The 71,498-nt window shown below is 32.7% G+C and overlaps 8 protein-coding genes across 12 annotated transcripts; 3 read left to right on the top strand and 5 right to left on the bottom strand.

Annotated features, from left to right (window-relative positions):
- The first annotated feature begins 5,732 nt into the window (after positions 1-5,732).
- LOC130496979 (F-box protein At2g35280-like) lies at positions 5,733-6,335 on the top strand. The gene has a single exon (XM_056989749.1). It carries the CDS (start codon positions 5,733-5,735, stop codon positions 6,333-6,335), a length of 603 nt encoding a protein of 200 aa, XP_056845729.1.
- Positions 6,336-10,358: 4,023 nt separating this feature from the next.
- LOC108858173 (uncharacterized) lies at positions 10,359-12,604 on the bottom strand. Its single transcript, XM_056989746.1, has 10 exons — positions 12,446-12,604; positions 12,248-12,368; positions 11,925-12,021; positions 11,720-11,844; positions 11,564-11,648; positions 11,345-11,480; positions 11,086-11,264; positions 10,893-10,971; positions 10,601-10,777; positions 10,359-10,520 (listed from the first exon to the last, which is right to left on the bottom strand). The coding sequence occupies exons 1-10, from the start codon at positions 12,602-12,604 to the stop codon at positions 10,359-10,361; spliced, it is 1,320 nt and encodes a 439-aa protein (XP_056845726.1).
- A 10,618-nt stretch (positions 12,605-23,222) lies between these two features.
- Positions 23,223-24,150, bottom strand: LOC108856575 (uncharacterized). Its single transcript, XM_018630414.2, has one exon. The coding sequence runs from the start codon at positions 24,105-24,107 to the stop codon at positions 23,274-23,276; it is 834 nt and encodes a 277-aa protein (XP_018485916.2). The 5' UTR covers positions 24,108-24,150; the 3' UTR covers positions 23,223-23,273.
- A 5,913-nt stretch (positions 24,151-30,063) lies between these two features.
- On the top strand, positions 30,064-31,958 carry LOC108853446 (uncharacterized). The gene is made up of 5 exons (XM_057006922.1): positions 30,064-30,537; positions 30,906-30,977; positions 31,274-31,309; positions 31,434-31,576; positions 31,755-31,958. The coding sequence occupies exons 1-5, from the start codon at positions 30,466-30,468 to the stop codon at positions 31,906-31,908; spliced, it is 477 nt and encodes a 158-aa protein (XP_056862902.1). The 5' UTR covers positions 30,064-30,465; the 3' UTR covers positions 31,909-31,958.
- A 3,638-nt stretch (positions 31,959-35,596) lies between these two features.
- LOC108852884 (protein TIFY 5A) lies at positions 35,597-36,480 on the bottom strand. Its single transcript, XM_018626362.2, has 3 exons — positions 36,321-36,480; positions 36,104-36,218; positions 35,597-36,014 (listed from the first exon to the last, which is right to left on the bottom strand). Exons 1-3 carry the CDS (start codon positions 36,389-36,391, stop codon positions 35,799-35,801), a joined length of 402 nt encoding a protein of 133 aa, XP_018481864.1. The 5' UTR covers positions 36,392-36,480; the 3' UTR covers positions 35,597-35,798.
- A 2,001-nt stretch (positions 36,481-38,481) lies between these two features.
- Positions 38,482-39,555, bottom strand: LOC108832926 (protein ALP1-like). The gene is made up of 2 exons (XM_056989743.1): positions 38,628-39,555; positions 38,482-38,543 (listed from the first exon to the last, which is right to left on the bottom strand). The coding sequence occupies exons 1-2, from the start codon at positions 39,553-39,555 to the stop codon at positions 38,482-38,484; spliced, it is 990 nt and encodes a 329-aa protein (XP_056845723.1).
- Positions 39,556-51,245: 11,690 nt separating this feature from the next.
- LOC108814335 (pyruvate dehydrogenase E1 component subunit beta-2, chloroplastic) lies at positions 51,246-53,836 on the top strand. 2 transcript variants are annotated; one of them, XR_008934266.1, is made up of 5 exons: positions 51,246-51,480; positions 51,600-51,715; positions 51,816-51,850; positions 52,664-53,741; positions 53,774-53,836. XR_008934266.1 is itself a non-coding variant. In XM_018586886.2 (4 exons), the coding sequence occupies exons 1-4, from the start codon at positions 51,387-51,389 to the stop codon at positions 53,634-53,636; spliced, it is 1,218 nt and encodes a 405-aa protein (XP_018442388.2). In that variant the 5' UTR covers positions 51,246-51,386; the 3' UTR covers positions 53,637-53,836. The 2 variants fall into 2 exon arrangements, 1 of the variants encoding a protein (XP_018442388.2); XM_018586886.2 differs by having other exon boundaries at positions 52,664-53,836.
- Positions 53,837-57,606: 3,770 nt separating this feature from the next.
- Positions 57,607-59,373, bottom strand: LOC108851682 (nudix hydrolase 25). Of its 4 annotated transcripts, none has more exons than XM_018625147.2 (6): positions 59,255-59,373; positions 58,824-58,894; positions 58,697-58,747; positions 58,303-58,395; positions 58,133-58,227; positions 57,607-58,047 (listed from the first exon to the last, which is right to left on the bottom strand). In XM_018625147.2, the coding sequence occupies exons 2-6, from the start codon at positions 58,887-58,889 to the stop codon at positions 57,825-57,827; spliced, it is 528 nt and encodes a 175-aa protein (XP_018480649.1). In that variant the 5' UTR covers positions 58,890-58,894; positions 59,255-59,373; the 3' UTR covers positions 57,607-57,824. The 4 variants fall into 4 exon arrangements, with proteins under 4 accessions (XP_018480649.1, XP_018480653.1, XP_056861434.1 ...); XM_018625151.2 differs by lacking the exon at positions 59,255-59,373 and adding an exon at positions 59,116-59,248; XM_057005454.1 differs by lacking the exon at positions 59,255-59,373 and adding an exon at positions 59,116-59,223 and having other exon boundaries at positions 58,824-58,891.
- Between the last annotated feature and the right edge of the window lie 12,125 nt (positions 59,374-71,498).

The following is a 71,498-nucleotide window of genomic DNA, read 5'->3' as shown; positions in this document are numbered from 1 at the left end:
CAGCTACCTTCTGGATTGCATCATAACTAACTGACCGGAGTTTTTTCTGATTCAGCCATAAGTAACGCAGTCTACTCGATTCTATCATTGTGTAGGCGTCCACAAGGAACTGATGAAACAATCTTCCGGATCTCGTAATCGTGGGTGCTTCCCCTTCCTCTCTAAAATGCGAAATGCAAAGTATTCACGCATAGTTACATTTTTGCGTTTTCTCCCAGCCGTGTCTTCAAAACCAATTGGAATATTTAATCGAAAACCATCCTCTCCATATGGAAATAATAGTGGATACTGCAGAGGCAAATACGCCGGATGTAATTCACTTATCCTTTGCAACTTTCCACTTGTACTCTCTAGAACAATATCTCGGGGCTCCATATTTAAAACAAAATCTCCAGGTATCAAAGCAGCAACTTCATTTGCAGTGGGCAGATTATGGGTCCGTCCATCAGATTGCCGACTTTCAATCAACCTCATCCTATAACCTGTTGATCCTTCCACGTCGAACCTATCTCTTGCAGATCTAAAAGCCTTAACATGAGGATTATACTGATCTAACATATTCTGCAGAAGAAGAACAAGTGGTTCTCTTAGTTTCTTAGCGCTAGCTCCGTCCGACCTGTCCAGTATATTAAGAATCAAAAATAAGTTCAAAAATTGTAGACAAACTTTCAAATTCCTAAAATATAGTCATAATAAGTTCAGAAAGTCTACAAAATTACCCGGCATAAGCGTCAAGTCTATTTTTTATCTCATTTAAAGTATCAATGATATACAGCTGGGAGAATTTTGGAGCTTGTCCAGGCTCGGGAACTATATCACCAATACGATGATAGTTCTCACCGGACATTCGAAAAACAAATGGTCCACGACCATTGTTAATAGAATGATCTATCTTCCCCCCAAGTGATGTGAAAGAGAACATCATATTGTAAGCTCGGATAAACTCTCGATAATGTTTACTTAATTCGTCTCCTTTGCATAACAAATACATTAACTCCATTGGAGGATTCGCGAGGCGAGGAAGCACAACTTTTCCATGTTTACAACACATTGAGAAGACAGGTTTCTTGCTACGACGGCGTTTTCCAATTCTTTCACCATACCACATGTATGCTTGACAAAACCTACAATTCCAAACTGGATCCCCTTCGTCGTAATAACCTATATAAAAAATGCTCTCATTAGGATAAAAAATAACTAATAAATTGTTATTTATTATCAAGAGATTGTACAATTTTGAAGTCATCACCGTTTTTTTGTAACCCTATAGTAATAGATGAAGTAACGGTATGATTTTCTTGTTGTGGGATATGTTGTGGTGATGGGTTTATCAAAGACTCTCCACCAGGATAGCCACTGTAAGTCTGATTGTCGTCATATTCATCTTCATTTTCAGACTCACTCTCCATTTCATATCGATTATTATAAGCTGCGTGAAAAAGTAAATCACAACATATAAAATCGAATATCATCAATGAATATAAATAAATGTCTAAGTATATAGATGGAAAAGACTTTATACCTTCAGGATGGTCATGTACGATGAACCTTGGTGGACGAATGAATTCATTTGTTTTGTTTTGGTTTGGACACTGAGTAGCTGGAAAAGATTGATTTAAACATATAAACGAATGTAAGTATGTTAGAATTTCCTGATATTGGTAAACATCTACAACATTTAAATTGCTGGAGAATCATCATATTATTAGGATTAAAACAGAGTCAGTAATACCTTCAGGATTTGAATCTGTTTCAAACAATGGTGGAAGACCAGAACTCGATGGTCCTGTAATGTTCGAACCTGGCCTTGCTGTTTTTGGAAAAGTATAAGTTTAGTCGCACTTTAGATATAGTACCATACAATATATATGACTTCATTATTATATAAAACCCGTTGTTACCTTTCTTTTGTTTAGTTTTTGAATTCACCGATGGAGGTGATCCAATTATCTTACGTTTCCTGAAGCAAATGTTGGTACTCCCGATAATAGATTTTTGATTACGAATTGAAGCTAAAAGGTAACATTTTTTATTATAAGAAACTTTCTCTCAATCAGAGTACATTATTACTATTGTCTTTACTATTAATTTAAAATAATACTACTTCAAAAATAACTTATGTTATCGGCCGTGATTAGTTACCGGTTTCTATACTCGATGGGTCCATGTTGGTTACAGAGCCACTGCCATTTGAGAGATTTAGTGAAGTTTGGGTTGAAGTACAGGAACCTGCAGACGTAAGTACAATAACCTTTGAAAATAAGAAATGCAATATCGAGAAATGTTTGCATAAGTAGCACTGGAAAAGAAAGTATTACCGATATTTGGTACAACTGATGGCTTTGTTGGCTTGAAAATCCATGTCACTGTTTAATTTAACGTAGATCATGGTCAGAAATGTTTTGTTCTTTGGCAGATTAACAAAAATCAACGTCCGCAAAATCAAATCGAGAAGAGAGTAACCTCTATTGTGGTAGTAAGGCCTATTGTTCTTTTGTTATTCAGTATTTCCTTTCTCGCTTTTCTAGCTTGCTGTGTTAATCCAGGTTTAGGCTCCGATGGCTGTGGATTAATGGGTCAAAACACTTGATTTGTAACATTATGAAAGGGGGTTCTAAAAGGATTGATTGTTGTTTCTGGTGAAACGTTTGTGATGGATGACTTTTGTGTTACATTCCTCCTTGGAGTATTCTCTTTGTCATTGATACCTATGTTATCAAAGTGTGGCAGCAAAACAATCATTATTAAAAGTGTGTCACTTAAAAATGTCGACCAAATTCTTATGAAATATATTTGTTTTAGAGAATTTTATTTTCTTTGTATAAATTTTCAATACGAATCGGTTACATATACTCAGTTATATATACACGGTTGTACGAAATTATAATATATTCATAAAGATTTATATTTATTTTAAGGAAAACATACCAATTTTTTTAATCTTCGGTGGTTTCTTCCCACTGTCTGTTCCCAGTGGATTACTTCTCTTCATACGTCAGACTTTTTAGATATTGCTAGTGTCTTTTGTAAGAACAGGACTCTAGCTATAGAATTTTCCGAATGCAGTTAGAAAAAAGGTTTCAACAAACTTATATAGTTTGACAGAAAATGAAGACTATGGAATTCAGAAGACGACATATTTAATCAATATAATAAAGATAGATTGAAGACCATTAAGTTTTACCATCAATTGAAATATATGCAAAATCAATTGTTGCCAGTTCTAAAGTTGGTATTAATTTCTTACCGTGTTTATATTCCTTGCGTAGGTGAATACGATATTTTTCGGAAAACAGTTGATATTTCTTTTGATTGGACGAATCATCTGTTGTTAGCTGTGTACATTTATTGTAAATGATTATTTCTGTAAGTTTACCATATATAGAACCCCCATATTTTTTCACCTTAGATATAAAATTATTTTTGGGATCTAAATTGCAACTGATTGGGTTATTCTTTTGAAAAAAATTTAAAGATTAAATGTAGTATGATATCTCCAAAGTGGTATAGTAGTTGTTTTATAACCCAATTATATTAAAACAATTTATTATTCATTGTTAAAAAACAAAAACGCACAAGGAAAATAATGGAAAACATAATGAAATTGTTTAAAATAATGCCAATAACAAATACTCCCTCTGTTTTTTAAAGATGTATGTTTTTGAATTTTTTTTTTTCAAATAGATGTATTTTTCATATTTTCAATGTAATTTTTGTCAACTAATTATGAATATCTGTGAATATCAAAAACATTAATTGCATTTCTTGAAATTTTATTATATTAGAAATATAGGAAATATAAAATAACAAAAAACTATGCACTAATAATTAAATTTTAATATGTTTTATTAAAAAATGTGAAAATCTCAAAACATGTATTATTTAAAAACAGAGGGAGTAATTGCGTAAACGCTTGTACTTTCAAGTGCATAATGACTTCAACTTTCTTCCTTCATTTTGTATTAGCAATGATTCTTTTAATACTCACTCGTCATCGGAGTCATAATCATGAAATATGACAACATGTGGCTGCATAAATAAATAATTTTGTTAGAAAATGTAACTATACTAAAAATAGTTTATATAAGAGTAAAGACAAAACTTACATGTGGATGAAAGAGTTCGATTATTTCTGCATTGTCAACAACTGAATCAACAACATATGCTGAATTTTGTTCTTTTTGACCATTATATTCGATTGTCAGCATAAATAGAATTTTCCTCCCAATCAATTCAGTTAGAGATTGTGGTACAAAATGTGGATTTTCCTATAAAACATAAGTATTCATTTACGATGTAAAGTATCAAAATAATATATTCTTTAATCCCCCTATTAAAAATTAAGCAAATACCTGAGGAGCCTCTTCGACCAACTGAAACACAGGTCTTCTAATTAGCTTCTCCGCGATATTGTTGAAAAGCACAAACTTGGCTTCAACATTTGATTCATCGCTAACACGTACAACCAAGTGGTAACTAAAGATATCAAAGCTAATTAGTATATGAACTTATAACAAATTGAGAGTATACCAGTATGAAGATTTAAAACTATAAACTTACCAGTTAATACCATAGTCAAAATCCTTTCCACATCTTTTGCAATTGTATTGAGGATTCTGGTGAATATTTTGATTGACTCCCTCAATACCATTTGACAGTCTATCCATTTTTCTTGTGCAAATTTTGCAGGCCGTGTAATACCATGGTTTCTCCAAATCAATGGCCTCGATTTTAGCAACAACCATAAACTTTCCAGACTATGAACCAACATTGAAAGGCAAATCATATTAAAAAACAATTTCGTTAAGAATTATTTTTGCCTTATACAAAAATACATTTTGTCAATTTATCAAAATGACGAAATATTTACCGAATTTGATTCAATCATTTCAGATATGGATTTCTTCACGGTTATCACTGTCATTTCGCTGTATACAATAAAGCAATATGAAAATTCATGGAGTTTATAAAACTTAATAACAGATAATAAATATAGTGGATATTATAACCTCTTTGTGCTCAATATGATCTACACAAGGGTCGAGCATATAAACTAATTTCATACTTATAAGAGCATATATGAAATAAATAAGTCAAGTAAATATTTTCTTTGAGCAACAAAATATTCTTATACATATGAGATTGGCGAGGAGTAATGGTGAAGTAATTCTGAAACATTTATTATACTTAATGGCATAAAATATATGACTTCCTAAATTTATTTCTATCACAACCATTACTGCATTTCCTAAATTGACAGCTGAATTTAAATAAGCAAATTTATAATAAACATAAATATATTATGGTTACTATTATTGGTCTAATTGATGTTTTACTTTCTACATTTTTATTACTAACATAACTTATTTTGATGCTAACTATTGGTGCATGCCAAGAAAATCAACGACAATATCCTGTTATTAAATGACAATACAAATACCACAGCCTTTTAGCCTAGAAGGTGTAGACCCTTCTGCATGTGGCGTCCCTTCTCCTTTTTAGCACGTACTTCTAGCATTCTTGGTAATAACAACTTGGTAACCATTTTTTTCCTTCCACGTAAACAGCATTCTTGGCACGTTCAATCAAATCATGTAAGAAATAAAATTATTCTTTATAACTATCCTACAACTTCCTACATTACTTTCACAACATTCTCGTTATCAATTGTTTCTAAACAATACCTTAATTAAAAAATTATACTTCCCGAGAAGAAAGACACTACTTTGAAGATGGGAGAAGATGCATCGGTAAACAATTATGACATCATATCCATCGGTGATTCTGCGTCCTCAAATGACGATCACTCCAACTCAGATCGCACCAACTACTTCAGAAACATTTCCTTGTCATATTTTGCTGCCCAACCAACCGAAATGCTGTCTAAACACTTAGAGTTCAAGGAACTATGCTTTGAGAGTGGGAACCCTGAGGCACACTATATTGAGGGCATTCTTCAATTGTTCGTAAAGGAAGATGAGCAGGCAGGCCTATATCATTTACGCCAATCATCGGATGGAGGTTATATAGACGGTACGTATCTTTATGGTTTGTCACTGCTTGCTGTAGAACGATTTCATAAAGGTCAGAAGTATTTGGATAAACTGGGATGGAAGGAAAGTCGTTCAACCTCCGATCAATGCTGGGAAAGAGTAAAGAAATCTCTGACTGATATCCCGTACTTCATGAACCAAGGCTACTATATAGCTCGTGCCAACCTTGAGACACTCTGTGGTTGCCGCTCAAGGAAAAGACGTGGTCGAGTATGCAACCATGGTTACTACTATGAAAGGCTTAATCAATTTGTTGAGTTTGCTATGAGTAAAAACAACTAAAGATTTAAGTTTTCATCTGATATTATCTATAAACGCATGTAAAAGTACTTATGTTTTTACATGATTTTTTATATATTTCGTTCAATTTTCTAAGTTGCTACTTTGTTTGTTTTATTTGAAGGTCGACACAATCTCCAAAATTCATATCATATTAATTGATAACAACTCTTTTTCCTTTTGTACTTTGAATATAAAAGTTAATGCTTTTGTGCGGATTAATTGACTTTAGTCGCGATGGCAACCTAATTACTCGGGTTTCTAAAATGGAAGATAAAAATCTTTGGTAATAAATACAAAAGAAATAAAATTCATTTAAATTTCATACTATTACTTTCTGGTAAAGTACTTCACCTTCCAAAAACAAAACGGAGACCGTAAATGGTGTCAATCATATGGTAAGATTATATATTAACTTATCACAAAATCAAAAACTTTATATTGATTGAATGTTAATAAATATGATTGACGTTAGCAGGCAATTTATTTGCAATCAAATCTTCTTAAAATATGATTATTAAGATCTCATGTAATAGGTAGAAAAGACATTTATTTTAAACACTCAAAATATTTCAAGTACATAATATAGAGGTCAAGTTATTCACCTTCTTTGTAAACGACAAATCAATAATCTTATAGATATTAGAGGAGGTGGAACCAAATATTACCGTAGCTGATTCTCTAATTATATACTTAGAAATCTCCAATTTTTTTCTAAAATAAAACAAAATATTAACAATTATTCAATAAATTGTACAAATTAGGTCTTAATATAGTAGCAAACTTCAAATCTGGATATTTGGTGCCCATGATTTAGCTTTTGAATCCCAAACAAAGTTACAAACACCACCGTCAAATGCAGACTTCACATTTACTACCTGAGGTATTTGTTTGTTATTCTCCATCCAATACACAAACTTGGATTTATCTTGGTCTTCGTTGATTTCGAATGAAAATTGGTCTCTGTGTATAAATGTCATGATATTGTGATATCGATGTCTATGATGGAATTCAATATCTGTATGATTCTCTACTTTTTCGTAAACCTGCCAAATATAATACCACAGGTTATTCCCTAGAAGTACTTCAAACGTAAAAGGTCATGTAAATATTTTATGTGATAAATAAAAATCACTTACATAACAATACGAAGACTGTGAAGTTTGATCAAATGTGCATAGTTCCTAACAGAAAATAAAGCATAAATCCTTAAATTTTCAAAAGTAATGTTCAGCATTAATGTTTGGATCTCGAGAGAGAGAGCAAACCTGTGTAGAAATTGACCAACTATACTTGCCCGGCTGCATGTTAAACTAAGAAACAAGTATTGCTACGTTTGATTAAGGATTTGCAATTTCTTCATTTATAGAGTTAGGTTTACACTAATGGGACCTTAGGGTTTTCATATTTGAAGGCCCTATTGTATATTTAAGACCCAGTTCAAATTTACTTCGCATTAAGTAATTAGTAACATTGAAATGAATATTTTGAAGGGCCTCTTGTATATTTAAGACCCAGATCAAATTTACTTCGCATTAAGTGATAGTTTAAAATTGACAATCGGATTCTTATTGTTCCGTTTAAAATTGACCTTCATAAGTTGACCATCACATTAGACTAATTAATACAATCAAAGGACCTTGAAAAACATTCTAGTATCAACCCGTTAAAAACGATACAATATTCCAATTAGTTTTCGTATTGAAGAACAAATTTTTAGACGTTTTTTTGCATGCGACTTAATCTGGAAAATATTAATAACTCTTGAAAATTGTCCATACTGACATGTCAAAGTCTTTCACCATGTCTGCAGATAAAGTTCAAAAATTTCAAAAAGATCATCATTACAATACCTCGATTGAGAATTTGACAATACAATCACCTAGATTCTGGAAACTTGAGATAACAAAAATTGCTATGAAAGCTTTGTATTTATAGTTCGCATTATATTCTAATATCTCAGAATTTATTAACTTATGATTATGACAACATAATCAATTATCGATGGCTTCCTAAAGACAATTAAATCTTTCATTCGAATGCAACTAAAAATTTGATATGTTAAAAACGGAAACTTATAATTAACCAATTTCTATTTTATAGTATGTCTAGAAGATATATTCTAATCAATTATCAACTTCATAATATATCAAATTATTAAGTTTAATTGGCTTTAAAATCTTGAGAAATGTGAAAGTCTGCAGCAATGTGTCTAACTACTATATCTAACTATTCACGCTTATCTTTATCCTTTCTATGGGTAAGTCATGATTAAAATGATATATATTCTTCTAACTATAGAAATAACCTATACTAAACTCTACTGAAAACAGACTATCTAACAAGTAATATATGCAATAACAAACACAAACAATATAAAACGGAATAGGTTATTTATAAATAAGTACTTAAGTTTAATTTCCCACCATAAAGATGGGAAAACTGGTTTAACAAACCAGTAAATAAGTTCAGAAATATTTAAACATAATATTAAAACAACATAAAAAGTTTTTAAATTGGACAGATTGAGGAACCGCACAGATTAGTCAAACATATGTGGTTCACCCAACTTGTACCAATCAATTAACGGGACCTCCACATCAGCCACCTTGGCCGTAGCAAGCACAAGATCAGACTCCAACTTCTCCTTGAGTTCGGTGAATGCAGACTCATTGAAGAGTTCTTCAAAGAGTTCCAATTTCCCTGCAACCCTTTCGACCTCAAGCTCTGCATCATGTTTCTTCATGAGACCCTGTTGGAGTTGCTTGTACATGAACAGCTTGGCTCGGTAATGCTGAGTTGTCTCCAAACGCCCTTTCTTGAAAGCGTCTTCAACGCTTGAACCATAATCTTCCACCATTGGAGCCTTCATTTTGAGATCCTTGTTTCCTCCCATGATATAAATCTTGATCTGCATGTTAGGTTTAAAGAGTACGGGTTAGAAAAATAAAAGGATGAGAAATGAAACAGCCAATAATAACCATTTGATTACTTGCTAATCCAAAATTCAAAAAATACTATAACAAATAAACCGGATGATGTTTTCCAATTTTTCACCGATTCAAATAGCGATTATAATAACCCTAGCAAGATCAACATAGATAATCTAGAGAAGAAATCTGTATATCGTGGCTACAAAACCTATCTAAATTCCTTTCTCTTTGTGAATCGATCTACTGTTTTTCATATTGATTACCAACGATATATACATCCTATAATCGAAAAATAAATAACGAAATATAATGGTAGTATGAAATGATGGCTACAAAACCTAACGCAAAACCACTATATTTAAAAATCGATCTATCGTTTATCATAGACAGTAAACGAAACCCTAAAGAGAAAGAGAACTCACTTGAGTAATAGTTGGCGAGACAAAAGCTTACGAAGAAGAGAAATGATACAGTTTCTCGGTCAGTGTACAGTTTATATAGAAGAAGAAGAATCGAAGGGTCGTGACTTTTCACATGACAACTGGACCCCGTTAAATTTTATCAAAATTACTTTTTGACATTTCTCATTTTTACTATTTGGGCTTTATTTTGTAGTAAGGGCGATATAACTCATGGGCTAAGTTCATTAGAAAAATGAACACACTTAACCGGTTCAAGTTTTTCTTAAACCTTTATGAATGTCAATCGATTAAATTTCTTTTGAACGCATGTATATGCAAATGTAATCAACCGCAAAATATAATTCACATCAAACATTTATTTGATCACATCCGTGTAAACAATGGATACTTAGATTGAAACAACCGTGTATAGCATTATTAATTCGGCCACAAGTTCAAAAATTTCATATTTTAATAGCGTTGTAAATCTTCAATCTTCAAGTTAAATCTCGTACTAACTAAATATTAAACCATGAATAGTAAGATTTATCCAATCCTTGGATAGAAAAATAGTAAGAACCTCAATGATATAATGCAATATTCGTAAAACAGTTTCATAAAAAATAAAAAGAAAAACAAAGCCACGATAGTTGAAAGATACGTCTGATTAAGTATCGGTAACATTAGCTATGTTACTCTCCCTTGACTTTCTTTAGAAAAAGTTTCTTGTTCACGGAATGTTGATCATCTAGGCTACTTTGTTGTTCATCTTGGCTTTTTCTTTTAGACAATGGAGTTCCTGATAAACCACCTGAACCAGAAGAAATATCATCTGAAGACTGCAGCATTAGAACCTATAAGGAAAAAGTTTAACCGATCAGTATTACGATAATGTAAGAATTAGATGAACTATACAGACGAATGAGAACAATACCTGTTTAACTGGCAAAGCAGCAAATTCCTCAATCAGTTCACGATCAGCAGTAGCAATTCGAACAACATAATGAGAGCTCTTTCCTTTGATGTTATCAGCATCCACTGAAACCTCAAAAAGGATTCTTTTGCCAAAAAGGTCGCTAACAGCTTCTGGTAACAAGTCTTCATCTAGATTCTACAAGTATAAATTCCATTAAAGTGAGGACTCTAATTTATACATATAGTAATAATTTCCTCTTTTATTTAAATTTGACTGGACCTCATCATAGAGTTCAGCGGCAGAGACGCACAAGCACTTGAGCATTGCCATCAAACAAAAGAAAGTTTGCCTCACCGGTATCATCTTTAACGTGGACAATTAATTTAAACCTGAGGTACCAATAAAAGTTTAATATTTAGTAATTACTGGATAACGTACACCATAATTATACATCATATAACAAAAACCAGAATACTAAATTATGTACGCTTTTGATGAAATACCTCGGAATGACATCAATGTGTTCTTTATCACATGTATTACAGTAGAACAAAGGACGGTTGTCATCATCAACATTGGTTGTAGGCATAACTTTTTTGTTGTGGTATTTGCAACTTAGATATTGCCAACCACGCTCAGTATCTATGTTTTCAATAGTCCCCAAGGTGACAAAAGTTCCAACCTAATCAAGACAACAGCATGTTAGTAGGAGTATTAAAATTAATAATTTACATTTAAAAAAAAAAGTAGTGTACGTCTAACCAGAGTACTGTCAACGATATCTCTTATTGTTAGCCTCTCATTAAGAACAAAAAACCGGGCACGAACAGATGTAGCACTAGCAACACTCCATTGGCTACTATCCTTGTTTGTTATAGCAAGTGAATTATCAGGAAGACTACATAGATAAAAAGACATAATTTTACTTTAGAGTCCAATTTAATAACACATTTTAAATAAACTTGCATTTTTATTACGTACCACAATTTAAACTCATCAACCAATGAACACGTTGGGTTTAGCAAAATTTGGGTGGAATTAAACCCGCTAGATATGGAGTAAACCCCTGGAGAACATTCATCATATTATATTGTCTGCGAGTAATAATTAGAAACCTTAACAAATCAAATTACATACCTTTCCACTCTTTAATGGAACAGAACCTGATAATACAAATTATCATAATGGACATGTTACTCATACTGTAGTCGTATACTTGTTTAGCATAACCACCCCACAGAGTACACATGATCTTGACATTACTGAAACGAAAACGTAGATAAAATGTAGAGTTTTTTAACTTTGTCAAATATAACCAATAATAATTGAAATTTCAGCTTACCTATGGTCACGTAGCTCGATCAAAAGCCTCATGTTATCTTTGCCTTTAATGCTTTTGTTTTCCAGCGACCCAAAGTTGACGATTTGTCCAATTATATCTAAATTTAGTACATAAAAAAATAAGAACAAAATTAACATAACATGACAGAGTATTAATTGTGTGCTAAAATGACTCACCAACTAATCAGCTGCTATCAATCTTTCCTTCCAGAATATCGGTAAAATCGGCAAAATTCTTTTCAGGAATTTCACTTGGAAAATCTAAAGCTTTTTCAACAAAAGTGGTTGGATAGAAACCAATTTTGTACAGATGTGGAGTTGTACGATATTCACCAATTGCATCGAAGACCTTGAACAACTGGACGACAATTGCATCTCCCTCATGTAGCTTTTCACCATATTTGTTGATGAGTTGTTCTCCAACTGAAGCATGAATTCTTGTCCCCTGAATACCAGTCAAAATAATTATAGTATTAAACAATAAACAAAATCTTAACATAAAACTATATGTTCTTCACTTACTTCTCTATCAACAAAAACCATTTCAATAGTATTTCCTGATTCTTTGTTGTAGTTCTTCCACAACCGAATAATCCTAACTTCAATACGGGACGTATCTTTACGGGGTTTTAATTCTCGGACCAAAGATACTATATTTTTTGACTTTGCGAACATCGCCATTTTCGTTTCAAAATAGAAGAATGGCTGAGTTGCTTCAAGGCCACTTTGTACTCTATATATAGTCCTTTGATGGTGTAGAGTATTAACGACGCAAGAAATATTACTTGCGAGACTTGCGCAAGTAATTGGGTATAATAAGGTATGTAAATTAAATGACTAATGATTAAAGGAAACCTAATAAATTTGTAAAATTAATCACGAAAATGCATTTTATACGATGCGAAACTTGCGCAAGTTTTCAATATAAATAAGGTATGTTGATAATAATTAGTTTCCTAATAAAATATGAAATGAATTTGCCATTACGAGATTTAATGATTAGTTGACAATTTTTAAAATTAATCTGCAAGCTATGATTAATGTTCGCCATTGATTACGATTCTTGCGCAAGAAATAATTAGTGAGTTTGGTAATTAATGTCACTTTCCAATTAAAAGGTCGATGAAAAAAAAAAAAGAAGAAAAATTAGAAAAACTCGACCAATAGAAAGCTAGAATTCTCGTGAGAAGAATTCTATGAGTGCCACGTGGCGTTTGTACTTCTCTTTTAATATATAGGAGGATATTTCCGAAGGTAGTCAGAATATATTATTAATGATAGACATTTTAATTGTTGTTTGTCAACAGTGAAGATGATTATAGTATATTAGTCAAGTTATATTAAAATGATCAATGGCAAATTTTGTAATTTGTCTAGTTAATAAAAGGTTTTTTAATATAGGGTGTGAGAGAGTTTGTGGGATTGACATATAGAAAATGACACAATTGAAAATAACACATGAACTAAAAGTTAGTTTTCAAATGGTCTCCTCAAATATTAAGAAGGGGATTACTCCAACTTAAAAAGATAAATACCTGGAAAACTATGCAAATATATACATTAATTATTATATGATGTAAGCGTATATCTGAAATGTGTATTTTAGTTATATATCAGTAATAAACCAAATACTCCATCTGTTTTATAATAAGTGTCACTCTAAATTCATTTTCTTGTTACACAAAAGTGTCATTTTACAATTCCAATGTAAATTATACTAACTTTCAGCTGAAAATTAATTGCAAACTGCATTGATTTTATAAATAATTTTATTTATCTAAAATACTATTGGTCAAAGAGATATAATTAATTACAACTTACATATATTTCAACAACTTTCTTAATCTGTGTGAAAAATGTCATAACGACACTCTTTAAGAAACGGAGGGAATATCTGTTTTGTGTGGATATTTGTAGACTTATTGTATTTGTTTATTTGTTTATTTGTTTTAGTTAATGTCATTCTGTACTATAAGACTCCAACGCGAAAGAAATGTCATGGTAGTCGTCCCGGTGGACGTTTCTTTTTTTTTTAGAAACTGTCCGGCGTGGACGTTTATAGTAGTGCATAAATATAAGTTTATACGTAAGTATTTGCATATCCACATACTCATATTTTGCAATCTCCACCAAGTGACCAGTTGGTGCAAGTTGCAATTATATCGGTTTTATAATCATTCTCGTTTGACGTATACTAAATTAGTAACTAAAATAGATTAGGTATATTCGTAGACTTATAGTGGATAAGACTTGAGAAAATGCACGAGACAGCTGGTCGATATAAAGCAAATAAATTATTGACACTGTACGTTTTATTTCTTAATTTTTATTATTTTTAAAATGTTAGATGAGACAAATACATTCTTTAAATTATTTCGGGGGCAAATACTTTCTTTATCTAAATCTTGATAAAAATATTCGTCTACTTAATTATACTATTTCAATGACGTAAATATTATAAAAACGATTTTACAGTCGGTAATTCTACTATTTTTACGAAAATACACGTCTGACTATACTGTTCCGAGACGTTTTATGAGATCCATATTCAATGATTCCATAATTTGGTATTTATGGGATTTATTTCAAACCCCTAAATATAAAAGCATCAGTTAACTATTATTCAAACCATTCTACCAAAGAGGTTTACACCCAAAGTTTTTGTTAAGTTTATAAAATATGTAAATATGCAAATAATATATTCATAAAGAAAGAAAAAATTTCTTCATATTAAGATTTGATTAAACTAGTATCTGTGATATTTTTTTCAACTGGATCGACCTCAATCCCTATTCATATTATTGATCAATTTTAACTGGCAGTTTTAGTCGATTTTTCAATAATTTTACCATCTACGCGACAACAACATATGTGTTAAACAATTGCATAAACAAATGACACCATACAAATAAGGTCCTCATCTTTTTAAAGAAAAAAACATGCAAAAAGTTTAAAAGAAAACTCAAATTAATAACGTTTTCTAATACTGTAAAATTTCGCAACCGCGAGACCAAGTACAATTTTAAACTAGTATCAATTACTCTACCTGTTTTAAAATAACCCATATTTAAAATACAAATTATTAAAAATGATATAATATTATATTTTTAATGTTTTTGTTAGATGATAATAGTAAATTGTAAATTTCAGAAAAAATAATTATGTTTAAGTAAATTTTGATTGATTAAAACTTTTAGAAAATATTTAATCACAAAAATAACAGGTTTATTAATTATCAAAATTTGAAGATGTTTATAATATATCGTAAACGGTAAAACATACATCCTTTTAAAATTGAGAAAACATTTTGTGTGTATGACTATTAAAGGATACATCTTAATTAATTGATAAAATTCTCAATATGAAATCATATCGCGTTAGTGGGAAAATGCAAGAAAATAACTATTTGGGAAGATTCGCCAGATCATATTTGCTACACTCAATAACTAAAATATTTAATTACAGGTACTCATTTGAAATCTCCTGTCATTAATGAGGCCCTCATTAATAGACCAGTGCATTAGTGCATTACCAAAATTAACGCATGGTTTTTTGTTCGATAAATGGCTATTATATTATTCAAATTTGAAGTGATTTTTTTAAAATAGAGTTTTTAAAAGAGAGTTTTTAACAACAAAATATCATTATTTTAATATATTGTAAATAAGTAAATAAAATTTAAAGGAAATTAGACAGCTAAACTAATTACTCCCTCTGTATAATATAAGTGGTATTTAAAGATTTTTATTCTGTTTTAATATAAGTGATATTCTCGCTATTCTATATAAAGTTTAATGTTACTTAAAATTTGGGGATAATTTGTAAATTACTCTATTAATAGTTTGAAATTTAAAAATTACACCTTCTATTTTTTTAAACTATAATTTATTAAATTTGAATTGTTTTTACGCAAATTAGTATTTTAGTAATTAAGAAATAAATTCGAAATTAGTAGAATAATATTATTATAATTATTTATTTTAAAATAAATTTGTTTGTTGAGATAAATATGTTATTTTACCATTTTAATTTTTACAATAACAAGATTTTTTTTGTAATCACAAGAATATAATAAAATAAACAAATTATGATTTGTTTTGACTTTATCATGAAGTTTATAGATTTTATTTTATTTTCCTGACCTTATATAAACAATTCGCTTTTGTTTACCTTCTCTTTTTCTCTGCATTCTCTACAAATTATTTATTCTTTTTCTAAGTCATTATTTACCAGCTATATGCAACATGACTTTTCTAAAAGAAAAAAAAAAGACAGAACTAATATCATAACAAAATAGAAGAATAATTAGAAATTGAATTTTGATTCATGAATCAACAAGCTTCCTAGTGTGATAAGAAAAATAAGCCGTAGAACTAAAGAAATAAAAGAAAAATCAGAAACAGAAGATACGGAGAAGGAGAAAAGATATAGTTTTGAGACTATTTTTAATTTTTTCCAAACAATAAAAAATTTAAAATATATGTTAAAGATATATTGTAGATATTCTAAAGATTTTTATTAAAACATATATTTTTTAAACCATTACTTTAAATATAAAATAAATTAGAAATTAAAAATATTAAGATTGGACATTTTGGTAAATTTATATACACATAAGTGTATTTTCCAAAAACTTAAACAATGGTGCAGTTTTCAAATTATAATCCTATGTAAATGTATTTCTCCAATTTTTCCTTAAAATTTGTGATCAGTTACAAAATACTATATCTTTTTTATTGGTTGAATTAGTTTTATTTAATGCTATTTTATCTAACCAAAATAAATTACATTAAATTTTTTATTTTTAATCTTAGTAAAAAACCTTAAAACCACTTGAAAAGATACAGAGGAAGTATATGTTTGCCAAGTGAAAACTTCAATTTAAGAACCTATGATTACCTTCTCTCCTAATTTGCAATTTTTCTAAAATTATCAGATACCCATTACAATTTATTGTTGGAGAAGCTCTATATTTTTTTGTGAAGTCCTCCCATTTACCAGATGTAGCAAATCCATTTTCAAGTGTTTCCATTATTTTCTTAATTAACATATACTTCTACCAATATATTTTCTTACTCTTTCTGTTTTATAATAAATGTCATTTAGACACATTTCACACAGATTAAAAAATTAATATAATATACCAATGTATTTTTATTTGATACATAGTTATTTAAATAAAAACATTTAATAATTATTTATTAGTTAGTTGAAAGGATAATAAAAAGATTATGTATTAAAATTTTATTGGAAATGTATAATGTCACTTATTTTAAAACAAGAAAAAATTGGTAGGATAACACTTATAATAAAACAGATGAAGTATTTTAAATAGCAACTCTAAAATCATCACAATAGTACTTTATTTTCAAGAAAACAAAAAAATTAAGGGAAACATTTTTAGTGATGCATCAATTTTAAAGAAAAAATAAATTCATGAATAATCTATATCTTATTAAAATCGAAATGCAAATAAGAAATTATCCTAAAACTACCGTTTATTAACAAGTCAATGACACTAAAATAATCAATAAACCTAATCTTAAACATTCTTTGTCTTTTCCTAATTTAATAAATCATTCCCTAAATAGATCATAAATTAAAATAACTACTTAATTACAATTTAATATCACTGATAAACTATTTAATCCTAACTTTTCACATTTATTTTTTTCCAAATTAAACAACCATAAAACACACATAAATTGATTTTCAAACTATTAATGTTAAATACAAACTTGAAATAACTAATTAATAAACATGAAAAATAATTAATGATTGATCAGATAAATAACCTAAAACCATGACAAAAATCTATTTAGATATATTAATGTTATATTATAATAACTAATTAATAAACATGACAAAACAATTATAAAGCTACCAAAATCTAGGTATCCATTTACTAAATTTAGAACACAATATTTAAGCTATATAGTTTTATATTAATTATTTATTAGTAACATCAAAAGAATCATTCATATAATATATGAATAAAATATAAATTAATATATAGATATATTACTTTACATATATTTTCATTCAAATAATAGCCAAATGTAAATTTTCAGTATGATAAATGTTGAAGAGTATAAAATATATATCACCATATTTTAAATAGAGAATTTGTTAGAAAACCAAAAAAAGTGTGAAATTAGGAAAATACCCAAGTGAAACTAGAGGACGCACAGCGTACATGTCACACTACAAATTGCATTTGTCAAAATAGTGAATAACAATGTTTTTAGGCATATAGCTAATTATGGAATAATATTAAACTATGGGATGCAAATACTCTTTTAAATAATATTTAAAACCATTTATTATACATTATAATATTGATCCATAAATACATCTGTACGTATTCACATGTCATATTTTTAAAATGTGAGTGATACAACCGACAATTTACAAAACAAAAAAAATCACTTAATATTTTTTTTTCCGTCAATTGATTTATATAAATAGAAAAGACAAAGCCCAATATCCTTACAAAGGCCCACGGTCAAACCACACAGAGAGACCCAAGACCCAAACCAAGAACCACAAAAAAACACAGTAAATTAGGCTGGAACCTACTCCAAGCCCATCAAATCGCGGAAACCCTAGACCATGTCGGTCACTAGCTCTTCCGCCTTCCTGCAGCGGCGTCGCCGGAAAACTGAATAGATTGGAAACGGAGGCGAGCGCACGGGCGCAACAACGATGGTCCTCCCTCGAGATCTTCCATCGGACATACCAATATCTCATCAGGACCACCGATTGAATCTGCACGTGACACTTTCGCCTCAGCCTGACCGCCGCCGCATCGTAACTTAGTCGGAGCACCTCTCTCGACTCGCCGGAGCTCGTAAAACATCGAGCCTCCACCGAAACTACCTCTTCACTACTGCGCTTTCTTCTCACCACGGAGATATGCCTCGAACATATCGAGACCCGATCGATCTGAGCTTTAGCCGCAATCACAGAAACCAAGTACCACGAACTACCCCAATCTACCATCGGTAACAACCGTAACCCTAGAAAAAAATGGATCCAATATCAGATCCCAAACCCGAGCCCACGTCGGAACTACAACACCGAGAGCCGGTGACGTCGAGCTATGTAAGCTTTGGCGCCCCGAGAACAAAAGCCGGCGAAAGAGGAGCTGAGGAAGCCTCCTCCTCCCAGAAGCGAGAGCCGGCGTCAACGGAGCTAGCTGAGCCTCCGTCTCCCGTAAATGAAACTAAAACAAGCGGCCGCTTCACCACCCCATCCCCTCCACACGACCGCACTTTTACACCAGCGACAGGACCACCGTTGAGTTCGATTAACTCCCGAAGTTGAGCGACGACGAATGACCTGGACCAGAGATCAGACAAGACGATCTGGGAGAGGAGGCAACAGAGAAGCAGATGGGACATCATAAATGGAAGGACGCCAGTCTCCGGCGTCGGCACGCGCTCACGCGGCGGCCGTACACCGGAGCCAAGCGAATCTGACTTTCTCTCTCTCTCTCGAAAATATCTAAGCTCTCTAAAAACCTGATCTCTTAAAAAAAAATCACTTAATGTTTAAAACCATTTTATTATACATTATAATATTGATCCATAAATACATCTGTACGTATTCACATGTCATATTTTTAAAATGTGAGTGATACAATTGACAATTTACAAAACAAAAAAATCACTTAATGTAAAATATAAAATTGTTGTGTTTAGAAATGTTATTAAAAATTATTTAATATGGATAAATTATAAAATATGTATTATAACTTATTCTAAATAAAAATTTATTTATTAAAAAAAATATTCACATGAGTGCACAGATCAAACTGTTGTATTCTTTTAAATTTAAAAGAACACTATTAACACCTCATTCTTGTGTTATTTTATTTATTTAAATATCGATCATTCAATTTATTTAAATTTTTTTTGTATCCTAAAAATTAATATTTGTATTTTATACTTCTAAAATTATTAGAATTTTCATAATACAATTATAATTTTATATAAATTATTTTCTATTCTTTTGGAAAATAAATTTATGTATATAATATAATATAGTTAAAATGAAATTATTTTGGATAAAATTTGTAAGCTTTTTTTTAAAAAAACACTATTAAAATTAATAGTAAATATTAACAATAGGATATACTAGAGTATTCGATTTTTGTAAAGAAAAATAAGGAAACTCAAAATAGAATATTCTATTTTGAAAAGAAAAATAAGGAGACCCATTAGAATAAAACACTAACTCATTTTGAGTTTACATAAGAAAAATGATGTAAACCATTGGAGATGCCTAGATACATTTACCTAAATGCTTTACATTTTTTCTTATACGTAATTAATCCACATACCTATTTGAGTATTTTGACCTCAAATGCAAGGCAATGCAATTGTTTGTCAAAAAAAAAAAAGCAATGCAATTGGAGTAATACTTAGATAGATTCAAAGCACAAGAAACTATGCATTCACACACTTAACGTATCGTCTTAGTTTGTTGACTTATAATACCATTTTGTAACCGATTCACCGGAGACAAGGCGTAGCATGTGTCCTGTCTGTACCTTTTCCCGCCAACTTCGTACGGAGATTCACCTCTTTCATTTTTATCGATGTTACTTCCGTTTTCCTTTTATACTAATCTTCTATATGATGGTGGCAAATTTTGTATTCCCTATGGATGGATCAATTCTTTTAACTGATAAGTCAAAACGTTACCGTTTATTAACTTATATCGCCTGCCTTTTTTAAGATGACTAACGTATGTTTTTCTAGGAATGTAAGTGCTATTTACACTTTTACAGTACAATATTTTACCAATCATGCGTGAGATAGTTTATTAAAGAATCTATAAACTCTACTTCGTAAACTCTTCTTAACATGTGAAGCAGTCTTTATTTAAGTGATTTGGTTAATTGTTCAGTATGGTTCTACAAAAGATATGAGGCTTGAATCTTAAAATGATTTATAACAATTACACAGATAGTCTGTTACAGAAAAAAAACAATTACAGAGATAAAAGTGGAAAATTTTATTAATAAAATCATCATTGTATAAATAGAATCCAAAAACATGATTTTCCAAAAACCCGTTTAAAATGAACCGGTTGACATGATTATTTAAAAACATATAAATGATCTTTATATGGTTTTCGGTATAACATTTTTTATAAATTGTAATAAAACAATAATCAGTGCCAAAAAAATATTCTTAACATTAACACTTTTACTTTGTCGAAAAATATTAAACTAATTTTTTAAAACTTTAAACTAATTTTATTTAATTTTACCAAGTAAAAACCTAGATTCTACAAATAAGTTCTATTTACTTCTTGTAATTTAAAAATCTTTTGTGTACAATATTAATAATGTATGCATTTTCTTTCATTCATATACTTCTTAGAGGAGTTTTGCCCCAAAACATAAATAAATTGTCTACCATTGGTAGAGATAGAAGTTAGAACTAGGACCATCTGCTCTGGTATAATTAAGAAAACTGAAACATTTAAAGCTTTGTCTAATGCCTGTTTTTTTTTTCTTTAGTTTTCTCTGATCACACATGAAATGTCAATTTCTCCTTTATTCGGAGCTTTGAAGAAAATAATGTTTTGAAAGCTATAGCCTATTTGGAACTTCTAATAGTCTTCTACGATTTCAACATATAAGAGGAAACCATATAAGTTATAACTACATACCAACAACCATTATCGAATACTTCCATTTAGCAGGATGTAGATGCTTACATTTCTGAGTCACCTCCCATGACATTTTGACTTAGAATATATATCGGAAAAGACTCGAAAGTCGAAACTAACGATGCCTTTTTGCCATTATCTTGTGGTCCCTTAATTATAGAAATGTTTTTCAAGAATCTGATCCAAATCCAATTTCACCACCACTCATTGGCTCTTTAATCTTGGAGTCATTTTCAGTTTTACATCTTCAGCAATTTTTTTCTAAACTTATTTACCATTGTTAGTAATAAAATATGCAAAATGATTATAACAGACGCATTAATGTCGGGGATTCGAACCCAAAAGCTTAATTTACGAATTCACTACTCATTATCCCAGATTTTTGGGCTTTATGTTTGATGACCCAGTATAAGCCCGTTAAAAGTGAACAATGACACCAATATTATTTTACAAGTTCTACAAGATATAACCAATACCCCTCAAAATCCAATTTCACATATTCTACAATATCCATTGAAAAATAAAATGAGTTATCTTATTAATTTGCACCATATAGAGAACTTTGGTAATGTTCAAATTGTAGTTTAACCAAAAAATTATGAACGATATTGTTTATGTTTATACTATCTTCGACATGGATGCTGTTTAATTGTAATATTGTTCTACACTTTAAATTAATTCCATTCTGCAGCCAATATTCTCCAAGTTTATCACTAATATAAGTTCTATGAAATAAACAAGATAGAAAAAGATAAAAGAAATATAATTTTTCCTTGTAAATCTAGACACACGTAACATATAGTTTAACCGATACTAGATTTTGACCCGCGCTTTAGAAGCGCGGAATATTTTACGATGAAAAATTTCACTAATAATTTAACAAATATTTTGGTAATTTTTAAAAGTGTGTATTTAAAATATTTTGCATTTAAATCAGTGTTTTTAAATTTAACCCGATTGTGATTATACCGGTTAATTCGGAGATCTGACAATTCAATTTAGGTTTTTAAAATATTCATATTAAAAAAATTACTAAAACCCGAGATTAACCGATTGAACTGTTGGATGACCGATATGTAATCTAATTTGATTTAAATTGTAATAATTTCATAATTTGTAATTTTATACTCCAAATTTTAAAGTTCATTATTTTAAAATTTATGAGATTATGATGTTTCTACAAAATTTTAAAAAGAAAATGATAGATATAACATAACTAAGATAAATTATTGTATTGTTTGGAAACATTGATAATAGTATAAAAAATATATTGTTTGGAAACATTGATAGTAGTATAAAAAATAAATATATTGTTTGGAAACATAGATAGTAGTATAAAGAAAGAAACATTAATGGTTTAATGTAAGTTTAACTATAAAGTATAAATGCGTATTTAATTTAAAAACTTACAAAATAAATGTTAGGTCCAATAGAATGTTTCTGTTTTAATAAGATAGATTACAATGTTTTATAGACATTAAGCAATTATAGTTACATGTAATTTATATCAGTAACTATTATGCTTTTCAATGTCTTATACTTGTTTACACCGACGACTGCCAAAAAGTCATCCGATAACGAAGTATTAACAAAAAAAAAAAGAACTCTAACAACAAAAAGAAAATAAGAATTCTTTACTAACTTTATATACTATGAGCAATTCAGATCATGTAGAAGAAACCCGTGACTGTAATCTGATCTGTTTATTGAACCTTTGTATGAACTCTTCGACTCTCTTGTTCAACTCCTCGTTCGACATCTTTGAGAACTCTTCAGATTCGTCTTCAACGTTCTCCCATTTCTCCGGAACAACCATCCATTTCGAGCTATCCGATTCGCTTCGACGATAGCTTCTACGTTTGGCTGTCTTCACCCGTTGCGGTTTATCTGATTTAGTTCGTTCGTAAGATCTACGGTACACATGGTTTCTTGTCTTGCAAGATTCTTTATTAGCAACTGTTTGCTCACAAACTGGTTTGTCTTTCTTGATAGCCACATCGTCTCTCGGCTTCTCCTCACTCACCTCCCGTATTATTTTCTCAGGAGGTGAAGAAACACTGACTATCCCTTTTAACATCGGCTCTTCTTGCTTGTATTCCACGACATCTTTAGTGATTTTGATTTTAGCATGGCCAGAGTTTTCCTGTTTAGAGTTTTCTCTATATGTGAAGTCAGGAACTGGAGAATAGTTATGATCTGCACGGCCTCTCATCGCTGCAGCAGCCACGGTATATTCACCGTAGAAGTCCGGCCTCTCCTTACCAGTGAAAGCGCCATAATCTGCAGCGATGATGAGGATGAGAGTGTTGGAGATGAAGAACAAAACCTTTGTGTCTTTGAAGATTGACGAAGGAGATACTTCGAAAACGTAAAAGATCAAAACGTAAGTGAAGATGGATAAGAGGATGGAGAGCAACGAAGAAGAATAATAATATCTTTTTTGGGGCTTGTAAGGTTCGAATTTAGGGTTCTGGATCATGTACGAGGGAACTCCTGTCATTTTTCAGCTGTGAGAAAGAGGAACTGAGAGATTAATAGTTGTGTGGTTGTTTAGATCTGTTGAGGTGTTAGCCCTTATATAAGGTTTATGATCTGAATTGTGAATGTCGAAAATGCCCTTGGATTATACATTATATTATTAATGTTCTTTTGTAAACTAATTATATTATTAATGTTACTTGACACGATTCAAGATTAGTCACGTCAAGGTGATTTACATAGGAGTTACGTGGAAACTCAAGGGCAATCAGATTTGAAACATCCTGGTAGGTACCCGGCAATTCATATTTAGTAATTAATATTGACTGCGATATCTTGTCTACCTGAGAAGTTACGTTGTATAGTACAATATCTGTCGGCCTACATAAACTCATGCTAGCCTAAGATAGATACAAGCTAAATTAATTCGGGAAACATATCTGCTCAAGGCACCAATCCTGGATTCACGAGTATTGGTACAGCAGATTAATGTCTCACATCATATCACTAGACAACAACACTATCAGCTATATCGTCGTTTTTCTCCATTTACCGGTTACTTGAAGAAATAGACCTAAAATTAGTTATATTATTTTTGTAATTGGGTTACCTAAAATTTGGTCCATATATACTATTATTGGCTTCAAGCCTTCAAGTTATGACAAATTAGGGGAGAGCCGAGCACCATACTACATATCTCTAGAAAGATGATTATTCTTCAGAAAATCTTGTTTACTTTCCGGTTTTACAACTTTATTTGTTCTCTACCTATTTTCTTTGACCGACACTCTCAAGCTATATATGCATGAAAGTCATATTTTGTAGACGTTGATTGCTAGGGGAAGGATGGCTTATTTTTCACCTTTCAAACTGCACGAGTTTGCAAGCTGTAGTCGAAATATTTTTGTCATACAAAAAATTAGGGGTTTCTTAAGACAGTAATTCCTTCTGAAATTTTAAATATGTAATTTAGACGAAATATATCGATAACACACTAATACCGTTGCAGTATATGAATAAAACTGAAAACTATAAATAGAAAGAAAACTAATTCAGTTGCGAAAACTAGCGAAAGATATACTTTTCCAGTATTGTAGCATCTAGCTCCTTTTAACGTTAGAATTACAGTCGCGTTCTTTCAATTAACTCATTATCGACTATTCTAAAGAACTTTGTGTACAAAGTATCAATATTATTATAAAAATTTTAAACAAGAGTTTAAAACAAACATTCAAAATACTCCTATGCTTTTTTATATGATGTTTTAAGATAAACACACAAGTTAAAAAATATTATTTTTCTTAAAGCCATTTGATTCCAACAAAAAGTAATTTTTTTCTTGTGCACATAACATAACAAAAAGTAATTAATCATTTACTACCTATACAAAAAAGACAAAAAAAAACTCACATTATTTTTAATATTTTAGTTAATATTCTAATAGTTTCATTTAAAAAGTTTTAAAACATTATATAAATTGAAACAAAACATTATTACTTAACCACAAGTTTAGGATCCAGTACCTATTTGTAACACTTGCCACGTAGCGTTGCTGCTGCATCAGCAAGTTGGTAATTGACTTTTAGGAGTCATGTAAATTCCAGCCCAATATTTCTTTATCATCACCTTAGTCATTTTTTAAGTTATTACTATAATCTTTTTTTTTTGTCAAGTACTCAAATATCTCAATTTAATTTATGTTATAATTTTATGATTGACGTGGATATATGAAAGCTAAGACTAATTACCTCTGTCGTCTTTTGATAGACATACTCAGCCTTCCGAGACTTCTAACCAGAGTTTCATTTGCCCAGTGACGTGCAAGGTTTTTAGAGTCCCTTAAATCTCTCTTTTTTTTTTTTTTTTTTTGTCATGGTAATTTAAGGGACACTTTTATTTGTCCCTTATATAAGGGATTTTCCCCATTATTCTTCTTGGTCTTCTCCCATTTCTTCTTAAGGGATGGCTTAAAGGCCTAGGGATATTGATGCTCTAAGGCAAATTTCAAAACTAAGATCCTTCAATAAAGATTTTATTACATATTTAATATAGTTTTCAAAACAATATAAAAGAACGAAAAAGCATAGTCTATAAATTTTATATTATTATCAACAACGAAAGAAATGAAAAAAAATAACTGTACTGACTCTGAATGAAAACTAAACAACGTTAATGTGGTCACCAAACGATTAAAACGATAATTCAGTGAAAATATGTTTAAATTATTTAAGTTTTTTTATTTCTAGTCTTTCGAAAAATCTACACGGGAAAATTGACATTTGATTTAAACCAAAAAGATTAAACTGATTACTTCTCATTTATTTTGAATTCATATATTCATTTTCTGTTTTAATTTATTTTCTATTTAAAATATGGTTATCTTTTTCGTAAAAAAATGAATTCAACCAAAAAATAAAAAACATAAGAAAACAAGAATGAATTGAATCATCCGAATGTGGATTAATAACAATAGCTTTTGATACTCAAAAACAAACCGCTATGATACATCTCACTTTGTATAATTGGGAGTCTTAAAAACTTTCGTAAAATTGGAGGCCTAAGACAAATATCCTTTTTAATACATGGTAAACACGGCTCTGCATTGCCGCCTAATTATTGCACGAGATCAGCCCAATTTCAATATACAATTGTTCATAGAAGAAATTTATAGCATATATGGATCTACAATATCCTTAGGCTAGCACACGTATCTTAGATGTTGAGATAAATTTATGATGCTTAACAACATATGAGATGATGTAATTGTCAGAAGAAGATATAATCCACAGAACACATCTATATTAGGAAACAGTACTTCCTTTCAATTTAATATACTAGATGATATCCGCGCCTTGCGCGGAGTGAACGAACTAAATAGAGATTAGAATTTTTAATCTATAGATATTAGAATGGTAAATATTTTAGTCACAAATATTACATACATATTATATAACGAATGATTGAAGGACATTGTGAACATTATAGAAAGTAAGCTTCAATTTTTTTAAACTTGTGTAATTAGTAAGGTGTAGTTAAAGCAAATTTTGTGAAAGTAAATCTATAAAAGTAATTTAGAACTTATGTAATTGGTTAGATTTTTGTTTAATTATTTAGAAAAACCTGTTTAATAATGTTTTTAAATTAAATCCCCAAAATTTTGTGTATGATTTTTAATTAGTTATGAGAACTTAAATAAATTTATAGTAACTTTTTTATATTAAACGAAACTAAAATGTGTTATGATGATTGCGTATATCAGTTTTCTGTTTTTCAACATTGCATAAATTACGGTCAAATTTAAATTTCCTTAATATGTATCTTTTCTTTGAATAATATTATTTAAATTTGCATATGAAACTTAAATTTAAAAGTATTGTTGCAAAATTTAAGGGACTGCAAGAAAATTAATATGAACTTTTTTTGAATGGATTTTACAAATTTTCAAGATTGCTCATAATTTTTTATATAAGACATTTATTTAACAATATAGAACAATTTGTATTGTTCAGTCCCAAAATAAATGTCATGTATTCCATAAAATACAAAAATATTATTCAAAATAAATGTCACCAACTAAAGTTTTATAGAAGAACATAATTATGAATCTTTTATATTTTATATTTCCTAAAAAATGTCATGTATCATTTATGAATCGTAATGAAATTTAATATTACATAAATATGAATTTGATATATAGTCAAAACTCTATCAGTTGTGACTATATATATATCAGACTATCTTATTAATTTTGTTAGGATAAAAATCGTAGATTTTTAGATTTTTAGATAATTATAAAAAGTATTATATGCATATGGCAGAAATTAAGGAAATTCATATTAAAAATGATATTCGCCTTAAACTTAATCGAAAAAATTATATAAATTTCCAAATTTAGTGCCTGTCATCATTTATGATAATTTTGTAATCAAAATTTATTTTTACAAAAATTTAGGGATTGCAAGAAATTTAATTTGGAATTCCTTTTTGAATGTAGTTTATAAATTTCGGGATTGCAAGAAATTTAATATGGAATTCTTTTTACTTATGAATGTTATAAATTGATCCATTTCTTGCACGTGTTGATTTTTTTCATAAAATTTCAGTATTATTTAAACTAAGCATTTTATTCCAAAAAGACACAATACAAAATAAAATAAAAAGATATTATCTAACAATCAATATTAATATATTTGACAATAAATGACTAATTATCCATTTAAAATGAGAAATAAAATATTTATCAAAGTTGTTTGAATATTTTAAATAATTAATATTTAGGTGGTGTTATAAAAATCAAATCGTCCTAAGAATCGTAAATATAAACTAATCAAATTAATAATTTTTCCTTGACACACGTTATAGAACGATGTGGAATCATTCAAAATATACATTTTCTTATATAAATATGTAATTACCGAGACATATGTAATTATAAAATCAATCAACTTAAATTATGAATAGATTGCCAATTTTCAATATTTGTCCAATCAGATTAGGCAAACTTTCTTTATATAATTTTTTTGTCGATAAAAACTCTATGGTTTACCAATAACTACAGGTCATTAAAATACTAAAGAATGATTTGCAAAAATCAATCAATTTTCCATTAGAAAATCCATCCTTCAATTATGATATAAATTAAATTCTATAATGGCTGAATATCGATATATATTTTTTCACAAAATATATATAGACTTACGTCAGTATGGCGTTTATTAAAAACTAAATAGATTTTTGCATTTGTAGATCAAGCATGTAGAATCTTCATACCTTGTGTGATTATTATTACAGAGTCTATATATGAAGATTCAACAGAGAGTACATAATAATATCGGTGATATCCAATGAGGAAATCTATATGCAACACCAAACATATAGATTGTACTAACTGAGGTTCATATTATATACGTCTAATATGCAACTCTCCGATAAAATATGTTCGGCGCCTACTTTTTATGATGTACTATAAAAAATAATATAGACATGTGATTAAGTCAAATGATAAATGTTGCTTTTATGGATATTCCATTAATAGATTTTCGAAACAGTCACACAATTAATACAATATTCTCTACCATTAATGTTAAGACACAATGCTATATAGAAGAATAAAATGAAAGATATAGTATATGTTTTAGGCAATGTCATGACATGTAATAAGTCTAGGTAAGAGAGGGTTTTTTTAAAAAAAGTTGTGAAGTGAATTGTGGTGATGCCAAGTAAGCAATGGCAAACTTGTTAATCACACATGATTGAAAGGTTTGTTTATAAATGGTCTTCCTCAAATAATAAGAAAGGGATTTTAGAGTAATGGATTCATTAATCATCTTTTTAGTATATAAACAACCATTACATTTGATGACTAACCACAAATCAATTTCATGCATTCATTACAAATTATTCACAGATTTCGTAATATTAGCACTAAAATTCCAATTTATAGAACAGTAATTGTATTAATTCAAATATATATATATATATATATATAATTGCCAATTGATTAGGAATTCAACTATATATATATATATATATATATATATATATATATATATATATATATATATATAAATACTAGCTATAAACACAATTAGTAGATGTTAACTATGGAAAATAAATATTTCCGGGGCGTCTCTGTTTTTTTTTACACTGAATACAACTTTTTTTTTTGGTCAAAACACTGAATACAACTTTGATTATTTAATATGACCTTTTTAAAAAAATTATAATTTAATATGACCTTTTTGGAAAAATTAAGAGCAGCTCCATTAGTGGAGAACTCCGTCTTAAACTTTTAGTGGCAAAAATGTTATTTTAATAGTAATTTAGTTTAGCATTTAATTTTATTCTTCTTTCCTATTTTGATCAATCAGAAGACACCAGCTGCATATACTGCTATTTGAAAGTATCTTTTCAGCTCTCTTCTCAGAGCACCATTAGAGCATCTTTATTGCAATATTCCCCCACATCTTATGAGAATATAATAAAAAGAAAAAAAAAGAAAAACTGTTCTCTCAATAGCAGGACGAGATCTCTCTCTTGTTTGGGTGCCCGGGGCTCCTATCCCATTCCCCCTTACTCTGCTCAATCAGCTAAACGAAATGTGTTTTTGGGTTATTAGGCAAGAAGTGTTTTGAGATAGTTTCTAAAGTGACGTGGCTTAATTTTCTTCTTTTCCTCTTTTCTTCGTCTTCCTCAATCTCACCTCATCATCACTTTCATCTTCTCTATCTCTCCACTGATCCCACCAACCACACTTACTTTTCTCAATCTCACCTCATCGAATCTCGCCCACTACTAACTTGTTGTCCTAATCGAAGTTAAGTTGGAGAAGAACAAGAAACACCAGGGGGAATAGATCGTAAGGAGAAGGAAGGAGGAAGATGGGAGATATTTGGGCATGCCTTATATCCTTCTTCTCCCTCATCGCTCTTGTCGAAATCATCGTCTACGAGGTTTTAATTCGATCTGATTCTCAATTTCTAGAAAAAACCAAACCTAAAGTTAGAGGCTTTGTGCTTTGCCACAGGATTGTAATTGAGAAAGTTTCAGCTTTTGGAATGTTAGGTTCATGTTATTAGTGCATTGACTCGTCCTAATGGAGTATATCCTGTAGTGTGTTTCTGAGTTTAGACTAAGTTCAGAGGAGTCACTGAGTCGATAAGCTAAAATTAATAACACAGGAGTCACTGACTCTGCATCAAACTCTTCTAATTTTGCAGCTAGTTTGCTTAGCGGATCTTGAATTCGATTACATAATAAACCCTTACGACTCTGCATCGAGGATAAACTCCGTGGTTTATTTTTTTTTGCAATTTTACAGGTTGATTCTGAGAAAGAACCAATTAAAAGAGATAGTAGCCCTGGGCCTGACTCTGCTCCTCCTAGTCCGAAAGTAAGCAAATATGATTTAATATCTCTCTCTTTCTTCAGTTAACTGTTTTTCTAGCAAGTATTGGTTAGGCAAATATGATGGGATGCTAAGTGTTTGCTACATAGGCTTTATCTTGATTCTAACCAACTCTGATTTGAACCAAGTTATTTGTCTTGCTTATCAGTATCTTTCTTTGCAATTCTCATGTTTTGCGTTTCTTTTTGTTTGGTTTATTTCCTTGCTATTTACCACGAATAGATGAGCTTGATTACTGATTAATGTTGTTTTGTTTTGTTTTGTTTTTGTTAATGGAAAAGCTTGCATCTCCTGCAGCAGAGCCTTTGGCTATGGAGGTTCTCTTCTTATCCTTTGCTTCTTTGGTTCTTATAACCTCTAGTTTTCATGTGGGAGATGACTCCCCTCGTTCTTTAGTACTGCTCTGAATGTGGAATATCTTTTTTTTTTGTAATTTTACAGGTTGATTCTGAGAAACAAACGATTAAAGAGGAGAGGAGCCCTGAACCTGATACTGAGAAACAATCGATTAAAGGAGAAAGGAGCCCTGAACTTGTCAGTCTTGAGATAGATAACTTGTTCGGATTCTTGGCCCCTTCGAGAAGGTACACACTCATCTTCCTCCTTGAATTCGATTATACAGGTCCTGCTATAGATAATGCGAGTTAAAGTTCTCTGCTTTGCCTGAAAAAACTAAAGAAAATGATTTTTTTAGACTCTCTGAGTCTTGCTGTATGTGGTAAATATCATATCATTCATCTCCACTTTTTTTTTTTTCTGCAGAAATATGAACATGTTTGTGCTACTGCTTCTTCTCTTCTTGAACAAGACAGTTTTTCAGGGGGAAAGAGGAGAGTTCGGCCAATTACCCAAAACATCAGACAGGCCAACATGTTTGTGCTACTGCTTCTATCTTTTTTTTTTCATAATAATTTGAAATTGTATATTGGGTATCTTTTTATTTTCAAATAAAATTTAGTATTACTTTTTTATGTTTTCAATTTAAAAATTATTTTTAATGTTTTAAAAATTATTATATGTTTTAACATTATTAAATTATATAATTATTAAGATACAAATTCTATATCCTCCCACTTATCCACTAATTATTACTAAACTTCACCTCTTACATTATTTTGTTAATTTTTCACATCTAAGCTATATCTCCCCACTTATCCCATTAAGGATGCTCTTAGTCCAAGTGTTTAAAAAAAATACTCATTGATTTTTTAATCAAAAAAAAGAAAAGGAAGAAGAAGCAGCGTCTAATTAAACGTTTCAAACCGTTGTTGCTTGCATTGTTCGCAGGTCCCACTGACATGTGGTGGTCTGTGATTGTTTTTTTTTAATTTTTTTTAAGAAAAAAAATAATTTTTTTTAAAACACTCCACTTAAAACAATTTTAGGATTGCTTGCATTGTTCGCAGGTCCCACTCACATGTGGTGGTCTGCGATTGTTTTTTTTTAATTTTTTTAGGAAAAAAAATAAATTTTTTTTTAAAACACTCCACTTAAAACAATTTTAGGATTAATGATGCTCTCAGAAACTTTAACGTTCTCTTTCTTAATTTTCACATATTTTCATTTTCTTTTAAACTTCAGATATCCATACAGAAACTCTAATGGAGCTGCTCATAACCTTTTTAGTATAACTCAAGAGTTTGTAGCTTTGTCTTTGAAGAAAAGCCACTCGTATTTTAATTGATTTGTTAAGTTCTAAAGTTCGATTGGTCTTAACGTGATTACTTGCTAATAAAACATCACTAAATGCATATAGATGATTATATATGAACCAATAAATCTTTGTCAATAAAGATGATTCTCGAATGAGCTAGTTGAAACAGCAGAACAAGCTGCATTTATTGTCTGTGCACTTGGTGGTGTTATGTTCCACTTTCCCACAGCACGTGACTCGTTGTTATCCATCCTTCATTCGCCATTTCATTTTCGTCTGTCATAGTGAAACTTCATTATGTAATAAATATTGAACGAGTAGTCGGGATAGTTCGAGTTAAAATGAAAACAAAATTGTCGGTGCAAAATATTTTTCTAGCAACAGCTGATACCAAATATTTTGCAAACTGAGGTACACATGCGCGCATGGTCTCAGCACATTCATTTTCTCAGTTTTTAAAGTCTGTGAGTTAGCTAAAATTGATCGGTTGCCAACGTGCATAATACCAAATTAGAACTATATGGTAACTTACTGTTATTGTTTTGTAAACGGGAAAAAAAATATTGGTACATTTTGGAACCATATAACTCATATATATAAAACTCAAATTTGGTATATTTTATTGTTAGTAGTAACCATATGAATGGAATACACATTCTTGATGAACCGTTGATCGTTTGGTTCTTACATACAAAACGTCAAGGGATGTTCAGATTCGAGAAAAATCTCCTATGAAACGCAGCAGATAGGGTGTTTAGAGAGGAGGAGAGAAGATTCATGTGTTACACTGATGACATTGGAGATATATGCATTTTCGTTTCAAAGAGCGTAGCCTTTTTTTTTGCGGCAAGCTCTTTCCCTGCACTCAGACCAAACTCCATCTATTTTATAGGCACTGCCGTATGTGTTTAAGATAATCACCAGAACGGCCTCTAGTTTTCAGGTTCCCAAAGGTACACTGAACAATCTTTGGGCTCCCTGGTTTCCTCCATCTTCAAGCTAGTGCTGCTACGACGGGGTTGCTTCTGTTTTAACTATGTATCGACTTGCTAAGAGCTAAGTCCTGATCATCTCTGTTCCCCCAAATGGAATAAATATTTATTTATGTGATTAGTGGATAAGTTGTTCTATAAATATATATTACCTCAAATACATACACAACTTACCTAATTCGTTTTTACGCACTACTGCTAAAACATTTATTAGTTTGTCACCAAACAATCTCTCTAACCAAACAATTATACTAAATCACCATCTAGCTAAGACATTATGTTTAACCATCCAGGCCCGACCTATAATTGGAGTTTCAAAATAAAGTCTTGACAGGTCGGATAAGTTTTCCTGATGTGTGTACATAAGGAGGTAAAGCTGTAACCAACTGATCGTTACCAGCGACTCGTTTGAGTTGAGAGACATGGTGTATCTTAGGAGACGTAACCTGCAAGCCACGTTCCCATAGTGCCTACTTGAAACTCCAAATCCTGACTATGCTTATCATCACTGGATGCATTTCCAAGCTATTAATTAAGCAAAGATGCCTTGAGCTCTTTTTCTTCAAGAGGATGAAACACAGTTGTGACTTGTGATGATTAGAACTTATCATATGAAGTTGCCAACATTTCGATGCTAAGCAGAAACTAGGTCATGCCTACTTTTTTATGATTGAGTTAGTCCCAGAATGATTGTCAATGATTTGAGAGAAAAATATTTCCCAAGAGAGATTGGGAGTAAAGAAACTGAAACAAGAAAGGATTCTGTTCTTTACTGTGGATGAATTAGAGCCAAGACGACTTTCTTCTGGAAAGAAAAGATAATCAGGTTTATCGATAAGAAGAGAAACCGATGAGACTAGTGATCTCTACACCTTTTTTTTTTGTGACACGTGATCTCTACACCTTAAACGCAAAGATTGAGGGTAAACGAACTGAAACCTTGGGATGTGGAATATTATGGCGAAACAAAGTTGAAATGGAGAACATGAATTTACTATGAGAGAGTCAAGCCCAAGAAGTTATTCAAGCCTATTAGCTCATTGTACATAGGGTTTAAGCAAGACAGATTTCATATATTTATGTGTAATGACACTGTAATGAACCTTTGCTGCCGTAGAGCAGCTCTTTCTTCTCTTTATGAAAAGCAAACTCAAAACTTAAGTTTCAAAGGAGAAAGATAAAAAAAAGCATCTTTGAAGTTTCAGTCTCAAATGAGCTCATGGGCTTGAATAACTTCTTGGGCTTGACTCTAATATTTACTTCATCTTGTGGACATCTAGAAAGAAAAAATCTGATCTCACCTCCATCAAGTGAAACATCCGCATGTACTAGAGAGAGCCTTCTGACATCCTCCCGGAAACAGTCGGTTTTGTGGATGCAGCTTGGAGGGCAGCCTCGATCAGTTCTAGGAGGCTTTGGTCCTGCTCTAAGAAGCCATCACTTGTTCATTCTTTGAACCTTCAGGTTCACGTACTGGTTGGCTCATATTTGAGTGAGTTCTTCTGTTGAACGGGTTCTATCACGAACAGGAATCCAACATGAAATGGTTAGTGCAGAACTTCCAACTTTGAATTTAGAGGCTCTTTTTATTCTTGCTAGTAACTGAGGTCATTATGTCTATTTAATTTCTAACAACACATATGGACATGTTAGACACATTAAAGATTACATGTTCCTTTGGTATTCCATGTCTCAGCCAGAAGCCAAGAACTGAACAAACGTACATACCAACCAAGTGTGATAAGTGAATGACATGCTGGATCATCTTTCAGCTAGAGACTGTGTCGGAAAAGCAGCATGTTTCACGCTTATGGGGATTGATGGTAATCATCTGGACTTTATATACGAGCCAGGCTCTAACCAAAAGATTCCAGACGATATTCTTCAAGTTTAAATATATCAATATATATCTATTTTTTAATTTTGTTATGGATTAAAGTTATTTTTAGATCCACCGCTGAGTTAATGTAATGTTCATATATATTATCAAGGTTAACAAAAAGATTTACCAATGTAAAATCAGAATCAAAAAACGAATTTGGGATTAATATGTGTGTGAGAGTGTGCACTGGGAGACATCCCTAATCAATATCAAACACTTAAGAAACATAATAAAATTAAAAATAGGACTGCTAAAAATGTCAAATAAAATTAAAAACACTATCGTCGTGAATGCTGATGGTAAGGTGAAGTGGCTTGAAGTCGAATTTGCCGTTTCTGAAGAAAACTTTGGAGAGATCTTTTCATAGAAGCCTTTGGAATTGGAAGCTGTTGTTGATATTGATTTAATCGGGTCGAGCTGTTTCGAGGATCCGACCCGTTTGAAGATGACCTCTCTTCCATTTCTCTGCTCGCCATCGATATTATCGATTTAGCCTGCATATAATCATCAAAGACACTAATGGTTAGTAAAATTCATTGCTTACTCAGTATAATCATAAGATAAATGTCTTACATGTATATACCTGATGAGGAGTAACATCTGAATAAACACACATTTTTCCATTGTAGAAAATTGTTAATCTCTGAGTTTCTTCTTCTTTTGGTAATGAATTTCCAGAGCTTCTTGATTCTACCACACTGCAAACCAATTAAATGTGAAATTTATGAGATTCATTTATATGAACTGAATTTCATATACTGAGTCTCAATAAATAGAGAGAGGGAGAGAGAGGGACTTACGAGTTATCTGAATCGGTAATACAAGAAGAAGTTGGAAAAAGACGAAGTTCCAAGTCGCAGTTTTTCTCCATCTTCGTGAGTTGTAAGAACTAGGATTAATGATGATGGTGATGATATTATGTCTGGATTGACAAATATAAGTTTATATATATAAGGAAAGAGAGGGGGCACGGGAGAGACGGTGGAGACAGAACACGGGTTTTATGACGGCGGTATCTTAAGACAGACAGATCACAGCTTCTTTTTAATTATCTCACGTGGAACATGTTGTTTCTATTTTTATATTTGTGCAGCTTCAGTATTTTTTTTTGGAGTTTTGTATTTAATTTAACGAGGGATAAAAAAACACTCCTTTTTTTCTTTTTAGTTTAATACTTGTCCCGAATTTTCTACTAGTTGTTATTAATAAGCACTAGATTTTAACCCGCGCTTATAAAGCGCGGTATTATTTTTAACAAAATTAGAGTTTATTTTAATTAGATAGTGTATACTTATATATATAACTTTTGAGATATTTTATATAGCTTACTAATTTAAACCCATTCTGAATGCAAATGATATTTTAATTTATTTTCTTTTTAATATTTTACATTGTATTCAAATATCCATGTGGAAAGTAAAAAAATCACATATTTTATAGTTTCATTTTGGTATAGATGATGATAGTATGTAATTTTATTAATATGTCTTTATAATTATATTTAAATTTGCATATATTATATAGTTTAATATTTTATTTAATATTTTTGTAGTTTAAATGAATGCATTTCATATTTTCAAAAAGTAAGTAGGCAATAACATTAGTTTAATATGTCTTTTATCAATAAAAATATTTTTTTTCAAATCAATGGAACAAAAAATCTACAGAAGATATAGTTATAGTTATAGTTAATTTTAGAATTTTCTCTTCTTAACAAATATTTCAGTTTCAGTTATTATTTATTTTTTCAAATATAATATGTATTTAAATTAAAAAGAAAAAAACTCTTAAAAGTGAAAGCTATTATTTTAGATTGTTTTGGAAATATATTATGTTCGTGTATTGTTTGAAATAACTATTTTTATGCTTTAATATAGTTGATTGATTGAATGTTAAATGATTATTGACTGTTTATTTGTTTAGGCGAATTTTACATGGTCTTTTTTTTTGGAAGTTGTTACATATTTGTAGGTTACTATTTCAATTACTGTTAAACACATTAAAAATCAAGATTCTAAGAAGATCTCAAAAATATAATTAAGGTAATAAGATAATTAAATGATAGTGTCATATCTTGTAATTTTATTTGTAAAGTATTTTTAAATAGAATTAATTTGTTTTAAATGCAGTGGCATAAGTTGGTAAATATTAAGGTAAATTAAGGATTATTTCTTAATTGTACTTCAGTTTTATAGAATAGATTTTGCAGATTCTTTCCTTCAAATAGTACTCATATTTCATTATTTTTATTTTTATTGACTTATATATGTTTGATTATTTATTAGTCCACCAAGCCTACCTACGATATACTATGGTGTTTGACGCCTACCTTCGATATACTATAGCCCTGTTCGTTTGGTTGCCGCCGGTTTCAGCGTCAGCGTCGGCGTCGGCGTCGGCGTCAGCGGCTGCGTCAAACTCATTTATCTGATGTTCGTTTGGTTGCCGCTGACGCTGACGCCGACGCCGACGCCGACGCTGATTGTTGTTCGTTTCGAAGACGCAGGAAATTGACGCAGCCGCATGACGCAGCCGCATGACGCTGTTTTGGATTGTTCGTTTGATTGACGCTGCGACTATTTTCATTTATTCATATTTTATTTTTAAAAATTTGTAAAATTGTATTTTAAATAAATAAAATGTAGTTTAAATATATTTACATCCATAAGAATATTATGTTTAATTGGTAATAATTTTTTGGTCAAATATAAAAATATAAAAATATTTGATGTCATAAATTATAAGCTAAATAAAAATAAAAATAATACATCAAATCATATTAAAAAAAATTATATTGAAGTAAATATGATAAAATCATACATTTAATTTTCGGAATTATCATTTCAAACAAATAAGGCAAATATGTTTTACAGATAAAAGAAACATGAAATTAAGTTGGTTGATAAAAAAAATATTACAGCAAGTCTTAAAAAAAAATCAAATCATTAACTAAAACATGATTTAATATGGTAAACGACCTCTACCAAATCCATTTGTGATGTTATCACGCAAAGCCTCCATTGCTGTATCACCTCTCGGTTCATATTCAATATGTCCACCACCATCATCATCATCACCTTCTTCTTCTTCTTCTTCTTCTTCATCACCATCATGAGCTTCTTCTACTCCAACATCAACATTTTCCCATTCTAAAAAATCTTGATCATCCCGATGTGAATCACGTATGAAGTTGTGTAATGCCATCGTCGCTGTCACCAACTTAATCCACTTGACCAGACCATACTTTGGATGCTTACGGTCCAAAATCCTCCATTTTGCTTTCCATACTCCAAATGTCCTCTCAATGTATGATCGCAGACTTGAATGCCTTTTGTTAAACAGCTCTCGTGCACTAACTGGTGGTCCTCCTCTCTGAAATTGAGGAATATGATATCGCATATTACGATGCGGACCAAGATACCCTGTCCTGGTCGAGTATCCGGAATCAACTAGGTAGTACTTTCCAGGAGGAGGATGTGGGAAAGAAGCCTCATTCCTCGCACAATGAGTCAAGACCTTTGAATCATGTGCTCTACCAGGTACTCCGACATATGCATATATGAACTTCATATCGAAGTTACATATGGCGAGAACATTCATTGTAACTCCTTTTCTACCATTATATGCTTCTGCATTCTGACTTGGAGGACGAACCGGGACATGCGTTCCATCAAGTGCTCCGACACAATCTTTGAAATGAGGCCAATACTGACGATCATTCCTCACAACAGGACTTACTCTTTCAAACTCGCCTTCTTGTGGTCTTAGTGTATCTGCTGCAAACTTGAGAAGAGCACATAAGACATCATCAAGCTTCCTTTGTACCGTATCCAATGATCTTTGATACCTTGAAGCAATAACCCGCTTAGTCTTGTCTTGACCAACAACCTCAAGAAACATTGCAACAGATTCCTCAAGGTAGACGTTGTGAGACTCTTTCAATCCATATTGCTCAGTTAGCAACTTACACAAAGCTTTAAAAGTTCTCTGATGCATCCGAAGAATATCATAGCACTGCTGATCAGATTCATACATAAGCTGTTGAACATAACGCCATCCTGCTCCTCTATCTGTTCGATGAAAGGAGATCAAGAAGTGCGGCTGCGTCAATCTAGGGTTAGGTATTTTTGTAAATACTGAAACATATTAAGGGTAAAAGAGTAAATTACATTACTGGCCGCATGATTTATGTCGCGACCGCGGGTTTTATCGGCGTCAGCCGCAGGACGCGGCGTCCAGACGCGGCGTCAGACGCAGCTTCATGCGTCAACCAAACGAACACATTTTTTTTTTAAAATTGCCGCAGCCGCAGCCGCAGGTAGCTGCGGCAACCAAACGAACAGCACTTATATCATGTTTGACGCCTACCTTCTTTTTGTTAAAGTGTCGACTGCGGAGTAGTTCACAGGCGGCATACTTTTGTAAGTCAATTATGTGATCACTGCACACGCAAGTGTTTAAATCTTGGCGGTATTTGACATAACTTCTCTTTTTGTGATACGAAACCTTTTTTTTGGCTAAATTATATGAAACTTGATTAGATAAGAATTAGGATAATGATTCGTAAACTTGTGTAACTCATTTCACATTTTTCCTCTACTCTTTTGTTTTAAAGCATTTTTATCTACTTATTTATCCTCCTCTTGCCTTAAATCCAGTCCTCTACCCAAATGAGCTACAAGATTTGGCACGGGTGTAAATCTTATATTATTCTAATTCATACTTAGGTAAGTGTAAACATAACAGCCGAAAGCCACGTTCAAAAGTTACAATTTGTATTACTTTACAAATATTAATTAAATTCATACTTATTTTGTATATAATTCGATCTCCAGTTACATATAAATTCATGTCTTGTTTTATTTATTATATTTTTATTCTCCTAATTAGACCTTCAATTCTTTTATGACATTTTGTAACTAATTCATTTGCCATTTGAGTCAACATATATTAATCTTCGACTACTTTCTCAAGAAAAAAATATTAATCTTTGACTTAAGCACGTGCTTGTCTCTCCATGTACTTATATTTTGTTTCACGGCTATGAACAAGTGGTAGAAACTATAGATCCGTGGGAAAAACGTGGTAGGGACTAATTTTTTATTAGTGATTGAATTTATTTTACAACCCATCCACTAGTAAGGTCATTCTTGTGAGGAAAAATATATTTAAACTTAAATCAGTTACTAACTAACTCAACCTGAATGCCATCTTCGCTTTGAATCAGTTGAGTAATCAATGCCGTTGTGGATAATTGTGCTGCAAGCTAATACCGAATTTTACCAGATGTTATAAATAGAGTAGTTTGGGCTGGTCATGAACCTCCTGGCGTTGTGTGTTGCGTGTTGCGTTGTACTTAGTCAAAGTAGGTACGGTTCATATATGCATAATCTTTTATATTAATTGTTTTATCTTCAAAGTTCGGTTCAAATAATTAAATGGTGGCAAAGAGTTACATGTTCAAGAGGAAGAAATAAAAGATCTATTTTTTATAATTAATTGCAAACTTCAAAAAATTCAATTTCATTTATTAGATTTTTATTGGTCCAAAATTATAAAAAAGACAATCACAAAAAATTATTCATATATAAATAAAATTTAATATAAATTTTAATATGTGTAGGAAATATTACGGTGGAAGACATAGTGGCGGACACAGAGATTAATTTTAGTGGATTCACATATATATATATATGACTTTCAAAATATTAAGGAAAAGAGGTGTCAATGGGTTTGAACCCTGGTTTTTGGGGTGTCAAAAGGTTCAGAGTAACCAACTCTGCTACAGATTTTTTTGGTATTCTCATACAGTTTTATTTATTTGACCATATTTGTGGTGTCAAGTGACTCCATTTGGGTTTTACTGGGTCTGCCTCTGGGAAGACATGGAGGATCCAAGTGCTAATTTTGCATTAGTCATTGCCAATATAACTAGTTTTTTTTTGTTGTGAAAGGACATGTTGAATCCTAAATCTGGTTATCGAATTTAAAAATATTTAATCAATCGGTAAATAGTGTTTAGGGGTCAAAATTTTTGTTTTTTGAAGTGTTCAAAACAGATGTCGAAAGAGAAGACATACAAGAAAAACGAACATGTCATCAAAATGATTAACTCATCGACAATAGCTATTTCTCTCCCTATCTTCATGTTCTTCTTCTTCTCGCTTCTCTCCTTTTTTATAGACCCTTCTTTGTATTGATTCCATCTTCCCCATCATTGATTCTCTGGTCATGAACAATGTTTGGCGGGATTGGTGACAGCTGTAGAACAGAAGCAGAGTGTTGATCACACACTGGGCCTCTCTCTCCTTTCATTCCTTCTTGGGTTACTCTCCACAATATAAAGGATATAGGTGTCTGTATCCTCCCACTGGAAAGGTTTATATCACTCGAAGTGCTGTCTTTGATGAGGAATGTTTCCCATTCAAAGATCAGTACAAAAGTCTAGTGCCTCGATACAAGACTCCTATACTTCAAGCATGGCAGAGAGCAACTTCAATGGACAACAAGGCTCCGTCAGAGCAGATCACACGAGCATTATCTCCTCCTACAACGGCAGTAGCTTCACATGCTCCTCCTGTGATCATAAAGCCACAGCCTGTTCCTCAAGAGGCTGCTCTGGTGAATATAGAGCCACCAGTTGTTCAACAGGAAGCTCCGCCTCAACCAGTCAAAAACACTCATCCAATGCAGACTCGTAGGAAAGCTGGAATTCTCAAACCAAACACTCGCTATGCTCTCTTGGCCCCAAAGTACTCTACAGCAATTCCTAAAAATATTGATGAAGCCATGAAGCATCCTGGGTGGAATGGGTCTGTAATGGATGAGATGACGAAGATACATCTCCTCAACACATGGGAACTTGTTCCTATAACAGAGGACATGAACATTGTCAGTAGTCGGTGGGTGTTTACAGTGAAGATTGGTCCTGATGGCACAGTCATATCCTTAAAAGCACGGTTGGTAGCGAAGGGATTTCAGCAGGAAGAGGGTGTCGACTACCTTGAAACATTTAGCCCAGTCGTTAGAACTGCAACAATTCGGCTTGTGCTTGAGGTGGCTATTGCGAAAGGATGGTTCATAAGGCAGCTTGATGTGTCTAGTGCATTCCTACATGGTGAACTCTCTGAGCCTGTCTACATGTATAAACCGCCTGGATTTGAAGATCCTCAGAGGCCAAACCATGTTTGCAGACTTACCAAAGCTCTGTATGGTCTCAAATAAGCCCCAAAGGCCTGGTTTGATACGATAAGCAACTTCCTCATAGACTTTGGGTTCACCTGTAGCAAGTCTGACCCGTCCTTGTTCACATTTCATCACAAACAGAAGCGTTGGTGCTGCTCCTATATGTTGACGATATTCTTCTGGTTGGTAGTCATGACGATCTCGTTCAAGAAATTCTTACTGCTCTAAACTCGAGATTTGCTATGAAAGACATGGGAAAACCAAAACACTTCCTTGGCATTGAAATAGACTCTGATAAAGGGGGAATGTTCATGCATCAAACTGCCGACACTAAGGATATTCTGTATCAGTCTGCTATGCTCGACTGTAACCCAATGCCAACCCCTCTGCCTCAACGTATCGATGTCTTCAACTCTGCTCTCTTCCCTTAACCCACCTATTTTCGAAGTCTGGCTGGCAAACTGCAGTACCTTACCATAACGCGTCCGGATATTCAGTTTTCGAGGTTACAATGGTTTATAGAGCTATCGAACTCTCTAGATCTTAATTACAACAGCCTGTAAAGTGATTACTCAGCACAAAGGGATAAGAGCGTAGCGTAACGGTTATGAACATGCGTAGCTGGCGTGGTCAGCATTGTCGTCTTCTCCTTTATCTTTGCCGTACTTCTCATTGTCGTAAGTGCTCTGTTTTCAGAAGCAGAGTGTTGATCACACACTGGGCCTCTCTCTCCTTTCATTTCTTCTTGGGCTTGAATATCATCGAGGCCCATATGCTTCTGTTCTACATTCCCCCTCAAACTTGTGTACGGTGACGGAGCTCCAAGAACAGACGACGAGACATGGGTTTGGTGAATATATCTGCTATCTGAAGCTTCGCCGGAATGTGCTGAGTTTCAATAAGACCAAGCGCGACCTGTTCTCTGATGTAGTGGTAGTCGGTGTCGAAGTGTTTACTCCGACTGTGAAGTGCAGGGTTTGTACTCAGATATACCGCCGAGAGATTGTCACTATGCAGAGTTGAAGACATCGATACGTTGAGGCAGAGGGGTTGGCATTGAGTTACAGTCGAGCATAGCAGACTGATACAGAATATCCTTAGTGTAGGCAGTTTGATGCATGAACATTCCCCCTTCATCAGAGTCTATTTCAATGCCAAGGAAGTGTTTCGGTTTCCCCATGTCTTTCATAGCAAATCTCGAGTTTAGAGCAGTAAGAATTTATTGAACGAGATCGTCATGACTACCAACCAGAAGAATATCGTCAACATATAGGAGCAGCATCAACGTCATCTGTTTGTGATGAAATGTGAACAAGGACGGATCAGACTTGCTACAGGTGAACCCAAAGTCTATGAGGAAGTTGCTTATCGTATCAAACCAGGCCCTTGGGGCTTGTTTGAGACCATACAGAGCTTTGGTAAGTCTGCAAACATGGTTTGGCCTCTGAGGATCTTCAAATCCAGGCGGTTGATACATGTAGACAGGCTCAGAGAGTTCACCATGTAGGAATGCACTAGACACATCAAGCTGCCTTATGAACCATCCTTTCGCAATAGCCACCTCAAGCACTAGCCGAATTGTTGCAGTTCTAACGACTGGGCTAAATGTTTCAAGGTAGTCGACACCATCTTCCTGCTGAAATCCCTTCGCAACCAACCGTGATTTTAGGGATATGACTGTGCCATCAGGACCAATCTTCACTATAAACACCCACCGACTACTGACAATGTTCATGTCCTCTGTTATAGGAACAAGTTCCCATGTGTTGAGGAGATGTATCTTCGTCATCTCATCCATTACAGACCCATTCCACCCAGGATGCTTCATGGCTTCATCAATATTTTTAGAATTGCTGTAGAGTACTTTGGGGCCAAGAGAGCATAGCGAGTGTTTGGTTTGAGAATTCCAGCTTTCCTACGAGTCTGCATTGGATGAGTGTTGTTGACTGGTTGAGGCGGAGCTTCCTGTTGAACAACTGGTGGCTCTATATTCACCGGAGCAGCCTCTTGAGGAACAGGCTGTGGCTCTATGATCACAGGAGGAGCAGGTGGAGCTACTGCCGTTGTAGGAGGAGATAATGCTCGTGTGATCTGCTCTGACGGAGCCTTGTTGTCCATTGAGGTTGCTCTCTGCCATGCTTGAAGTATAGGAGTCTTGTATCGAGGCACTAGACTTTTGTATTGATCTTTGAATGGGAAACATTCCTCATCAAAGACAGCACTTCGAGTGATATAAACCTTTCCAGTGGGAGGATACAGACACCTATATCCTTTATATTGTGGAGAGTAACCCAAGAACACGCATTGCAGAGACCGTGGTTCTAGTTTGTGACTGGTGTAGTCTCTGAGGCAGGGATAGCAAACAGAGCCTATCACTCGGAGATGAGAGTAGTCAGGTTTCAGGCCAGTCAACTTGTGGAACGGACTCAGAGCTTCTTTGCCAACTGCAGGAAAAAGATTGCCTATATACGTTGCAGCATAGAACACGTCTACCCAGTACTGCAGAGGCATGTGGCTTTGGAACATCATCGCTAAGGAAAGCTCAAAGATGTGTCTGTGCTTATGTTCGGCAAGACCGTTATGTTGGGATGTGTAGGGGCAAGAGATATGATGCACAATGCCACAATCTTTCAACTGCTTCTTCATTCTCAGGTTAACAAATTCACCTCCACCATCGCTTTGAAATTGTTTTATTTTTCTTGAGAGTTGGTTCTCTATCATGTTTTGAAAGGCAACGAAGACTGAGAAGAAGTCGACTTTTGTTTCAGAGGATAAAACCAGGTGCAACAGGTGAACTCATCAATAAAGATAACATAGAATCGAAATCCTTGATTAGACATAACTGGTGATGGTCCCAAAGATCACAATAGATTCGATCAAGGGGACCGGAAACAAAAGACTCTGAATAAAAAAACTGCAAACTACTACTTTTCCCCATCTGACAAGGCTCACAAATCGGGGGGGGGGGGGGGGGGGGGGGGGGGGGGGGGGGGTTCTGCTCTTATTCATGTTGATCTCCTTGTTGTTGTAGAGTTGTTGAAGAATCCGCTGATTGGAGTGTCCTAACCGGTGATGCCACACTGACTCTGACGCTGCAACATTCCGGTTGGAGAAGTGAGCTTCAACCTGAGAATCCTTCAACACATAGAGGCCCTTACTGCGAGGCCCTGTTGTCACCACTTTCTGCTTATGCAGATCAATCACATACACAGATTTTGAGTCAAAGAACACACCACATGGGAAATCATCACACAGCTGAGAGACAGACAGGAGATTTTTCTTTATAGTTGGACAGACAAGAACCTCATTTAGAGTTAAGTTACATGTCTTTGAGGACAGTGTGGTGGAACCAACATGCGTAATAGGTAGGTACGCTCCATCACCAACCATCACGGCGTCAGATCCTTCGTAAGGGTGAGACTCTTGAAGGTTCTTAGCAGAGGAAGTGACGTGGTTAGTGGCACCGGAGTCAGGATACCATTCTTTGCCAGTCTCATCAATCAGCCGGAGAGTGGAGAAGGCTTCAGCTGGCTGATAGTTGTTGTCAAATCGGTTGTAACACTTCAAGGCAGTGTGACCAACACGGCCACATATCTGACAGCTAGGTCTATCTCCAGTGCTCGAGGTTGACTGATGTTGGTTGAAACCTCTACCCCGTGATGTGTATCCTCCTCTTCCTCGATATGGTCCAGATCTAACCACGTCCTCTGTGATTTGGGTTGTAAGCAGGGACGTTTGGCTTGTAAGCAGGAGCTTCAGGTTTCTGAACGTTGTACGCCAGGTGAGGAGTCGGAGTAGGAGCATCGTTGTAGGATTGAAGCTTAGCGTCAAAGCTTTGGACTTCTGAGACAACGTCATTAAAGGTTGGAGCAGGGAACTTAGAGAGCGAGCTTTGAATGACCGTTGCGATTGGGTCGTAGTCTCTACTCAGGCCATTCAGGAAGCCAAAGATTTTGAGAGATTCCTCCACCGGTTTGCCAATGGCGCTGAGCGGGTCACAAATGCTCTTGAACTCGCGACAGTAGACAAACAAGGTCTTGTCTTTCTTGGTGATTAACTGCAGGCTGCGTCTTAACGAGAACTCGCGGGACAAGGAACTCTTGTTGAAGTTTTCAGCTAGAGAGAGCCAGACCTCACGTGAGGTGAGCAAGGTGTGAACCAAGCCTAAGACTTCTTCCGATAGAGTCCCGAAGATCCAAGACAGAATAAGCTGATCTGTGCAGAGCTAAGCTTCGTACTGTGGGTTGGCTTCTTCTACGGTGACGTTGTCTTGGGTGACTGAACGAGTCGACGGTGGAGCTGGAACGGCTCCATTCACGAACCCTAAGATCTTCTGACTGGACAGGAGGGATTCGAACTGTGTCTTCCACAACAAGTAATTGCTGTTGGTAAGCTTCAACGTGACTGAACTAAGGATATGAACATTGCTAGGAAACAGGTAAGGGTTGAGGGGATCCGCCATTGATGGACCTGTTAAGGTGTCAATGGCTCTGATACCATATGAAAGTGGACAAACACACAATAGTTTTGACTGTAATACTTTCAACTTGATTATAATAGAGAGGTTACAATGGTTTATATAGAGAGCTATCGAACTTTCTAGATCTTAATTACAACAGCCTGTAAAGTGATTACTCAGCACAAAGGGATAAGAGCGTAGCATAACGGTTATGAACATGCGTAGCTGGCGTGGTCAGCATTGTCGTCTTCTCGTTTATCTTTGCCGTACTTTTCATTATCGTAAGTGCTCTGTTTTCAGAAGCAGAGTGTTGATCACACACTGGGCCTCTCTCCTGTCATTCCTTCTTGGGCTTGAGTATCATCGAGGCCCATATGCTTATGTTCTACAACAACTACATTTGGCGCCACAATAGGGTGTGAGTTCCTTTCTCTCATCATATTCAGTTGCATGTGTCAGGTCGTCTTGACATGCATGTAGTTCAACAGGTTCTTGATTGATTAGACTTTTGTTAGGTCGTTTTTCCTCTGGGGTCGAGTAAACTATCAGACCTTGACAAATGATTATGACCCATATTCAACAGGCCATTCCAATATAACTAGTTACTTAAATTATTGAGTCAATGGCATATTTGTTTGTGGTAAAGAAACAAACAAACTAACATCTTACGGATTTTTTTTTTTTGAGTAAGAAAATTGAGATTCGTGACAAAAGAAAAAAAGGTAAGAAAATTGAGTAAGAGCATCATTATCCCTAAACCCTTTAAAGGGTCTGTTGATTATTTTTTAATAGTTTTTAAAGTGTTAAAGTGAATTAAGAGACTTAGAAAAAAATTTGAACATTTAGGTGGTTTATTGCAAATCTCTAGATTATGGGTTCTTAAAAAAAATTATAAAACACTTTCATTGAGGAAGATTAGAATATTTGGATTTAGTCTGACCATTAAGCCTCACTGACCTGTTTACAAGCGATTCAATGCAACTAATCTCAAACAATGAATCTCTAACTAATGACCACTTACTACTGCTTGCTTGTTGCTATGGAACTAAAAACTCAGAATTACCTTTCGATTAAGAAGGAGCAGCAACCGACGATTGTTTTCATCGAGGAGACTCACCGGCGATTTTCTGAGTTGAGGAGAGGAAAGCAACCGAGAATCTTCGTCGACGAGAGCCAATCCAGATTTCTCGCCAAGGAGAGCCACCTGTCGTCCGTGACACACCGCCGAGATTCTTCGTCGAAGAGGAGAGCACCGAGGAGATTTTTCATGAAGGAGACCACCGAGTTTCTTCGTCAACTTCGACTTTTTTTTTTCCTCTCAACGTGTTTTTTCTTTCCTTTCAACACGTGTCCTACAGAAGACATTTCTTCTTTCGCATACACGTTTCTTCTTTCGCATACGTTCCTTGCCTTAATATCTATTTTTCTTTTTGTTTTAATTAGTAATTACCCTAAAAACTGCTTAAGAACCCTGCGATGAGGGTGCTCTAAGACACGAGAGTCATGAATAGTAGTAGCCGCGACTTGAAGATTGCTGGCTTCTCATGCGCCATTTAATTGATTAATTCTTTCATAAAAATCGTTTTCATTGCACAAAATAGTTTGATTACGTGCCTTAAAGTGGTCGGTTTTTAACTTAATCCCCTTAACCAAATCCAAAGAAAAAGAGAGTAGACGACGACAAACCTTTTTTGTTTGTCTGTTTATAAGTCGACGTATCCTTAGAAGCTAGATGTGCTAATCATATACCGACAATGTAGTGAACAAAAGCACGCTGGAAAAGTGGGCTGTAATCTAAATCTATCTTCTTCTTTTTTTTTGAACAAATCTATCTAACAATTTCAAATAACTAAAACAAAATAATTGGCTAGGCTACGGAGGCTGATTCAAAGAATCGAAAGCCGATTATAAGCTGCAGTTCCCACCAGTAAGTGTTCTGGATCCCAACAACCAGTTCCAATTTTGTTTTATTTTATTTGGATAGGGTTGTAAACCGGTTCCATCCCATATGAGGTGTGAACTTTAATGATGTCTCTTGTTAAATATCAAGGGCTAGGACGACTAATAAGAGCGAATTTATTAGAGGCTTTGCGACAGAAATTTTGAGAGATATTGAACTGCAATAATAGAAGCATCAGCCTTTTTTTTTTTTTTCGAAAAAGCATCAGTCTTTTTGGTGTAAAAGCTTATGTTATTTTGTTATATACAAGCATCTTCACAAATTCTCTTGTTAATTAATCCGAACTAAACATTAAATTTTCATTTTAGAATGAAGGATTCTTAGAAGACACTAGTATAAACTCGGAAAACAAAAATAGCACGAGCTTTTTAGAAAGCTAAAGAAAACAATTTTAAATTGGATTCCTGACTTATCTTCTAGATATGTAGCCGACATATCCGTTATGTGATAGGTACAATTAAAAAAAACCATTTTGAACTACGCACAGAAGTTCGCAACGTAATTTGTAGTAATACAGTCTTTTTAGAGCAAAGGGTATAAAGAATATCAAAATTGGTATAATATAACTTCAAACGCAGAATTATTTTGTAAGCTTAAAAGAAATGAAGTTACATTGAAGGCAGAGCCGTGCTCACCCTTAAAGAAAAGAGGCAATAGCCTCGGACCCCCAACTTTCTCATCTAATTTCAGAGTCCCACTTATTTTACTGACTCATTTCTTTTATACCTAAAAGAAATAAATTCGTAGAGGAAAAAATGTAAATAAACATCTTAAGTTTTTAACTTGAACAAATACCAAAATAAATTATGTTTTGTCTTTGCATGATGTTGCTAGAAGTATTTGTATTCATCTTATGCACGTGGTTGATTGCCTATATAAATATTGTTATCCACGTTTGAAGAAATAATGTTCTTCATTAGCTACAGTTTTCGTTGTCTTCATGTCTGATGTGTTAAATCATTTTCTTAACGTATTACCTATTAACTTACTAATTGTATTTCATAAATCTTATAGATTTTCCAATAGGTATCAACCAAGAAAATGCACAATCTACGTTGCTTGTTCTTGTTCCCTTCGGTCTCCACGGGATTAGGAAGGCATGTTTGGGAACCAATGCACAGTTGCTTGTTGATTTTAGTACTTCTAAGGTCTGTATCGTTACTGATAAGCCTCAGTTGCCCTATGATTCAATGGTTATTTTTCCTTTTTGTGATTCCTTCAACCAGAAATGCTTTTGAGCAGATCGGATTACAAGTTTACTGTAATCAAATTTTCATTACTTTAAGAATAATATCTACATCTTTAGCAAAAAAAAAAGAAAAAGAAAATACACTATCGCTTTTGAAAGATGATCTATCTATACTATTATTTGAAAAGTGATTTTAAAATTATTATATTTATTTATATATTATGTAGTTGATTGTTAATTAGAACTTATATACATGTGCATTGCATATACTTAGAGCTTACACGATCTTTAGCAATAAATACAATCTCAATGGGTTATGTTCATATCCAAAGCTTGGAGGTATTGTCAGTAGAAAACTGCACCCAAAATTAACAGTCATCATACTTCTTCTATAATCCAATCTACCACCATGAACATCGTCTTGATCATAAATTATATAATATGATACAATCAAGTTTTAAAGAATCGAATCTACAAGAACCAATGCTACATTAGAAGTCTGCAAAAGAAAAAAAAAATTCAAGCCAAGAAACCAAACCAAAACTGGACTGCGATCCGAATTGAATACTACTAACTATTTGTTTGACGGGCTTTATGAACTGTATTATTTATTACTGGGCCTGCTATATTTGAGGCCTATCCGTCCCAAAACCAAGACCAATGAAATGCTGCCATAGCTTAGTGAAAATTTAAATGTAGTTTAAGGTTTGGTCCAGGTAGTTAAGCGAACTCATCGTAATTCTCTACAAGCTGGTTCATAGATCAATTATATATTTTCACAGTTCAGATGTACACAAGTGTCACTGCGTCGCAAAAATAACACGTGTCATAATATACAGACATGAGATGACGTTGAAAACAAAGTAAAACATGTGGATTTGATCGCACAATATAACTCGGCCAAAATAAATAGTACAAATTTTATTCTTCGATTTCTCCGCTCGGCGTAACTCTTTTGTAGCTCCATTGTTCTGTTTTATACTAGTATACACTTCTGTAATTGCATAGCTATATAATTCCCTGTCCAATATTCCTAAAAATTTTAATTGTCCCGAGAGCTCCGTGGCAAGAAAATGTCAGCGATAATCCATGGAGCTGGAGCTGCTACGGCCTTGTCGACGTTTAATTTCAAGACACTCGTTGCTCCTTGTCGCACGAATATTCCAGGTCTGATTTCGAATTAATAAGCCTAGGATCGATTTGCATTCTTTCTGTTCCGTTCATATCTGTGGCGATTGAATTACCTGATTTGCAAGATCTTAGCAGTTTGGTTTGTTTCGATGCAGGGAGGAGCAAGAGATGCATTGTCGCTGCTGGATCTGATGATGATGCGAGTAAGAGCTTTGGTTCTTCTATCCTCACCGTTCGTCACTCTCAGAAACTGATTGCTAATGCTGTCGCGGTATGCGTTTTTTTTTTTGTCTGTGGTTATTTAGGGTTTCTCCTTTAAATCTGTAATGATTCACGTTTTTTTTTTTCCTTCTTCTCATTCTGTTGTGTAGACGAAGGCCGACATGTCTGCGACCACTGGTACTGGGTACGTTTTGCAAATTTGGAAATCTGGTTTTACTTAAAATTCAATTCTCTTGCTTGAACATAAGTATGACATGCTGATTAAAGGATATATATATATATATATATATATATATATACTTGCTTGAACAAATCTCTCATTGGATCTTTTGTTAAACAAAAGTGCCTTTTGGTTTAAAAACATAGATTGCATGTCAATGGGAATCGAAGTTGCTAGTTTTAAGTACTCTTGTGCTATTCTTTTTTGTGCATCCTGGCCAGTTATAGATTCGAATAAATTCTCTCTTGACTTGGAAAGGGTGAGTTATAGGTATCCCAGAGACATTGGTTTTCAAATCCATAGTTTTACTTGGTAATGATTGCATTCTTTCTTTTACTAATCTTCCCACTGAGTCATGTCTTTGTTTGTGTTGAATTGATCAGGCAAGATGTTTATAGGTTGAATATATATTTTACATCAAAACATTTATCTTATTTCTGATATATCCCTTGAAAATTTTCAGCTCTACTGTAATGGCATACCACTATAAACAAGTTTCGCATAACTGATTTGTCTTTTGTGTTACAAATACAGATTCAAGCGGCTTTCCATCTTATTACTATACGCTCTTTTGTTCCATCCTCACATATTCACATAAACTCATTGGTTTCACCACCTATGCATATTTTTTTTATTGTCACTGATACCGCATTTCCTGATCTACTTCCACTAGAGTCCAATGTTTCCATACTCATATTTTAAACATGAAATCTTAATTAATGTCTTTTCCGCCACAACACAGAGTCTAACCAATTTGTTTGTCTTATGAACTTGCAGACATGAACTACTCCTTTTCGAAGCTCTTCAAGAAGGTCTAGAAGAAGAGATGGACAGAGACCCACATGTATGCGTCATGGGCGAAGACGTTGGCCATTACGGAGGCTCCTACAAAGTTACCAAAGGCCTCGCTGATAAATTCGGCGACCTCAGGGTTCTCGACACTCCCATTTGTGAAAACGCCTTCACCGGTATGGGCATTGGAGCCGCCATGACTGGTCTTAGACCCGTCATCGAAGGCATGAACATGGGTTTCCTCCTCTTAGCCTTCAACCAAATCTCCAACAACTGTGGAATGCTTCACTACACATCTGGTGGTCAGTTCACCATCCCTGTCGTCATCCGTGGTCCCGGTGGAGTGGGACGCCAGCTCGGTGCTGAGCATTCGCAGCGGCTAGAATCTTACTTCCAGTCCATCCCTGGGATCCAGATGGTTGCTTGCTCAACTCCTTACAATGCTAAAGGCTTGATGAAAGCCGCCATAAGAAGTGAGAACCCTGTGATTCTGTTTGAGCACGTTCTGCTTTACAATCTTAAGGAGAAGATCCCTGACGAAGAATACATCTGTAACCTTGAAGAAGCTGAGATGGTTAGACCTGGAGAGCATATTACCATCCTCACTTACTCCCGGATGAGGTACCATGTGATGCAGGCGGCTAAAACGCTGGTGAACAAAGGGTATGACCCTGAGGTTATCGACATCAGGTCGTTGAAACCGTTTGATCTTTACACGATTGGGAACTCGGTGAAGAAAACGCACAGGGTTTTGATAGTGGAGGAGTGTATGAGAACCGGTGGGATTGGAGCTAGTCTTACGGCTGCTATTAATGAGAACTTTCATGACTATTTGGATGCTCCGGTGATGTGTTTGTCTTCTCAGGACGTTCCTACACCTTATGCTGGTACTCTTGAAGAGTGGACCGTGGTTCAACCGGCTCAGATCGTGACAGCCGTTGAGCAGCTTTGCCAGTGAAATTTAAATTGTTATCCGGTGAACACCCATTATTTACCATTTACCTCTCAGTTTCCTTTCTCTTATCTTTTAACTTAGTTCTTTAAAATTTGTCTAAGTGGTTTGGTTTTGTTAAATGTTTTTTTTTTTTGCTAAAGGTTTTGTTAAATGTTTGTTGTCCCTTTTGTTGCGTCTTGAAATATGTTTTCGTTTTCGTTTAATTTATCTCCCACTTTTGTTTTTTCTTAACCTCAGGTTTTTCTTTGCCTTTAGCTATAAAAACAAGTTATTATGTTTTAAATTCGTCTAAAGATTTCGAATTAAAGGCATTTTCATCATGGAATACAAAAAATTGTTTAGATTTGACTAAGTCTGGGATTCTGCCCCGAACCGATTGGTCCGACCCGAACCGAACCGAGATTTAGGGTGATCGGTTATTGTCCGGTTCATAGAGAGGAACCGATCGGCAAAGCTTTTAAAATAAATCGGTTTTGTCATCGGTTCGGTTCGGTTCTCTATAACCGAATGGATAACCGAAAAATTAACCTAACTATATATACCTAATCTAAAACAGAAACCTAACCTATCGACAAATCTAAAATCTTATTCGGCGTAACCTAATCGCCTCTCCTAATCTCTCTTCCTCAAACATCTCCTAATCTCTCTTCCTCCTAATCCAGAGACTCCATAGTCCATACCATCTTCCCTGCTTCTTTATGTCATCTCGAGTACAAGGTGACAAGGTTAGTTCTCATGTCTCCTCTTCTCTCTGAGTTTCTGTATAAATCTCTATAAATTTCATTTAGAGATTGTGATTTTGTGTGGTAATAGAAACAGATGTCGGATTGTTAAATAATATTGTTGTGAGTTTCAATTATATTTTGGTTTTAGTTTTGTTAATTTTGTTAAATAATATTGTTGTGATTGTTTTGTGTTATCTAAATTTCTAAAATGTTTATCTTTTGATTGTAGATGTCAGCTTGTGAAGATAACCATGAGTTCTTTGGAGAAGACAATGAAACTGATGTCGATCAAGGAGGTGGAAAGAAACGATCTGCTTCAGAGAGGTCAAGCACTGATCTGCCTCCTGCTGCAAAGAAAAAGCAAGCCCACCGAGCAGACGTCTGGCAACATTTCATTCAAAGAGAAGATGATCCAAGCATCAGCAACTGCCGTTACTGTGGCCAAGCGATTGGATGCGACTCCAAGAAGAGTGGGACAAGTGCGATGAAGAATCACATTGGTCGATGTAAGATGTTCCAAGTTTACAACGAAACTGGAAAACAGCAGGTGCTAAGTGGAGACAGTAGTGGTGTTTTGACAACCGTGAAGTATGATGCGGCTTTGTTCAGGAGATCAGTGAACGAGATGATAGTGCTGAACGAGGAGCCATTCTCTTTTGTCGAGTCTGAAGGGTTTAGGAGGTTCTGTCACAATGTCTTGCCGATGTACACAGTTCACTGCAGAAGAACAGCGACAGAAGACATTTTTAAAATGTTTATGGTGGAGAAAGCTAGGTTGAAGAAGTTGTTTACTGATGAGAAGCAGAGAGTATCTTTTACCACAGATATTTGGGTGGCTCCTACGACATCATACAGCTACATGGTCGTCACAGCTCATTGGATTGATAGGAACTGGGTGATGCAGAAGCGGATCATCAGTTTCAAGCCTGTCACAGATCATAAAGGTGAAACTATTTCTGAGCATTTGAGTTTGTGTATGTCTGATTGGGGTATAGATAAGGTCTTCACGGTGACAGTAGACAATGCTAAGGCAAACGATAAGGCTCTACGACTGTTTGCAGAAACCTGTAGGGGGATAGGCCCGAATGCATTAGTTAAGGATGGTTCTATGATGCATATGCGTTGCTGTGCACATATTCTCAACTTGATCGTTAGGGATGGGTTAGCTGAGGTCAAAGAGAGTGTCATGGCTATTAGAAACGCGGTTAAGTATGTGAGATCATCGGGTGCAAGGTTGAAGTCGTTTCAGTTGCGGGTGCTTACAGGAAATGTTAGTAGAGGGAGCTTATCTTTGGATTGTATAACTCGCTGGAACTCCACCTATCTCATGTTGTCTGCTGCTCTGAAGTTCAAGGTTGCGTTTGAGAAGCTCAAAGCCGAAGACATGCTGTATAATGATTATTTTATGGAGTTAGAGGAGAATGGACAGAAACGGGTTGGACCTCCTACTTCAGAAGGGTGGGAAGAGGTGCAGAGGTTAGTGAAGTTTCTGAAAATCTTCTTTGGTTGCACCTTGGCGTTCTCAGCATCCAAGACAGTCACATCTACCATTTGTTACAATGAGATTGTGATAATAGAGAGGAACTTGATTGCACTGAGCAATAGCAGAGATGGGGTTCTACAGATTCAAGCAAGGGAGATGAGAAACAAGTTTGAGAAGTACTGGGATGGACTTTTCAATATGAACCCGCTGGTCATCATTGCAAGTGTGTTCGATCCAAGGAACAAGATGCAGTTTGCTTCTATCTGTTTTGATAAGCTCTATGGTAAGGATAGTGTGGAGAGTGCTCATCTCAGAACCTCAATAAGAACACTGATGAAATCGTTATATGAGGAGTATGTGAGCAACCTTGTCCCTCACTCTCAAGGTGATAGTCAGAACAACCTTGTCGATTCTGTGGAAGGTGAAGTTGGAAACCTGTTTGATATTTCTGATGATGATGATGAGGACTATGAGAGCAGAGATTCTTTGTATTCAGAGATGGTTTCAGAGGCAGCATATGAAGAATCCAGTACTGAGCTCGATATTTACTTGCTGGAAAAACCAATACCAAGAAGAACAAACAGTCTCGGATTAGACACCAGTGTGTTATCTTGGTGGAAGAAAAACTCTTGTAAGTTTCCAGTCTTGTCCGAACTAGCAAAGGATGTACTAGCCATCCAAGTCTCCTCTGTTGCTTCTGAGTCAGCGTTCAGTACGAGTGGTAGGATTTTAGATCCTTTTCGTAGCTGTCTGACTCCATACATGATTGAAGCTCTTGTCTGCTTACAACAGTGGCTTCGAAACAACATCCAGGCTGAGAAGGTTTCAAGCTTGGTTCAGATGTTTGCAGAACTGGATTTTCAAGAATCATTAGGTAATCATTTTAATTCTTAAGTCTTATTTTTTTTAATGCTCAGAGTCCTAAGTTCTAACTGCATTTGATATTATGTAGAGTCTTTGGAAATTTCTGGTGAATCTGATCATTAAAGGTAATCTGTTGCTCTCTCTGATTTGTATTATTAAAAGAAATTACATGTCTTCTTACTTCATGAACATGTTACTTGTAGGTTGGAGTGGCTTGGAACTAGGAAGATTCAAAACTAACTTACATATCTCTCTATTTTGGACAACATCCTTTTGAACTTAATGAATCTATATATCTTTCAAACTTTGATCTTTGATCTTTAGAAAAGAGATATAGATTCAGATTGTTGTCTTTTTTTGTGTGTTTTCATGATTGAGCTTGATCTCTTTTGGATGTTTAAACTCGGTTGTAAGTTGGTTTTGAGGTTTTTTTTTTTTTTTTGTTGATTGCTTGGTTTAATTGATTTGGCAGGTGAAAACAGAGCCATAACCGTGTAAACCGGAGATAACCGATACCCGAGATGAACCGAAAATATCCGAAATAACCGATTGACCCGTTTTTTTTTTTTTTAAATGATTTTTCGGTTTTTTCGGAAATTAATTAAATTCTATAATTAACCGATATCCGAACCGAACCGAACCGATTTTAAATTCGGTTTTATTCGGAAATTGATTCCGAAAATCCGGATAACCGATAACCGAAAAATCGGTTCGGTTCGGTTTCGGAAAACCGAAATCGCAGGCCTAGATTTGACCATTTGTGTTCCAAGTATTGTTATAACGGATACGAAAAATACTGCTAAAATAAATCAATAACACAAAAAAATACACAGAAATTTAACGTAATTTTTTATTAGAGATTAAATATAAATGTAAATACATTAGGATTACAAAATACAAGTATATAAACATGTACTATTGAGAATATTCTTAACCTTTGAATTCCTTACACTTTGGTGGTTATAATAAGTTACAAGGACATACACAAGTCATTCCTTTTTGCAGATCCAGACCAAGACTTTATTACAATAAAACCCTCAAGTTAAACCAAAACCTTCTAGTACCAATAACCAATTTACAAAATGAACACAAAGCAAAAGACAAACATTGGTTTCCTTATCACCACTTGGCAGATTTACATTTAGCAGCTCTTCCTGGATCATTCAAGTAAGAACCAAAAGTCTTTATGACTTGTTCATACGTTGGCCTTTTGTAATCGACTGCTTGCTCTACCACTTCTTCCGGTCTCGCCCATTTCCACTCCGCAAACTCTGAATCCGCTTCATTGTTAGCTAGATTGATCTCTCTTTCGTCCTCGTCGTTTATCAGTCTCACTAGAAACCTGTGTAGATTCAGAAACATTGAGCCATTCTTTTCTCTCTTCTTGCAAACACTTTGAACCTAATTAAATGGTATTGAAGACTAACCATTTCTGCGCTTGACCATGCCATTCACCGCCCCAGAGACGGTTAACTTTTGCTTTTACTGCAGGTGGGAAATCATTTGTCAACCAATTTGGAACCTGTTTGAGAAGACAGAAAGAGAATCATTGGTGAATTTATTGTCTTTAGCAAAACTCTTAGTAAAGAGTAGAGACCTCAGCGATGATTGCAGCTGAAACGACTCCAGTTTCTTCTTGTAACTCTCTCATGGCTGCTGACTTTGGATCCTCTCCATCTTCAATGCCTCCCTGTAAGTGTAACATCTCCGGTTTAGTGAGCTTTTAAAAACATTCAGAGCATTGAAGGTTTTCAAGAAATGTTCAAGACTCTCTCAGTGCGTTAAGTTAAACCGATCTAGAAGCATGTTGTCAAGATGCTTTATATCATGATTCATGACCAATCAATTTCCACTATAATGTTGTTTAAACGTTTAGTAACATGCTACAGTTACTTCTAAGAACATTATTATAACACCATGAATATTTAGATTACGATACATAAGAGAAGAGAACAACAGATTAGGAAACGGAAGTGAGTTATTAAACACACCTGTGGCATCTGCCATGCTCCAGGAACATTCAATCTTGAAGCTACAAATACCTGAGAATCATGCATAATTTGTAATAGTCATCATATAAACTCAGGTTCATTTAATAAGCGATGGTTGAAATGTTACCAGATTATCCGAATTGATTAGACAAACACCAACATTGGGACGATAACCAGGTGGTAGATTCTCCATCTCCGCTGAAATCAACAAGAGTTACCACTTTATGCGTAATTTAACAGGAGATTATATGGTGTATATTACAAAAAAATTAATTTTAGTTGGTTATACTGTTCTCAGTCTTGCAAATCCAGAAAATATTTTTACGTTACTACAAATAATCAAAAGGCAGGTGAAGAGATTTCAATAATTAACAGATCATATGATTTCTGAAGAGCTCTTTAAATAAAACAAAACTTACTCTATTGTTCTACTTACGGATCGAAGAAAACAGACTAGAAGCAATCTTGTCGAATCTCCAAGAACCAGAACACTTATGAACAGAACCAACAAATCTAAAACGTAATAGATCTAAAGATACAAAAATCAAGCCAACGAACCTTTAGTTTTTTTTTGGAGCTTTGACTTCGCTAAAGCAGGAGAAAAGTTTTTAACGAAAGGAAGCTACAACGAAGAACATGTGTTTGTCAGTGTGTGCTTTTCTTTCAAACAAAACCAACACGTATAGCTTTTTTACACTATTATATATGGAGAATTGGATTCGGTCTTCCAAACGATGGCGTTTTACTTGTTTCGGCCTCTTCCTTTTCTGTTCTGTCTGACTATTTGACATCTTTATTTTTAACTGTAGATGTTGGGCGGGACCCACCGACGACTTATTTAACTCAAATATAGCTGCCACGTGTATTATGTAAAGACAGACATTAATTAAAGGTTTGGTATAATATTTACTCTTTTCATTTCATTTTAATTATAGTTTCAAAATGTTACTTTAAAATTACAACTATTTTGATCCATGCCTTCAAACTGCAGATTTAATTTTTGGGTAAAAATGTTAATTGATATTAAATATTAGTTTTAAATTTTGATCTACCTGTTTATATTAAGAATATATATTCCGGTAAATTAAGTGATCGATATATAATCCGGTTCAGATTTAATAAAATTTTGGTTATAAAAAATATGATAAAACCTAATAAAATCTAAAAAATTATCATTAACATGTGATCTAACCATGGTTGATCTATTGAAACGGGAGAAGACTAATAATATTTTTAAAATGAAAATTTTATATACTTTTAAATTGTACATAAAAATTAAAAAAATTATTAGATTTGTAACTTTTTGTACTTTGATGATTTTTTTTACTATTCGAGAAAATGATATTAGAAAAACAAAATTATATTTATATGACAATATTAGTTATTTTTGTTAATTATATTGTTTGATAAATAAATTTAAAGATGTCTGAAATATTTTAAAATATAATTTATTATAGATTTGTCAAAAAATTATTATAGATTACAATAAATGTAATCTGATATGGAAGTTCTTAATTAAAACATAATTGATCGATATATTTGTTTATATTTACTTCTTTAAATCTTACCATATTTAAAGGTATATAGTTAGTAATATTATAGGTTATACAAAATTTTATAACATATAGTTTTTTGAAGATATTTTACCTAGGATCAAGTTGGGTCTAAATGTTGTACTTCAGTTTTAATAGTATTGATTTTGTTAATTAAAAATCTGATAAAATCCGATAAAATCTAAAAAATTATAATTAACATGTGCCCTAACCATAGTCGACCAATTAAAAACCAGAAAAAACTGATAATATTTCTAAAATTAAAATTTTATATACTTCTAAACTGTATATAAAATTGAAAAATGTAATTTTTTACTTTGATGAGTTTTTTACTATTCAAAAATGAAGAAAATGATATTAGAAAAACCAAAATTTATTTATATGAAAATATTAGTTTATTTTTGTTATTTATATTGCTTGATATATAAATTTAAAGATGTCATAAGTATTTTAAATATAATTTATCATAGATTGTATTAAATGAAATATAATATGGAAGTTTGAATTTGGGATCATAACCATTGTAGGAATTAAATGAAGTATATATACATAACAAAAGAAAGGCTATGATATTTGTGTAATAATTACCATATTATTCTTGACATGCATTTTCTGATTTCTTTTTTTTTTTTTTTCCTTTTTTACTTTTCTTACACATATGTTTTCCTTTTCTATTTTAATTGCTTTCAATTTATGTTAAAACAATTATTTAACTTTGTAGTTTTTTTTTTGATGAAATTGAACTTTGTAGTTTACATGATAAAAACATAGATTTTTTTTGCATATAATATGTTTTGAAATTTTCAAAACAAACATATATTTTATAAATTTTAAATAATATTATGTAATCACGATTGTAAATTTTTACTATTTTACACACATATATAGTATAGTTGGATTTTATTTTCAAAATAAGACATAATATAAAAAAGTTCTATCCCTCTATTTATATCTCTCTTCAATGGCCATCTTATTTTCTATCAGTTTCTCTAATCTCCATTTATGTTTCCCTCACTTTTCCCTTCTTATTTCACCCCCTCTCACCCTACTTTCTCTGTCTTTCTATATAATTTTTAAATTAAATATTGTTGTATTTTATTCTATTTACAAAACGTAAAATATAATTACTCTCTTTTTCCCTCCCTCGTCATCTTCTATCTATTCGGCATCCCTATCTTCTTCTATCTATTTGACATCCTTCCTTTCCCTCCTCTTTCTCTCTCTCTCCCTCCCTCCCTCCCTCCCTCCCTCCTTCTCTCTATTCGACATCTCCATCATCTTTTGTCTATTCGGCATTCCATCTTTTTCTATCTATTTGACATCCTCCTTCTCCCTCCCCTCTATCCGTCTTGTTCTCTCTCTTTCCATCGTGTAAACTCTTCTAATTTTCTTCATAATCCTATCCCCATATCATGCGTCATATGTTCCATAATATTTTAAATTACAGTATATTACGATATATTTATTTTTTTGTTCTTTTGTAATTTGTATCTCCTTCTCTACTTCCTGATTTTTCTTACTAACTACTTGATCAGTTACACTGTTTTGTTCTCCAGAACCGTTGCCACTCATCATCTCTCTCTAAGGGATTTTTAGAGAATTTCATATATACAAAGTTTGTGGTTGTGTCGAGTATTCCATACCATAACATGTATAGTGTAGTCACGTAATGGGTAAGAGTTTGGGTTTAGAATTTAGGATCAGGGTTTGGGTTTAGGGTATATAGTTTGGATTTAGGGTTTGGGTTTAGGGTATATGGTTTCGGTTTAGGGTTTAGGGTATATGATTTGAGTTTAGGGTATATGGTTTAGGTATATGGTTTGAGTTTATGGTATAGCGTACTCTGTACAAACCCTTCATCTTTTTCAGCATTCTTATTTTTTCAACCTCTTCGTAAGAGTTGTTGGTATAAATTAATTGTTCTGTACTATATATTTAACAAAGATAGTATAGTACGATATCAATGTTGTATTAATTAAATCTCACGCGTCCGAAAGGAGAACGCAGTCCATTTCTATGCCCAATTAACACAGTTTTTCATGTATGGTTATATTCTTAATAAATGAAGTTGCTATGAATATTAAGCAAAATGACCCTTTCTTAGTTAATACATAATTTACCAAGATATTTGTTTAGATTTATTTTTTAAAAAATCTTACCATATTTTAGCTATATTTAAGGGTATGTTAATAATATTATATGCTAGAAAAAATTGTTGAAGTATAGCTTTTCAAAAAAAAATATTCTAACTAAATCAAGTTGGGTTCAAATGTTGTGCTTCTATTTTAATAGTATCAATGTAAAATTTATTAAATTTATATGCTATTTTATTTTTTATGTTTTCTAGTCTATTTTTATATTGATTGAAATATTACTAAATGTATATATAATAATACTTTTGTTTTCAAATATATAAATTATTATTTTTTAAGAGAGTGACGTTTTTGGTAAACAAAATGTTTAGCGTTTGATGTCAAAGTTTTTTTGGGTGTCACTAGATAATCGATTCAAAGTAAATAATTTCGAACATAATTAATATATTCTACTTTCTTTACTTTTGATTTAAAATGAGATCGATTTTGCAGCGTCTAAACGTTCGACTATTAGTTTGGTCTAAGTTAAGGGACCTATGGGAATTTAATAAAAAAAACTTAGCTTTTGTCAATATAAAAGTCAAAATAATTTATATAAAACCAAACTACAAGTTTAAAATGTAATTTATAATAAAATGCAGAAAAATGGAGATAAGTAAATCAGCAGCATCAAATAAAATATTTGTAGAAATTCTAAACACTTTAACGAAAAAAGAAGAAGAGCTAGTTATACAAATGCATTTAATTAAAAATGAAAAATTAATAAAATGAGCCAAGAGAGATTTCAAACCATGACCAAATGTTTGTACATAGGATATATACCGATTTTTTCATTCAGTGGTATATGTCTCTATAATAGAATAATTTTTTATAAAGTATATTATTGGATCAAAAAATATTTTATAATAGAATTACGTTATTTGTAATAAAATATAAAGGAAGAAATAGAATTAGATTGAAGATACTCTAATACAATAAGTTTATACTTCATAATAAATTATTATTTATATATAAATAAGTAAAAATAAAAGACAACTTATAACTAATTTCTTTTTTACACTAGACGCTTGATCACGAACAACACTTTCGGAATTTTGAAGAAAATACCGATCTAATTTTTTTTTGCTGCTATCATTTCAACTACTTTTAACAAATAATATTTTTATATAAATTTTCTTAATCATTGTTTTGTGAATTTTATATTACAAAAACAACAAATAAATAAATAATTTTGTTATATTGTCAAGTATTTTATTAGAAAATATTAGAAATTCTAAATTAAGTTGTATGATATTATATGTTAAGATAATTTATACAGTATTGGCTCAAATTTTGGAATATTCGTTTTCATTGTCTGGAAATATAAAAATACATAAGTTATCTTTGAAAATATTTTGATCATATAAATTTAATAAAACAGCCATATGAAACTAATTTTAATATTAAAATACATAAGATTATTTATTAACTGTGATTAATTGGAGTCACTATTACCAAGAGAAGGTTAAGACAAGTATTAGAAATAAATTTCCTGTTTGGTTTACAGAGTCGTTTTGAGTCTGTAAAAGTCGATGACAAAAAAAAAAAAAATAAATAAATTTATTTATAAAAAGATTTTAAAAAATTCTAATACAGTCTGTAACAATCATATAAACCATATATATATATATTAAGTCTAAAATAATAAAATAAATATTACATAAATATATTTTTACATATTAACGAGATCAGAACTGAATTACATTAAAAAGTTGAAATAAAAACAGCTGTTAAAATCATGGGAAAAGCTGGTTGGACTTAGAATAAGACGTTCGTCCAAAGATGACACCACAATAAGATAATGCAGAAGATAAACTAAGAGATAAAATAGATACAAGTAAACACATATTGCTTTATTAGAATATTTTTTAAACAATCTATTACAAAACTTAATTATCAGCTTTACACAGTCTATTAACACTCTAACAGCTGCTACTGAAAGATTCATAATCTATCCAAACTTACCTTTTTTGGTCAAGTATTTCAGTTACTATTTCAGCACGACCCAAGAATACTTCTAAGAACTTCTCTTTCTCTATAAAATCAGCTTTTGTGTCTCTATCTCTGTACAAATGACTCATAGCTATCTTATAGTTATTTTCTACGTTTTCGAAATCCTAGTTTCCAAGGCAACATAGTTATAGACATCTTACATAATAATAAGTGCAACTTTCCTTTCTTGGAATACACTTATTAATGTTCTTTTAAGTCATAAACTTGTTCGCCAAGTTTATTCATTTTTCCGTTTTTCTTTTTCCTTTTTCTCCAAGATACACGCTCACTCTTCAAATCTACACGACTTCAGCTCACCACTTTGTATCCACATGGTTTTCACCACTCAACACGTCTGCTTCAGCAAATACATCAGGATAGACATCTTGCATTTTCATAAGACTCATTTAAAAGGATGCCAGAGCCAGTAACTACAGTATATTGAAATAGTCATTTATCTTAAACCCCTAATCTACATAGTAGTTTTCGGGCCTCTTACTCTAGATATTTCGCACGTGATACTGCAAAATCTATATGATGCACTATTTCTATAGATTTTATAATATATACATATGTGTGTTGGAGGCTTGAGGCAAATGCCTTGTTCAATACATTATAATCAAGGCTCTACCCTCTTCTATATGTTATCTTATACTCCCTTTGTTCCTAAATATAAAATGTTTAGAATAATTTTTTTTTCCAATATGTAAGATGTTCTCATATTTCTAGATAACTTTAACTTTATCAAAAACTGTGTAACCAATCAAATTTAATAGTTCTATTTTGTAGTTGGTCAGATAGTTTTTAATTTATAACTTTAATAATAGTTCTTAGATAAAAAGTGATTTTCTTAATAAATGTGTTTTATCTAAAACATCTTATATTTAGGAACGGAGGGAGTATTATAAATGTACCAATTATACTATTTATTTATTTTTTGATAATCAAACTTTTTTTTTACAAGATGAAGTTTAACCGGCTAACTTCGGTAGATTTTTTAATTGGTTCCTGACAGATCCATTTTGCTTGTTTTATATACAACCTCGTAGTTGTGATTTTTAGATTAGTTGACAATATATATATATATATATATATATATATATATATATATATATATATATATATTTTCTTTTTTTTGAATTTGTAAATTTCTTATGTAAACTTAGTTGATTTTGCTAGGGGCGGGGGAAGATTTCCAAAATAAAATATGTAAATGCAAAAAGTAAATTTGAAGTTTTATTTCGATGGAGCAAAAAAGGTGATGTCATTAGCATATGTTTCGATAAGGACAATTAAGCAATACATTTTAGCAAGCTAGCACAAAAAATGCTTTTAAGGACTCAATTTTCTTTGTTCTATTTTTCTCGAAAAACATAACAGAGTTTTTTCCGGTAACCGGGTGGCGCGTCTGAGCGCATACCAGCACCGAAAGCACCCATCTCCTCCCTTTAGCTCTTCTGTTTCTGACGCCAAGGATTCGCTAGTTTAGGCCTCTTTTGCGAGGAGGTCCGACGCCGTGTCGTGCTCTACTTTCTTTGGAGTCTAAGCGCGGAGGTGGAGATGATATGGTTGTTAGGAGTCAGCCTTTCTGGGTATTCAAGGTGATGTTTTCCTTTGTGCCTTTTTGAAGGTTAGGTAGCGCACAGAGGCAGAGTTTCAGCCCATGTAACAGCCGGGAACGGTCAGCTTTGCAGATCTGTCTCATTGTTGTAGCGGTGTGGTGACGGTGGTTTGGTTCAGTGTTTTGCCTTGGGTATTGGTGGAACATTTCCTCTATGTCGTTAGTAGAGATCTATATGGAGGTTCCTTTAACTCGTAGGCTTGCTTAGCCAATGGCACCAACTTGTGTCGGTTCTTGCAGTGGTGGCTGGTGGAAAATCTGCGGTGTTGTGCTGCGTCATCGTCGCCTATGGCCACAGCGTTGCAAGGCGTGTGATCTCATGCTCCTCTGTTATCTCCTCTTACCGGTGATTTTTCTGCTGTTGTCAGAGGTGACTATTGGTGGTGGTTGTGATGGATCTCGAGACAGTGGTCCCTTCCTTCATCGATAGCACAAATTGGGAAGCAAGCACATCCCAATGTCGGGTGACATCATTTGATGTCTGTGGTAGTGTTGTTTTTCTCTTTCCATTTTTCAGGTCATCGAGCTCCTTTTGGTTTCAATTGCAATTGGTTTCTCGGGTCTGTTTTTCTGCTGGCCGTTATTGTTGGAGGTGTTTTATGTTCCTTTAGTTAATATGGATGTTGACGTTTGAGGTGAGACTGTAATGTGGGTCTTGCCGCTATCCTTGGGTTTTTGTCCTCTTCTCTTTCTCATCTCTTTTTTTTCTAGAGTTGAAACGATGGTGACGATTATAAGTTTTAAAGATTTCATTGGAAGCTAACTATTCTAGCGACGATATGAGAATTTCTAGCATCCAAGACAATGAAGATAATCTTTATTTCTCGTAGTTATTGTCAACGGTAGATGGAAAACGGTAACTTAAAGATATAAAACGTAGACTTGTGGATGTGCCGAATTTTGTGGGTGGACGAAACAGGTTTTACTAATTTATAAATTTGGAAAATTTTGTTTAAATCTAGCTTGTAATCCGATCTGTATCCCGGTTATCCGGTTCTTTTTTTAAGTTGGCAGAAAAATAAATAGATTATCTTTGAATGGGAAAATAACAGGGTAAGAGTAACAAATGATAGCGCAGTCTAACGTGAGGTGGAAAGTAAGATAGCGCAATGGAGTGTGACATTGTAAGTGCACGATAGGGGAGAAAAAGGTAAGGAGATGGAGTCAATGAGTGGACAGAGACGAACGTGCGGTGGTGGGGAAGCCAGGGAGTTGACTCAATAGTGAATTAATGATTACTAGATCTTGACCCGTGCGCCCGCACGGGTATTAATTTTCAGTTTTAGTTTTTATTTATTTATATTAAATGATGTATTTGTAGTAATTGATCGTTTTACATTGACTAAGTTAGGGGTAGGTATTTGAGTACCCACTCGATTTGTTAAAATCTATTCGGGTTTAAGATTTTCGAATTTAAAGATTCTCTATTCGGGTATTTATAAATTTTGGTTTCGGTTCGATTCAGATTTTTGCGGTTTCGGATAACCTGTTTAAATTATTTTTCAATTTTGAAAATTTATGATAAAATAGTAGAAACTTGTTGTAGGTTTTAACTTTCAAAAATAAAGATACAACATGATCGATAAAATTTAGTGTTTTAAAAATAAATAAAGCTAAATTAGATAGATACAACCCAACCAATCACCTATAATATCGCCATCTTAAAATATGGAAAATATGAAAGTGAGTGAATCAAGGTGAATATCTTTAATAAAACGTGAGAGTTCAGTTTAAATTTGATTTTCCATTTATTGGTAATAATTTCGTGCAATTTCTTAATAAAAACACTTTAGTTATTTGCAAAGGATATAAAATTCATATTTTAATTTGTATAACCAAAGTTATTCGAACAAAATATGAAACTAAAATCATATATAATACACTACATAATGTATTGTCAAAAGTATATAAACGATGAACCAAGAGAGCATCACAATTTAATTTGATAGTTTATCAATGATATACAAAGGTATACTTTTCTAGTAATGGTTAGTAATAAGTCAAAACGTAATTGTTTAATCTATATTAATAAGCCAAAACGTAGTGTGTGTGGAATGAAATTTAGGAAAGTAGTTGTATTTGGTTAAGTAATGGTTTAATAATTTAAAAGATATAATAACACGTGATTTTTGGTTTACTAAAGAAACAAAACGTTGAGTTTTATGGTCAGTGGCATTCCTTAGTAAATATTAAGCAAAAGTTAAGGTTAAGTTTTAATTGTACTTCAGTTTTAATAGATTAGATTTTTAAGTTGTATAGTTTTGTCATTATTAATTACGACAAATAAGTATGATTATCAATTGTCTCTCCACTCCATCACGGGTGATAAATAAAGCTGCCACCATCTTGTTTATTGTGGGTTCGGATAATTAAACCATAAACCATAGAGTCGTTTACAAAGTTAGGCACTTTGGGGCAGGGGAAAATCCTATTTTGGCTCTCAAACTATTTAATAAGTGTACAAGCTAATAGATTAGTCAAAGGGGGAATAATAAAAGCATGTACATAAAATATGCATGCAAAATTAAATTATTAAGGCCTCAACCATAGTAAGCAGTAAGCCCAGCAGATATAGCCCAGCGGAGAAGTGGAAGAGTATAATTGATTCATACAGGAAGTCCAGAAAATACTAAGCTCCTGGCTGCAATGTATAGAATAATAAACCTGTATATACAAACACAAACAATGACAAATTTAAACATCTTCTATTTGCTGGGAATGTATTAAAATCATTTGCACTTACTCTAATTAGAATTATAGTATTGAAGTTTGATACATATAATATTAGGTGATTATAATATTTTGCTAGAAACCATTTATAATCTATCAATTGAAAATTCATTAATAATAATATATGATCCTAAGAAAATTGGATCAAATAATAATTGGTTTTAATATAGATTAAAATCAATATTAAACCAATTAACTTGCATGTTAATACATTAACGTGACTATTAGCATATGATTAAACCAATTAATCATACATATGGGCTTATAACGTGCATAACTGCATATTAATATATTAACGTGATTGGTAAACGTGGTTGAAAATTAATAACTGATCTACCCCATCCCATGTGACATAAACGGTAGGTTCAACGTTCCCATATATATAAGCTGTGGTGGAGGCAGAATTTTATTTTAGAAGAGTCAATGTGTGATAATAAATATATTTTGCAAGGATCAATAAACTAAATTCATCAGATTTTTCTTTGAAAATACAAGTAATTTTTTTTTTTTTTTGCAAAAATTAATATGGATTAACTGAAAGCCATGATTACACACTAGCTCCGCCCAAGGGCGTACCTGAGCAAAGCGAGGTGAAATTTAGGCCTAGGACCCCTCTCCCATTTTTAAAGATTCCATTTAAAAAAAAATCAAAAAAAAAAAAAATATATGATTTATGAGTATTTATCTGTACACTGAAATGAAAAAAAGCAAAAAAAATATTAGCAAAAATTCATACTTTTCACAGAACTCACGTTTGACATAAATAAATCTTAGGTTTTATATAAACTTTTATTTTTTCCGTCGTATCTCCTCTTCTACTTTAATCTTTTTCTTCTAATTTATCATTTTTTTGCAGGTAAATATATCTTAAGAATATATATATAGACCCCTATTTTGGTTTTGTTTCAGGTCCCTCGTAATCAAGGACCATCCCTAATTCCGCCACTGTATATATATATATATGTTATAAGATAAAGTAAAGATGATTAACTTTCCAGCCGTTTTTGACTCATATACCCTAGTACCAATGAATTGTTCATTGGAATTTTGAGATTTGATCTCAACGGCATTAGCATCCCGATCTGATCCAGTTTGTGTGCGTATGGATATCGGTAGAGGCACGGCATTTGGAGTGCTAAAAACATCTGTTAGTTTCATTCATATTTACACTACAAAATAACCAGGTATTAGAAACCTTAAGATCTAGATTTGCTTACATGGGATTTTCTAAGCAATTGAATTCATATATTCATTTATAAATCGTTATAAACCGATATGAATTCATACAGTGGTATCAAAATCTATTTACATAATATTGATCTGAATCTAGTCTAATAAATATATATGATATATTTGTTAAAACTGATATAGCAATTTAGATATTTATTATAATTTGATTATAATCAATCACTATATAACATTACAGATGATCGAAATTGTTTCATCACGTATGCATATATATGATTTTAAAGGGACCATGTACTTTGTAGTTCTATGATTTCTTTGAATTTAGAATAATTAAATATGTGCATCTGAGAAAATCGTTCTTGTTAAGCCATCTTCAACAATGACACTAAAACACTGAATTTGATGTAATTTCATTTTCACTGAGACACTAAATTTGACACCATTCCACCAAATTTAATGTAGGTGTAACCTTATTCATTTCACCACACCAAATATTTAAAATATATTTTTGTTATTATTATTATTGTTACTTATTTCATCTTTGTAATTAAACGTAAATATACTGCATTATTATTTTAAATAACTTTTACATAATAATTTTAATTATTAAATTACTAAATGAGTATTGTCATTTAATTCATAATGTAAAAAATAAAATATCATAAATTTATTATATTTTATTTTCAATAGTATAAAGGTTTAATTAGTATTTTACAAAATATATAAATTAATACTATAATTTGTATTAGATTAAAAATGCATATTAAATTTAAAATAAACACTCAAAGCATAAAAATACAATATTCAAACCAAACAAACATAAAACTCAACAAACTAATATTAAATGACATAAGGAAACTAAAAACATTAATTTAAATTTTGGGCATATATAATAATAAATTTTGGGCACTTACCAAAAACATGTGATTAATAAGGTTAGGCTAAGAAAACACAAAAATTAGCTTTTGTAAAAAAAACAAACTAGCTTTTAGCCAATAAAAACACAAAATATAATAAAATTTATAATATCTATAACAAATTAAAATAATAATCTGCACGTAACGCGGAAAAAAATCTAGTTTTAATTAGTATAGACAATGAAGAAGAAACAAGTTTGAAGAAAATGAAGAGCATCGTGAGACCAGAGATCGGGGCCGTTTAATAATACGTGTAAGTGGAGCGGTTGAACAAGATTTAAGTATAAAGATTAAAAAAATTAAGAATTTTTCAACAATATATACATAAATCATGGTCTAAAACTTTAAAATTTAGAAAAATTATTGACTAATTTAGAATTTATAATTTTTAAAAACGTTAAACATATATAAATAGGACTACTAATTCTTACGCTATTTTATTATATTTTAAATATGTCATTAATATTTTTTGAATAGAGTCCGAAAAAAAAATTTAGATGGCCTGCCAGGGGTAGATGGTTAACAGAGAAATATGCATTTGAACTTTAGACCTCGGATTTGATCTCCTGCTACGAGGACACATTCCATGCGCCACATATAACGCAATCCGCTATTATTAAACTCGATTTAAATTTAAACTTAGTATGACTTTGTGGTCATTTTATAAAA

The sequence above is a fragment of the Raphanus sativus genome, chromosome 1 (genome assembly GCF_000801105.2).
Source record: "Raphanus sativus cultivar WK10039 chromosome 1, ASM80110v3, whole genome shotgun sequence".
Taxonomy (NCBI): domain Eukaryota; kingdom Viridiplantae; phylum Streptophyta; class Magnoliopsida; order Brassicales; family Brassicaceae; genus Raphanus; species Raphanus sativus.
Note: the sequence above shows the minus strand (reverse complement) of the source record. Positions and strands in the feature narration are given on the sequence as shown.

Bases quoted from the DNA above. Each gene is read 5' to 3' on its own strand.
- LOC130496979 (XM_056989749.1), top strand. From the start codon at position 5,733: ATGGGAGAAGATGCATCGGTAAACAATTATGACATCATATCCATCGGT.
- LOC108852884 (XM_018626362.2), bottom strand. From the start codon at position 36,391: ATGGAGAAAAACTGCGACTTGGAACTTCGTCTTTTTCCAACTTCTTCT. The intron at 36,219-36,320 runs GTAAGTCCCTCT...ATTGGTTTGCAG, and splicing joins ATTACCGATTCAGATAACTC to TGTGGTAGAATCAAGAAGCT. The intron at 36,015-36,103 runs GTATATACATGT...GATTATATGCAG, and splicing joins CAGATGTTACTCCTCATCAG to GCTAAATCGATAATATCGAT.
- LOC108814335 (XM_018586886.2), top strand. From the start codon at position 51,387: ATGTCAGCGATAATCCATGGAGCTGGAGCTGCTACGGCCTTGTCGACG. The intron at 51,481-51,599 runs GTCTGATTTCGA...GTTTCGATGCAG, and splicing joins TTGTCGCACGAATATTCCAG to GGAGGAGCAAGAGATGCATT. The intron at 51,716-51,815 runs GTATGCGTTTTT...TCTGTTGTGTAG, and splicing joins TGATTGCTAATGCTGTCGCG to ACGAAGGCCGACATGTCTGC.
- LOC108832926 (XM_056989743.1), bottom strand. From the start codon at position 39,555: ATGTATGAATCTGATCAGCAGTGCTATGATATTCTTCGGATGCATCAG. The intron at 38,544-38,627 runs GTGATGAAGAAG...GAGGTGATACAG, and splicing joins AGTAGAAGAAGCTCATGATG to CAATGGAGGCTTTGCGTGAT.
- LOC108851682 (XM_018625147.2), bottom strand. From the start codon at position 58,889: ATGGAGAATCTACCACCTGGTTATCGTCCCAATGTTGGTGTTTGTCTA. The intron at 58,748-58,823 runs GTAACATTTCAA...CATGATTCTCAG, and splicing joins TAATCAATTCGGATAATCTG to GTATTTGTAGCTTCAAGATT. The intron at 58,228-58,302 runs GTCTCTACTCTT...CTTCTCAAACAG, and splicing joins CAGCTGCAATCATCGCTGAG to GTTCCAAATTGGTTGACAAA.
- LOC108858173 (XM_056989746.1), bottom strand. From the start codon at position 12,604: ATGGCGATGTTCGCAAAGTCAAAAAATATAGTATCTTTGGTCCGAGAA. The intron at 11,845-11,924 runs GTAAGCTGAAAT...TTTTCGTTTCAG, and splicing joins ATCGAGCTACGTGACCATAG to TAATGTCAAGATCATGTGTA. The intron at 11,649-11,719 runs GTATGTAATTTG...AATGTTCTCCAG, and splicing joins TTCCATTAAAGAGTGGAAAG to GGGTTTACTCCATATCTAGC.
- LOC108856575 (XM_018630414.2), bottom strand. From the start codon at position 24,107: ATGACAGGAGTTCCCTCGTACATGATCCAGAACCCTAAATTCGAACCT.
- LOC108853446 (XM_057006922.1), top strand. From the start codon at position 30,466: ATGGGAGATATTTGGGCATGCCTTATATCCTTCTTCTCCCTCATCGCT. The intron at 31,310-31,433 runs GTTCTCTTCTTA...GTAATTTTACAG, and splicing joins CAGAGCCTTTGGCTATGGAG to GTTGATTCTGAGAAACAAAC. The intron at 31,577-31,754 runs GTACACACTCAT...TTTTTTCTGCAG, and splicing joins TTCTTGGCCCCTTCGAGAAG to AAATATGAACATGTTTGTGC.